We start from the raw sequence: 64,352 nt of genomic DNA on the forward strand, positions 1-64,352 counted from the left end.
TCATCTGTGAAATGGAAATAGCATTTAGGGCTGTTTCAGGGCTGGGGGAAGATCACAGCCAGCCCAGAGCCAGCTCTCAGGAAAGATCCCAGGGTGAACAGGTGGGGACCCCATGAGGCAGAGGCCAGGGATGAACAGGGAACAGGTAGTCTGCCATGTCCTGGAGGTCACATGACTCAGGAACAGGCAGAGGATCTCCAGGTGTCCAGGGTGGAGGAAGGCGGCCGATAGTCCAGCTCTGGCAGCTGTGGCCCGTTCTCAGGGCTCAACTCTCCAATTTGGAGCCTCTTGGACCAATTCCCTACAGGGTACGGAGAAGGACTTAAGTTAGACAGGAGGGGGAATAGGGAGGGACTGTTGAGCCCGCGAGCCTCTTGGGCCTCATGAACACTTTTGTACAGAGTCACAGAGGGAGTGCTTGGGAACCCAGTTTGGAAAACACTGATATGAGGGTCTAAGCCAAGGTGGGGTTGATGGGGTGAAGCAGGAGTCCTGGGGAGGGAAGGAAGAGGCTCAGATGGTACCTTATCTGGCGGCTGGGGGCTGGGATGGGTGGGCATGACCTCAGGGAGGAGGGATGTGGAGGAAAAGGTGAGGAATAGGTTCTGGACACGTGGTGCTCTAGGCCAATGGAGAAGGTGCCCAGAGTGCAACTTAAAGGGGGGGGGGGGGGGGAGGGGGGGGGGGGGGGGGGGGAGACCGGGGGGGGAGGGTGAGCAGACCTGGGGGAGATGAAAATCCCCAGATGTGGGGAGCCCCACCCTAGAGGAGGAGGGGAAAGAAGGTTTGGAGGGAGTCTGAACAAGAATGCCCCAGAGAAGTAGTGGGAAACAGGTACGGTGTATGGAAGTTGAGGGAAAGGCTACAGGGAGGAAGCCAGCAGGGGCTCGGGCTGCAGGAACAGAGCAAGGGCTGGGGGTGGTGCAGCCACGCCTGCCCCCTTGGCCCACCCACACTGCACAGAACCACATGTACCCCCCCCCCTTAGGGCTTCCAGCACTATCTACAGCCTCCCGCCTCTTAGCCCTTCCCCACGTTGTTCCCTTTGCCTGCAGTGCTTTTCCATCCCACCTCCACGATTACTTATGCTCGCAGAATCAGCAGAGGTGCCTCCTCTAAGAAGCTTCCTCGGCCCCTATGTCATGTGCCAATTGGCATCGCGCACTCGGGGGACGCGTATTTATGAGCTATCTGTTGCGGGCAGAACACTTATCCAGGTGCATGTCAGCGCCCCTAGTCCTGAGGGTCATCCCGTCCCTCAATCCTGCCATGTCACCTGCACAAAGCTGAAGGCACTGTATTCATCCATGACCTTTACTGAGGGCGCATGGAGTGGAGGGGTTAGATAGCAAGCCAGATGCCAGCCGGTTGGTGGCAAGTGAGGGAGTACACGTGGCAGTGGCCCGTTGCTCCTAGATGCTTAGATGTCAGAGGAAAGAGAAGGGTACAGAGTAGCGGTAAAGGGTTTTTCTTCCCGTGAGACAAAGGGGAGGAAACCCACATCCTTCGTTTCTCCACCCTTCCCTCCACGGCCTCCTTCCACGGAGTCCTCACGCCTCCCAGGTGCCCGTCCAACCCAAACTTTTAATTCCAGTCAAATGACAAACTTGAGATAGGAAAAGAGAGGTGAAAAATGAGAAAAGCAGGTGAATCCAGTCTAAGTGACTGTTTGAAGAAGGTGGTAGAGTAAATGCAATTGTTTCAAAAGGATTTTGAAACAGAAAAGACGTGTTTAAGGAAAAAATTCATTATCTGGAAATGAAATTCTTGACTCTTTCAACAAACAGAAAATAAAATGGGCCAAAGATTTGTTTGATTCAGAGAGGGGGACATTGGAGAATTGGGTATTTTTTTTTAATGTTTATTTATTGATTTTTGAGGTGGGGGAGGGGCAGAGAGAGAGAGAGAGAGAGAGAGAATCCCAAGCAAGCTCCAAGCGGTCAGCATAAAGCCCAGCATGGGGCTTGAACCCAGGAACCCATGAAATCATGACCTAAGCCTAAACCAAGCATTGATACTTAACCAACTGAGCCACCCAGGTGCCCTGACAATTCTTTATTGATAAAACTTAGATTTTCAGGTAGTTGTTTTTTTTTTAAGTTTTTAAAAATTTATTTAAGTAATCGCTACACCAAATGTGGGGCTTGAACTCACAACCCCAAGATCAAGGCGTTGCATGCTTTTCCAACTGAGCCAGCCAGGTGCCCCTTAAGGTTTTTAATGAAGTTAATGATAGCTGTTAGCGTAAAAGGGAAAATTGGGGGGGGGGGAGTACACAAGAAAACCTAATCAGCCCAGGAAAGAATTACAAAAGGAAACAGTGGATCAATGTATGAATCAGAATAAGCATTATTAATCAAATAAGACCCAGCACATGGGTGATCATAATACATGTAAATTTTGTTACATTTCCCTGCTACAGAGCAAGGATTCTCATGATGAGGAGGCATACTAAATATATGTTTAGTACAGTGAAGGCTCCCCTCAGCCCACCCGACCACAAGGACGTCTACCTGAGGTGAGGCCTGAAGAGCCGTCTGCAGAGGATCTTGGGACAAGGCAGGACACCCTGACAAGCCAGGTAATTGAAAGATAAATGTAGGGGCCCCTGAGTGGCTCAGTCGGTTAAGCATCTGACTCTTGGTTTTGGCTCAGGTCATGATCTCACGGTTTGCCGGTTCGAGCCCCGCATTAGGCTCCTCATCGACAGCACAGAGCCTGCTTGGGATTCTCTGCCTCCCTCTTTCTCTGCCCCTCTCCTGCTCATGCTCTCTCTCTCTCTCTCTCTCTCTCTCTCAAAATAAATAAAGCTTAAAATGATTTTTTTTAATTAAAAAAGAAAGGTAAATGTAGAAGGGATAGTTTCCTTCTTTGTATTAATTCCAGTCATGGTTTCATGGGTGTATACATATGTAAAAACTTACCAAATTGTACATTTTCTTTTTTAAGGTTTATCTGTTTAAATAATCTCGACACCCAAGGTGGGCTCGAACTCACAACCCTGAGACCGAGTCGCGTGCTCTACCGGCTGAGCCAGCCAGGTGCCCTAAGAGTATAAATTACCTTAGAAGAAAGAGTAGAATGGATCAATAAAACAAAGAGAGCTATTTTTAATGTATAAAGCCACTGAGATTTTTAAAAAGAGTCTGCTGGCAAATGTGACTGCAAGAGAGATAAAAACAAAACACAGAGCATTAAGGTTAAGAACGCAGGTTTATGCACAGAAATAGAAGTAAAAATTATAAAAGAAATATATGTGCAATTGTTCATAAACTTTTGAAATCTCGATAGGATCATTATATGCTAGAACAAGACAAACTATTAAAACTGACTCAAGAAGAAATAAAAAGTCCAAATAGACCAATCATAAAGGAAGAAATCGAAAACGTAGCAGAGCCATGGGGTAGGGGAGGGGAGAAGACACTTAATCCAGATCTGTTTACGGGAAAATCCCATCAAATGTGGACAGATCAGATATGTGATCTGATGTGATTTTATGTGTACTCTTAGAGGACATGGGCACATCCCAATAAATTTAATGCATATTTATGTGTAATGCAACGTATTCGGTATAGCATAATTTGTATGCCTAAACAAACTGGATTAAGATAGTACAGAAAAAGGAATCCGTTGTCCGGTGATTTTCAGGTCTGTCTCAGCCACAGAACCTTTGTTTCACACAAAACCGCAAACTACAAAACGTGGACGGTGCTGAGGGAGCTGAGCAGTGGATCCCAGAGAGATCCGGGTCCTGGTGCTCAGAGCCTGTGAACGGGGCCTCACCGGGCAAAAGAGACCTCGCAGATGTGATTAAGTTAAGGGTCTTAAGATGAAGGGTTGTCCTGGATTAGCCAGAGGGGGCCTCAATGTGATCACAACGGTCCCTGTAAGGGGAGATTTGATGGCAGTGGGAAGGCCGGGTGGCTCTGGAAAGGGGAGCTGGAAGAAGGTGGCCACGGGCCAAGGAAAGCAACCTGAAGAGGCAAGGATCCTCCCCAGAAGAACCCAGACTTGCTTTAGCTCCCTAAGCCCCGTCAGCTTCATATCTCCATTCACCGTGGCCTCCCAAGCAGAATGCAACAAATTTGAGCTGTTTCGTGGTGGTACCACATTTACCTGCTATAGATCTTTGTTACCTCTCCTACATTTTTGTGGGAGACTGATAACGGTCGCCACTGCCAGACCTAATAACGGTTTGGGGAGAACAAGCACTTTTCTTTCTTTTTTTTTTTTTTCCTTAATTTTTTAATGTTAATTTTTTATAGAGAGAGACAGAGCATGAATGGGGGAGGGACAGAGAGAGAGGGAGACACAGAATACGAAGCAGGCTCCAGGGTCTGAGCTGGCAGCACAGAGCCCGACGCGGGGCTCGAACTCACGGACCGCGAGATCATGACCTGAGCCGAAGTGGGACAGCCAAACAACTGAGCCACCCGGGAGCCCCAAGCAGTTTTATTTCTCATGGGCGAAAGTCACAGATCACTTTCATAATTAAGGAAAAAAGGAGAGACAAGGGGAGTGCATCACTGGCCCACAACAGGCGCAGCCGGTGCTCGGACTGCTGCGGTTGTCATGGCTACACAGGTATCCGTTTTATTCCTTTATACCTCTGCCTTCCCAGCACAGCACTCAAAGGTTTCCCGGAGAGCCTGGAGTGGGGGGGCTGTCCTGTGCTCCTCCAGACAGAGGTCTCACCTGCCCGGGGCCTGAGTGCAGAGTCGGACCGAGCAGCAGCCCGCGGGGCTCAGGCACATTTTGCATCCTGAGACGGACCGCCAAGAGCACTCAGGTCTGAGTACCTGAGCCACGAGGGGAAGGGATGCCAGAGGGCAGTCAGGCTTGCAGGGAAACCACCCACTGCTCCAGCCCTCACACAATAGTCCCTGCCCCAACGGGCGGACACCCACCCCTTACCACCTGTCCTGTCCGGGAGGGCCTCGGTGCAACCCAGGTGAGTGCCGAGTGCCGCAGGCGGGGGTGTCTCCTCTCAGCCTCGCGGGAGCAGGAGGGAGCAGGGGCTCAGCGTGGCCCCTGTGCACCTGGGCACTGGGGGGAGCGGGGGAGCACACCTCTGACATCAGCCGCTTCCTGGGGTGACTCTCTCTTCTGTCTTCTGGGGGGAGCTGCTACAGTTCCTCTCTGCCGTCTCCATGGCAACGCTCACGTGGATTTCATAGAACATAAGGTGTTTGAGCTGGAAGGGACCTCAGAGATCAGCTCCTCTCGCCCCCTCATTCCAGGCAGAGGGGCGCAGGTTCAAGACACCACGTGCCCCGGGGCCCACAGCCAGCCAGGGATCCGGGGCCTCTGCCTTCTGACACCGTCCCCAGCCAGGGTCCCCTCCCTGAGATCACAGGCAGCTCAGTTCCCTAGGACTCACTTCTGGGGAGGGACTCTGGGGGCATGAGACTTGGGAGTGCTGCCACCCCCCCCCCCACACACACACACAGAATACAAGACCCCTGAGGTCCAGTCCAGCCCTGTCCTGCTCAGTCACAGACCTGTTCATTGAGTGCTTGGTGGAGACAGGACGGGTGCCGTCCTCAGGAAGCTCAGAGGCTGGTGAGGAGGCTGTGCAGCCCCCTGAGGGACCCGTGGGGAGCAAATGTGTGTCCACAGTGTGTCTGTAGAGCAAGGAGTGGGGGTGGGAGGAGCCTGGAAGGCTGCCTGCCTGGAGGAGGGGGCTCCAAGCAGTGCCTGGAAGGACGAGGAAGACTGCCTGGCTCCAGGACCATGGCCCTGTGGGTCAGCAGAATGTGTCGGTAAGGCTGGCCGGCTTGGAAAATGGGGCTCCAGAGAGGGATTGCCTCAGGCCGTAGGTCCCAGAGAGTTGTTGTGTCTGGGTACTCATGGCACACGTCACTCCATGACAGAGGGTCCGGACAGCCAGAAGGGCAAGTCAGAGGGCAGCATGCCGGAGCTGGAGGCCCAGGCACAAGAAGGCATCAGGAACCCAGGCCGCCACGGGGTGCTGGAGGGAGGATCCGGGAGTGAGGCAGGAACATATCTGGGACTGCTCTCTCCCTTTGCTGAGACACAGATATGTGTCCACCCTCTCTGGCCAGCAGAACCAGCCCCCTGCGAGGAGGGTTAGGCCCACAGGGACCCTTCCTTCACTCCGCACTCTAGCTCACCCTCAGCACTCACCTCGGCGCCACACCCCGCCTCAGGGACCTGCCCTGGAGGCCCAGAGGTCTTCTTTGCAGGCCTGAAGATCCCAACAGTCTGGGCTTCCCCAAGTCCAGTCAAGGCCACCCTGCTGACCTTTCCCACCAAACTGGCCCCCTTCCTTCCCCTGGCTGGCAGCCTGTTCCAGTTATCTATTGCTGTGGAACAAAAATCCCCCAAATGCAGTTTGGGCAGGGCTCAGTGGGGTCAGCTTATCCCTGCTCCGCATGGAACCCACCAGAACTAAGCGCCCGTTGCCAGGACAACTCCTATCCTCCACGGGCGGCAAGTGAGTTCCTTTCCACCCGGGATTCTTCACAAGGCTGCTTGGACTTTCTCACGGTATGTCAGCTGGGGCCCAAGAATGAGTGTTCCAGGAGAAGGGATGTAGGAGCTGCTAGTCTAGAAGGTCTGGGTCCAGAAACGGACACAGGGCCACTTCAGCCGTAGGTACTGGTCAGAGCAATCACAGACCCAAAGGCAGGAGACCGAAGCCTTCCCTCCTGATCGGGAGGGGTGGCGGAGAACTTGCCCCTTAGCGTACCTCAGCGCTATGCTGCCTCTGCCCCAGGTGCTGATTCCCCCCACCCTGGATTCCTGCGACCCCTTTGCAACTCATCTCCCCATCTACAGGCGGCACCCTGCACCCCCTCCACTTTACCTCCTGTACTCCTGTAGCAAAGTCCTGTGTTGCTTTGCTCAGCAACTGTGCATGGCTCCCTACTTCTCGCTGAACAACTTCCAAGCCCTTAGGCTGAACTTTCACATTCACTTGTGAATCTAGCCCCCTCCTATATTACCGATGAGATTTTCTCCAAGCATCCGGACACGACACTGTGGCCTCCTCTCCAAAAGCCCACCCACTGGCACTCTGAGCTTATATGTATTCACTCCTCTACCTGGCAAGTTTCTCTGTGTCCTCTCCTGCTGGACTCCTGTTCAACCTTCCGAGCCTGGAGCAAATGCCCCTCCTCCACAAGGCCCTGCTCTCACTACTCGGTAACACTAGTCCTGTCTCACTGCACACGGAGGTACCTTCTGCCTTAAATCTTTGCTGGCAATGACGTGTCCTCCTGAAGTGGGGCCCGTTTCTAACTCATATTTCTTTCACGAATTTAATAATAGTTTATTGAGGCCTGGAGCCAGCTGCCAGGAATGTGGCAGTGACCAAGACAAGCTGCTTCCTGTACCCAGAGAACTTCATTCCAGAGAATGAGACAGATGGCGAACAGAGGAACCAAGGGACATAATGATCAAAGATTAGGAGGACTGCTGGAAGGCAAGAGCGGCAGGAGGGATGCTGTGGTCCAGGGACCTCGAACTCTCTCTTCAAAACAAACCGGAGACCTGGGTTTTTACATATACATACTCTAATTCTAAAGGTTACAAGGTCAAGTCTTTCCCTTCTGCTGCTTTCAGCTTCCCGCCCCTCCTGGCTCCCCAGTCTCTCCGAAGTGCCTGCTACCTTCCCTCTTCCCCCATTAACATTAGCCCCATTAACATTACCCCATTACCCCATTAGCATTAGCCCCACCCTCCACTCAGGCTGCCTTACCTACAGCCCCCACCCCTAGGGCACCCCAGACTCCTTTCTGGTCGCCCTGGATCCTGGGCTTAGTGGGCACTGGCTGAGACCCTGGGGCAGCTACCCTGAAGTTGGCCTCATGGAGGGTAGGTCACCTGGAATCCCCAGGGCCCCAGCAGTGGGAGCTCCACACTCCCACCCCAAACCCCACTGCCCACACATCTGCATTGGCCTGGAAGAAGAGGAGTGAGACAAGAGAGTAGGCCCTCAGAGGGCTTCCTCAGGCTTGTCTCCCGGCTCTGCCAGGGCCCTGAGGGATGGGTCTCCAGAGAATCCTGGGCCAACCCTGCCAAGGGGCAGTGTATGTTCTCTGGAGCCAAGAGTTAGGTACAAACCTCGGCTCTGTCACTTTCTAGCCTGGTGATTTTGGACAGCTCCCTTTCCGTCTCTGGGCCTCAGTTTTCCCATCTGAACATTGGGGATCATAGCACTACTCACTTCAGAGGATAGGTTTGAGGATAACTTGTGCCTGGCACACGGTGACACTCGGGAAAGGGCGATTTCCACAGCCTCTCCCGTGAAGGGCCTTGCCAGCCCCTCTTGGGAAATCACTCTGTTGTGTTGTCCCCGATCTCTGAGCCCTAGAGGCATCTTCTGTCCATTATAATTATTTGGGCTCTGGGACCTGCCAGCTGAGAGGGCTCAGGCCTCTGAAGGACCTAGGGTCCATGTGTCAGCTGTCACATCTTAGGGGACAGCCAGGCCAACCCTCCAGCTCCCAGAGCGGTATGGAGCAAAGGCTGATCCCCGAAGAAATGCCTTTCTGCCTACACCCGCTGCCCCCAAGCCCTAGGTGAGGGGCATGTTGGCTCACTGCTCCTGGGATTCCATGACTGTCTCAGCCTCATTCTCAAAACCCAGAGAATCTTGGGTGGAGACAGACAGTTCAGGCGGAGAGGAGGTGTCAGGCTCTGGAGGCCGGTCTGCCAGGGCCTAGCATAGGATTTGGACAGTCAGCACTTGGCCCCCTTGGGGCCAGAACCTGGCACCAGAAGGGCAAGGGGCTAGCCACATTCTGGGGGAGGAACCTCCTAGCCCCTTCTCCTCCCAGACCCCTGAGGGCAGAGCCCCAGGGAAAAGGCCCCTCAGAGGGCTTGCTACTGCCCTAAGGTGGATTTCCCTTTACCCAAGGGTCCCGAGGCTTCAGCCCAGCGGGCAGAAGCTGCGGGGGAGGGCGCCCTGCGGCTCTCAAGTGCTAGCTGTGTCCTGCCTCTGGTAACCAGCTGTCAGATGAGCCCAGAGCGCTGGGAGCCCCCCACCCCCGGTTTGTTTGCCTGCCCTAAGGGGAGAAGTGAGGGCGCAGCAGGCCAGGTGGCATCTCCGGCTGAGAAGGGACAGAAACCCAGGGTGCCCACCCCATGCAGTCCCACTGCCTCAGCGCCCCCTTCTCGGGCAATCCCCTCGTCCCAGGCCCAGAGGCCGTCCAGTGAGGGTCACTGGGCAAGAAGCAGGGCGGGGTGGGGGGGGGCGGTGTACAAGCGGGAAAACGACAGGATCCCGCCTCACCCAGACCCACCGCCTCACAGAGGTGGCCACGGAGTGAGGTCGCAGGGCCTGGGGCAGGGCGGGAGCTGCACGCACCGGACGGACGCGAGCCCACCCGGAGCACCTATAGGGCAGTGCCCGCGCCTCGTGACCCCGCCCCAGGGCGGCCGGCTCATTTGCATGCCCCCGCCCCAGCGCGGCCATTGGCGGCGGCGTGGGGAGGCCGGGCCTGAGTGGCTGCGGGCTGTGGGGCGCGGGGGCGGGGCTGCGGGGAGCCTGGCGCCCGCGATGCCGCCGCCGTCGCCGCCGCCGCCGCCGCGGGACGGGTTCGGGTCCGTGTCGCGCTCGGCGGGCGCGGGGAGCAGAGCGGCCCGGGGCGCGGCGGCTGCAGCGGGAGCTCCCTGAGCGCCCGCCCGCCATGTCCAGGAAGAAGACCCCCAAGAGGAAGGGGGCCAGCGGGCCCGCTGCCTCCGCGCTGCCTGCGGCCGACGGGTCCCGGCCGGCGCGCCCAGGGACTGCACGCCCCGGCCCCCAGGCGCGGCCCAACGGACCCCCGCAGCCCGGCCGGCCCTCGCTTGGCGGCGGCGACTTCTACGACGTCGCCTTCAAGGTGAGCCGGCCCCCGCCCCAGGCGAGCGCAGCAGGTGGCGCTCCGCCGGAGCCGAGCCGGGAGAGGTCGGGGAGGGGATGCAGGGCCCCGCGGACCCTCGGCGGGGAGCCCGCCGGAGCGGCATCCAGCAGCTGGCACGGTGCATGGCATACACACACAGCCTTCAGACCCGGATTTCAGATACCCAACAGCTGGCAAGGTCTGCCCCCTAACGCCACAGCTGGCAGGGCTGGACAAAGGTCCCAGACCTGGCAGGTGCTCCGTCCCGGGTCCCGAATGACACCGCCCCCGCCCCCGCCCCCGCCCCCGCCCCCGCGCGGGGCCCAGTCTCACCATTTCCCATATGCTGCCTTCCGCACCCCCAGGGTCTGTGGGGCTTCTGTTTTTGGAGGACGGGGGAGATTAAGAAGAGGTTTGCCAGTTGGGTAGGGAGCACTAGAGCCTTCTTCAGCCCTCGGCAGGAGCCTGTGAATCGTGGAGGGGTTGTCAGGACTGTCTTTGGGTTTGGAGCCTTGGGCAGCAGGCTGGGGGAGGGGAGGAGGGGGGAGACCTGACTGCCCCTCCTGCTCCACAGACCTGACCCAGGCCCCTTGTCACACCAAGATCTGACTCCCATGTGGCAAATTCCTCCAGAGTCTTACTGGGATGGGAAGAAGCCCCTGGCACAGAGACCCCTGCAGGCCTTTCAGAAGGTCTCCAGCTACCAATCCCCAGACTCGGCTCCCCACCAAGCCCCACATGCTTTCCTTCCAGATCAAGCATGATGTCCAGGGTCTGGGGGTGGGTTGGGTAGGACCCTGGATGGAGGCAGCTGCCCCCACTCCTCACTGGTTGAATTGGGCCACTGTTCAAGAGGGGACAGAACCTTCTGGAGGTGGGAGCCTGGAGGTCTAGGCTGGCAGCCACCATAGCTGCTATGTCTCCCCCAAGTCCTGCCGAACCTGTGAGCCTGAGACCGGTTCCTCCACTCCTGGCCAGGCCAGCGCAGGGAAGGCCAGACACCCTTCTGGGTGGGCCAGCACCTTGGTCCCCTCTGTCCCTAACACCTCTGACCCTCCTGTTCGCCCCAGGTCATGCTGGTGGGGGACTCAGGCGTGGGGAAGACCTGCTTACTCGTGCGCTTCAAGGACGGGGCTTTCCTGGCAGGGACCTTCATCTCCACTGTGGGCATCGACTTCCGGGTGAGAGTGGAAGCTCACGTCCTAAGCACTGAGCTGGCCCAGCCATGCCCTGGGCCCCTGACACCAGCTCACTGGGCTCTCGCAACCCCCCTGGGCAGCTGGTTTCTCTGTTACCCCAGTGACAGCAACAGGCTCATAGGGTGGAGCTCGAGCTCCTGTGTGGACCACCTGGCTCTCAGGGCCCAGGTGGTTGAGGTGGGCTGCCTTACCCACCAAACTACACCTCCTGACCCCCTAAGGGTCCTGAAGACAGGTGAGGGCTGCATCTGACTGAAGCGGGGAGAGCACCCCTGTGCCTGGAGCTACCTTCTGTGCCTCAGGGTAGGTGGGCCGTGGTGCCTTCCCACCCCCCGGGTGATGGCTGAGAGAGGACACTCAAGGCCCATGTTCACTTGGAAGGCGAACATCACTGTCCTTCTGTACAGAGGTGCCAGGAAGCCTGCCAAAGGACCTAGGAAGACAGGTGGTGTGGAGCACGTACCCCCTCTGGGAGCAGGGGCGGGTCCCTGCCCTTGGGTGAGGAGGCTCACGGGAAGTGCTGCCGCCTGGCTGTTCCCCCCCCCTTCGAGAGCCCCCTCCCAGGTTGCCCCCAGCGGGAGTGGTGTCCTGGGGTCTTCTGGGGGGAAGGGAAGTGCCCCTGGACTTCAACTCCCTCTCATTTCCCCCCACCTGGCACCTTTAGCAGCCTGTGGAGTCAGCAGGCGACGTTGAGGGCTGCAGCCTTAGGCCTGGAGGGTGGCAGCATTCCAGCCCCCACCTCGAGTCACCAGTCTAAATTCTTGCCTTGCCAAGGTGCTGGTGTGTTCTAGACAAATCCCAAATTTGCATTTTTTCTCACCCTTTAATTAGACCCAGTTGGTGGGAGGCTGGGAGGGAGGCCCATTCTGGGAACAGGAAAGGGGGCTCCTCCCAGTCTGGGGAGCCATGGGTTACCCTGCTTGAGAGTCCAGGTCCCCTCAAGTCTTCTGAGATGAAGTAAGGGTTCAGGTGCCGAAAGGGGGCAGCTCTGACCCTGGACAGATGGTCCTTGGCCTGTTTTGGGCCCATCTCCCCCCTTCTCACCTCCCTCTTGGCTCTGGGGCAGGTGGCGAGGGAGGTGAGGCTGTTCGGTTCACACCCCTGTTCAGAGTGCCAGTGAAGGCAGGGTGTCCTTCCCAGCCCCCCCTTCCCCCCCCCCCCCCCCCCCCCCCGCCTCAGCCCAGCAGATGGCTGTGCCATTGGTTCCTTGGAGACCCAGAAGCACCCTGACAGCAGGAGCTTGGGGAAGAGGGGGGCGGTGGTGTTCCAGCTGCCAGGGGCCCCCACCCCCACCACAGCAGATGGGAACCGTGGGGTTGGGTCTTTCCCTGCTGCCACTAGCCCTGCACCGGGAAGGTCCGGCTAGGAATCTCTACCGGCCAGCAAACATTTAACGAGCACCCACTGTGTACCAGGCAGTTTCAGGCTCTGTGGTTACTGCGCTGGGACCTGCCCTCAGGGGGGCTGCGGCTCTTAAACTAGGAAGTTGGCTATGGCTAGGCACAGGGGGGAAGTGGGCAGCCGGGCTGGGCTGGAGGGGTGCTGGCAGAGGGAAGGGAGTGGGGGGAGGCGGGAGCAACAGGACTCAGAGACTGACCAGGTGGGTGGTGTAAGTCACCTTCAAGGGCAGGGAGCTGGTGGAGCAGGTGCTGGGCCTCCAGGGTGGGAGTGGGCTACCAGGAGGGGCTCACCAGGGGGAGGTGCAGGAGGCGCGGTGAGGGGGGAAGCTGCGAGCTCCCCACCGGAGGGCAGCACTGTTCTAGCTGTTGGTTGCTGGACCAGGCTGGTTGTTATTTCAGAACAAAGTTCTGGATGTGGATGGCATGAAGGTGAAGCTGCAGGTGAGTGGCGTGGGGAGCAGCGGGGGTCAGAGGGTCGAGGGCGGTGAGCACCCGGGAGGAACTGGCAGCCCTGTGCCTGTCACTCCAGATCTGGGACACAGCTGGCCAGGAGCGGTTCCGGAGCGTCACCCACGCCTACTACCGCGATGCTCATGGTGAGCTTGTGGGTGGGGGATGCCAGTCCCGGGGAGTCAGAGGCTGTGCCCTCGCGGGTGTCAGGTTTCCCCGGCTTCTGCAGGGAGGAGGGTGCCCTGGGCAGGAGCATGGCAGGAAGTGTGGAGGCTGTGATGCGTGTGGGTGTGGGTGACAGGAAGCTGTGGTGGGCCCTGGAGGTGTCCTCACTCGTCCTCTGCCCCCAGCACTGCTGCTGCTCTATGATGTCACCAACAAGGCCTCCTTTGACAATATCCAGGTCAGTGGTTTCCCTCCTGGTGGTGGTGGCAGGAACAGGCCGTGATGGCATTAGGGTCCCAGGGGGCTAAGGACCCTACCGACTGCAGGGAGACGGCCCCTCTGGTGGCTCAGGTGGAGTGTGAGCTGAAGGGAGTCTGAGGACCTTCCAGCTCTGTCAGTCCAACACCTTGGGTAAGGTGCTTGTCGAGGGTGCCTCAACAGGACCCAGGGACCTGGATTTCTGGGCCTTCCTATTAGCCAGAGCCCAACAGGCACCCCAAGCAGTGAGGCCTGGAGGGGCAAGGGGCGAGCAGAGTGCCAGCCTCCAGCCTGGTCTCAGCTCTTCCCCCACAGGCCTGGCTGACGGAGATCCAGGATTACGCCCAACAGGACGTGGTGCTCATGCTGCTGGGGAACAAGGTGGGCACCCCAGCCCATGCTCTCCACCGTGGCTCTGTATGGGGGCAGGGGTGGTAGGGTAAGCCCTGGGCCAGCTCTCACCAAGACCCACCCCCCATGCCAGGTGGACTCTGCCCAGGAGCGTGTGGTGAAAAGGGAGGATGGGGAGAAGTTGGCTAAGGTGAGCCGGGGTGGGGTGGGTGTCCGGGGAGCGTCCCTGGGGTTGCAGGGCCTGGGCTATCTCCACCAGGCTGCCACCTGGCTGGCAGCAGCTGTTTGCAGGAGTACGGGCTGCCCTTCATGGAGACCAGCGCCAAGACAGGCCTCAACGTAGACTTGGCCTTCACAGCCGTAGCAAAGTAAGTGCTGGTAGTCATCAGGAAGATCCTCCAGACCCCAGGGTCTGAATCTCTCTGTTGGTGGAGGAAGCTGTCCCATGGTCCCCTCTGCCCCACAGGGAGTTGAAGCAGCGCTCCATGAAGGTCCCCAGTGAGCCTCGCTTCCGGCTGCACGACTACATCAAGAGGGAGGGCCGAGGGGCCTCCTGCTGCAGACCCTGAACCTGACTGGGCACTGCCCCTGCACATCCTCTGGGAGGCCCCTGCAAGGCTGGACAGAGGGTCACCTGGCAGTCAACTCGAGGGCGGCTGTTTCTGGGACTCCCAGACAGAGCCTCGTCTTTCCCTAGAGCCTCAGTTCCAACAGGCTTCGCAGAGCCAGTGGGTCTGCAGCCCCTGACTCAGGGCCTTGCCCCCAAGGCCTTGATGGAGAAGCAACGGCTTCCCGTACAGGAGACACCCCACAATGTACAGCCCATGCGGGGAGCCTGGTCTTGCTGCCACGGCACTCTGCTGCCCTCTCCTGGACGCGCCCAGCTTCAAGGCTGGACCCCGGTGCCAGCGCCACGTGTCCAGTGCCTAACCCCTCAAAAGCCATGTCTTCAGCGGCACCCGCTGCCCAGGCAGGGAAAGGCCGGACTCCTGTCCGTGCCTGGGGCAGAGGGCTTCGCTGCACATCCAATCATGCATCTGTGCCCCAAGGACCAAAGCTGCCAGCCCACACACTCAGAGACTCTGGTTCAAACATCAGCAGGGTCTTCCTCTCGTGTTGCCTGGAGGACGCCAAGTTTGCGGCTTTCTAATACACGAACGGCATGTGGGAAATCAGAAACCGTCAGGGAAACTAGATCTGCCAGCCCAGCTGAGGCCTGTGCAGAGTGAGGTCAAGCCAGGAGGCTGGCAGTGTGCTCCAGCTCATAGGTCTTTAGCTTAAGAGTCTTTGTTTTCAGTCCTGGTGAATAAAGTTGTGTTTTCTGGACTGCCGGTCTCTTCTGTTACAAGAAATCCCCTTCTTGTGCCCTCGGCAAAGTACGGGTTGAAGACAACGCTAAGAGGGTAGTACCCTCAACTAGGGCTGCTGTCCAGGGAGCACGGGGAACCTAGGTGGTTGGGTGGTTCATGTCCACTTCCCTCTGCAAGACCCAACGAAACAGAAAACAGTGCTCTGTGGCCGGTGAGAAGGAAGAGTTCCTCACCTGCTTAAGACAAAGACCTCCGCTCCGCCCCGGGATTTCTGCTCTTACAGGCAAAAAACCGAGAAGGCATCCCAATAGTTGAAAGGTCACCGTGTGAACATCCATCTTTCTCTACCCTTTCCCAAGACAGCCACGGAACGAGCCAGTCCTCCCGCGGAGTCCTCTGGGGAGCAAACGCGTGCGAAAATAAAAACACTTGCGCTCCCATCAACTCACCACCTCTGCTTTATTGTTAAGCGCCGCAGATACGGACGTGGACTCCCGCCTTACCACCAGGCCCCGGGCTGACGTTCATTTACGTCCACGGTCTCCAACCACGTCACCGACCGCCCTAAAAGTCAGACACACAGAGCCGAAATGTAGACAGAAGCCCGCTACCCCGATTTTTTTGGAGATGTTTTCACACCGGCCCCTCCTGTCAAGGGGGCGCACCCTGAAGCCTCAGTCTTGCAAAATAATCAGACTGCACATGCAGTTTTCATACGAGGTGTCAGAAACGAAAGCAATTCATCACAGGCTCCAAGCTGCAGAGGGGAAACCAAGCCCGGCCCAGGCTTACCTGCGGAGAGAAGTCGGTCTGGAGTCGCACCTTCCCAACAGAAAGGGACGGGTGGGGGGGGGGGGGGCGGAGCAAGGAACGCTTACAACGCTGAAGACAGAGGCGGAGCCCCGGCGGAAGATGGCCCTGGAGGACCCCTCAGCCCCATTCGGGGCCCAGATCCTCCCCTAACGTGGACTCACAGCGTCCGCAGAGACAAACGCCCACGGCCGCCACTGGATTCCCAAAAGAAAGCACGCGCCCGAGGCTGAAGCTTTTATAGAAAGTGCCCCACCTCTGCGATTGGGCAATCATGCCGGAAGTACCCGCCCCCGGTCTCTTGGACCAGACTTGCGAAGCTTCTCCTTTTAGCAGAGGCCTTGGAACTTAACTGTGAGCGACAGATGCACGGAACCAATCAGACTCCGATCTGCAACATAGAGTGATTCTGAAGCTGCCAATCCCGCCCCGCGACGTCGGAGCCGCCGGAATTCGTAGTTTCTGGAGAGCCGCGCGTGAGGCGGGGACCCAGGCATTGAGAGACGGGGAACTACAAGTCCCGGCGGGCCTAGCGCCTCAGCGCTTCCGGCTCGCGCGTCCGGTCTGTCTCCCGGCCAGCGGCCGCGGGGGCACGATGAAGCGGGAGGGTATCGCTGCCGCTCCCGGGCGGCCGCGGGCGGGTGAGTGTCCGCGCGGCGCGCCCGGCCTGGGGCTCGCGCCTCGGGGCCGCGCGGCAGGCGCTTCGGGGTCCGCGGAGGCGTCGGGCCTGGGGGGGCGGGGCCGACACGGGCCGGGGTCTCGGCGTCTGTCCGTCGCTTGCCCCATTGCCCCATTCTCCCCTTCTTTATTCATTCCTTTTTCTTGCGTTCGTTGAGCGCCGCCGGGGTCCCAGTTCTCGTAGGCTCTTCTGCAGCTTTTCTCAGCCCGGCCGCTGTTGACACTTCTCGCCGATCCTTCTCTGCTGTGCTTTGTAGGATGTTGAGTAGCATCCCTGGTCCCCACCCACTAGATGCCAGTAACCTCTCCCACCCCCGCGTCTTGACAACCCAAAATGCCTGCAGACACCGCCAAACGTCTCCTGGGGGACAAAATCCTCCCCCAACCCCACACACCCCGGCTTGAGAACCGGCCATCTAGAGCGGGGAGGGATTGACAGTACACACAGAATCCTAAAGAGTTGTGATAGGTGCTATGAGAGAAACAGGGCGCTGAGAAAGAGTACGGGGCGCTCTCGAGTGGCTTGGGGAGGGGGGAGGTGCCTACAGCAAGCAGCTTGTCTTGGGAAGTTGCTGGAAGAGCATGCCAGGCAGAGGGAGCAAGGTGTGCAAAGGCCCAGAGCAAGAAAGGGCTTGGTGCGCCAGTGAGTGCTGGCAGAGGGGTGAGAGGCCTAGTCCACGGGGCCACACCAGAGTGCATGGTGGAGGGATTGTATTGTGCTTGCAAGGAAGGCTGTTGGAGGATTCGAGCACAGGAGAGCCAGCATCAGATCCAAGGCCGGTAAAGAGCCCCTGGTTGTGTGTAGAGGGGGTGGGAGACGAGGCTGCCTGGCTGTTCCGGCCTCGTTGCCTTGAACAAGTCCAGGGCATTCAGCTGGAGCCGAGGCTGCGATTGTGCTGGATCCCACCCTGCTTTGGCAGGACAGGGGTGGAGGGTAGGGCTGGGGATTCCACCCTGCTTTGCTGCCTCCCTTGCCTAGAGCTCCAAGCTGCCCAGACTGTTCACCCTTCTCCCCATCCCTCACACCCCTTCCCGTGCACACACAGGCCCCCTCTCCTGAGGGCTGCCCACCCCTTGGCCTTTGCCAAGCGTGTGACCTCCCTCTTCCTCATTCCTTCTCTTTGGGCCTCTCCCTTCCCACACCCCTTCCCCGCAAGCCTGTGCGGCAGGCAGGCACTACCTCTCTGTCATACATCCCTACTTGCGTCGCTCTGGGCATTCACGTTTCTCCGGAATCCCTGGTCTCTGTGTGTCAAGGTTCCTGCATGTTATAGCTGCACTAGCCCCAGGAAGCCAGAAGCTCCCTCTCAGGGGAAGCAGGGATCCTGGCAACCTGGCTGAGGGAGGTAACCAGCTGGGAAGGAGGGGATGTCTTCCTTCCTGAGGGGTCCCTGTGGAGCAACCCCCACTGTGGCTGTGTGTCACACACAACATTTCTGGAGATGAATGGGAAAGATCACAGTCTGAGGTACTGACTTTGCTGGGACAGGAATCCACAGAAAAGGGTCTTTGGCAGCTCGAATGGGGCTTACTAATACTCCCGAGCCTCTGTCTACCTCTCCTACCAGGCCCCCTAGCTTCTCAAGGTCAGACTCACGTTCAGCCGTCACCACGTGCCCTCTCACCCTCACAGGGACTGGCATGCAGCGGGTGCGAACCTTGGCCGGCCGGCCAGCTGCAAAATAGGAGTTTGGGAAATGGGAGAGATGTGGTTGAAGGGCCTGACCTGTTTGGATGGCTCCAGGCGGCCTGGGCTCTGCGGTGTGGTGCTCCTCGGCACGGCTTGGTGTGTGGCTGGCTTTGGTGCACCATGGGCTCCTCGGTTTGCTGGCACAACAGGGCTTTGGTTGGCCGCGGCGTGACCCCTTGTGGGCTCTAAGTCCTGGGGTGGCCTCCCGGCCTCTACTCTTGACTCTCGAAGAGGGGCTGCTGTCGGTGGAGCCCTCACTGTTGCCCCGCCTCTCGCAGCTCCTTTCAGATGGGAGTGCATCCACTCTGTTTAACGAGTGAGAAATCTGAGGCCCCGGAGGGCAAGCAGCTTGCCCAAAGTCACGCAACTGTTACGTGGCAGAGGTGGGATTTGAACCCAGGTCTGAGTCCAGCATTTGTGGCCTGACCGTCGTGCTGTCCATAAGGAACACTTGGAGGGGTCAGTATAAGCACATAAGTGAAGTGTGCCAGCATATGCCCAGCCTTGGGAGGGGTCAGCAGGACATAACTTGCTCCGAACTTGGGTCCCCATTGGCCTGGCCTTGCTGTTGGGTCGGCCCCTAGGACTCTACCGGGCCATCTGGCTGGCTTATGCAGGAGGTACCCGCGTAGAGGGGCCCGAACCCCTCAGCTTTCAGTAGATGCCCCAGGCCGTCCCCCGTGTGCTGGCCCTTCCACAGAAGAAATTCGGTTGCTCCTTGGAGGGACATGGGGTCAGGTGGGGCAGAGGAGGGAGAAAGCGGTCCTGGAGTCCAGTGCTGAGGTCACATGGAGACCTGGTACTCGGCTATCCCCCGGGGAAGGAGCACCCTCACGGAAACCGGGACTGAAGGAATGTGCCAGAAAGACTGTAGTACCACAGCCTGGGCTGAAAGGGCATGGAATGGACAGTGGAGCGGGCTGGTGCATGTCTGCATGTCCAGGCCGGGCTCCCGGCTGGGACTTTGTGCACACTCCCCAAGCTTCTGTAGGGAACCAAGAAAGAGGAAGTCAGGGAGGCGGAAACAGCCAGGGCGGCCTGGAGGTGTAGCCCGGGCCCGAGGTGTCCCTGGGCTCTTGGGCAGAGGCCCAGGACCTGTCTCCACAAGTTTAGACTCACTGATTTTTTTTTTTCTTAAGTTTGATTTATTTAAGTAATCTCTCCACCCTACGTGGGGCTCGAACTCTCGACCACAAGATCAAGAGTCGCGCGCCCTTCCAACTAAGCCAGCCGGCTGACCTTAGACTCACTGATTTAAGACAGCCCGGGACTTGCTTCCCCCTTGTGCCTCTGCAGCCTGGGTTGGCCCAGACGCTGAGTTGGAGGAAGGGTGTGGGCAGGTAAAAGTGGCCCCTACGGCTAGGTGCTCAGAGAGGAGGCCAAACACCACCTTTTTCCAGAATACTCTCTCCCTGCTCTGGATCTGGGCAGCCCCTTCCTCTGGGAAGCTCTCTAGGAGCCCCCCAGGCTGTGTCAGGTGTACACCTCCCTCCAGCAGAGGGACCCATGGGTGCTGGAGAGGCTGGGTGGGGAGTGCGAGGACACAGCCTTGGGGAGAGGAGGCCACAACGGGTGTCCAGTCTGGCAACCTTGAGGCCACCCTTTAGGAACTGTGGGCACAGAGGGAAGGATGGAAGGTGAGGGCAGAGTCCAGGGCTGGGTGCTCGGAGGGAAGGGAGGCCGGGCAGGCCTCAAACCTGGGCCTGCTGAGGTGCTTAGGGGGAGCCCTGACGTCACACCCTGCCTATCTGGGATGGAAAAGACGTGCTAAGGGGACATCAGGGAACTGCTGGGAGAGGTGTATATGGCTTTGCTATGGCAACCCAGCCTGTTTCCATAGGATTTGGCAGTCCTGCGTGGGCTTGGGCCAGGGGGCCAGCGGGGGCTGACCCAGGGGCTGGGTGGTCCATGGGTGATACCAGGGGCTGCATCTGGAGCTCTGGCTGCAGTCTGGTGGCCACCCACAGCTCTGTGCCAGGCAGGGCTGAGGTGTCCTGGCCACCCATGCTCACCCTGGGGCAGTCACCACTAAATGTGGGCCTGATGGTGCTTCCAGGGCCAGCCTACCCCCATTGCTGGCTCAGCACATGCTGCTGAGGGGACCCCACCACGCCCACTCCTCGAAGGACCTGCTTCTGGCCATCCCACTGTCGTCCACCCCCCCCACCCCCCGCCCCCGTCCCACTCCAGCATTTACAGCCTACACTACCCACTCTGCTGGCTGCCAGCCACAGGGACCACAGTGGGGGATCTTTGTCCCACATTCCCAAGGGTGAGGGCCTAGCAGACCCCATTGGCCTCCCTCCAGGGGGTGGGGTGGGGAGGGGTTCCCAAGGGAGCTGGCCTGCTCTCTGGTGTAGGCTGCCCAGAGAATGGGGCTGGTGGGGGGCTTTCCTGAAGAGGGGCTGGGGCATTATAGGTGGATCTTCGTTCCCTTGTCGGGCAAGGAGTGTGCCCCAGGGGCCCTTTGGACATGGACTTGGGTGGACAGAGATCCCTGGGCCTTGACCCTAGGCTCAAGCAGGGGAGCTGGTTTTGCACTGACCCCGGGCACCTTGGGTACCACTCTCCCACCAGCCTCACCTGAAGCCCCATCTCCAGCAGGACCTGTGTGCGGTTTTTTCTCTTTAAGAGATACGGTCCTTGTGTCCCTCGCCTGGGCTCTGCGGAGGCACCTGGAGCAGGCAGGGTGGGGGGGACTCGGCTGGGGAGGGAAGGGGAGCTGTGCCTGGCAGGCTCAGCCCATAGCTTTTCCCAGTATGGGAGTGTCCAGTTGTCGAGCTGACAACTCCCTGTCCGCCTGCATACAGGCCTGGTGCGGGGTGGTGAGGAGGCCTACCCCTGGGGGGCGGGGGCATACCCCCCCCCCCGGACAGCTGGGCCCAGCGGGGTGGGGGGCGTACGCAGCTGTGCTGTTGTTTCTGGGGTTTGGGCCCACAGAGCTGGGAGACACCGGCGAAGACTTATTGCAAAATGCAGCCCCTGGGGGAGCGGGGCTGAAGGCTCAGGGCATCTTGCTCAATTCCAGGATGCTTAGTTAGGGTAGGGTCTGATCGTTGTGATCTGGGGGTGCACAGCTGGGGGAGGCGGTGGCTGCAGCCCAGCAACCCCCCCCTCCCCCCGCCTCGGGTCCCTGGCTGGGAGTGCAGGCCAAACCATGTAAATGGGGAAGCAGTTACTTCCCTCCTTCCCTGGCTCCACTCTGCTCTCTGGCCAGTCTGTACATCCCCCCCCCCCCCCACCCCCGGGTTGTGTGTCTGCCGGCCTGGCCGCTATTGGCTGTCAGGGGACTTTCCAGCCGATTTGCATGTTGCCCTGCATGCCTTTCTGTTTACTTCACTTCAGAGTGAGGGAGAGCCAGACGCCTGCTCCCTCAGACTGAGCAGCAGGCACACAGGCCCCACGGGGGCTGGCGTGCTGGCCGCCGTCCTGGGGGGAGTCCCTGCTGGGGTCCCGGCTGCCTGGACCACGGGAGCCGCTCGCTGGAGCCAGCCGTTGGCCGCCGGGCCTCGGGAGCTTGCGGCAGAGGGAGCAGATGAATTGTAAAATCCAGGTCAGTGTGGGCCGGCTGCCTCCCCGTGACCCACCCCCAGCCTCCTCCTGGCACGCCCCGTGGTGCCCAGGCGGGAGCCGACCTTGGGTTTCCCAAAAGGTGAGTCCTGGAGCTCCTACGTCACCCCAGCCGGGGCGTCCTTGCTGCAAGCAGGGTGGCCCCAGGATTTCCTGCTTAGCGTGGAGACCAGCAGCGGCACTGGAGGTGAGGCTTCTGGACCCACCACAGCCACACCTCCACCAAGGGCCTGGTACTGCCCACTCTCGGGAGTCCCTGCCTCTCCCCCATGAGGACAAGCCACCGGAGAGCCTGGTCTGGGACTTAACAGCCAAGTCTCTCGAGTCACAGCAGGGGGAGTGATGGGCAGGAGGGGGAGGCTTTGGCCAACATCTTGGGGTCCCCCCATCCCCTGGTCTACCTGGACCCCCAGGGCGCTGAGAGCATCGGTGGCGGTGCCTTGTGGCAGGGCCAAGTGTGGGGACTGACAGCCACCGCACCGAGGCCCGAGTCTAGAAGACTGGGGGCGGGGGGGCGGTGGCATTGCAGGTGGTATTCAAAGGGGCAGGTGGGAGGGAAGATGGGGGAGCTGTGACAGCTCAGCAGCGCAGCATGGGAACACACGGCTCGGGAGCCAGCCCCTCCCCGTAGACCCCTAGGTTGGGTTGGAGGACCACCGAGTGGCTGTGGCGTGTGTGAGGCAGACACGGCCAGATGGCTCAGCAGCCCCTCCACCCGGAGCCCCCTCAGTTGTGGGGGGCCTTCACAGCGCAGGGTGGGCCCCAGCCTGCATGTGCCCTTGCGCCCCACGGGAGCGGGACGTGCCGGCCTCCCCGGGAGTTCCCGACACTCGTTCTGCTGGCCCGGTCTAGCAGCAGGTGATGAGCCCGCGCTGTGGCCTCCCAGGGGTCTCCTGGGGAGAGAGCTCACGTGTGCTCCTCCTCGCGGGGAGCCTGGCCTAAAGCTGGGGCCTCGCGGCTACAGCTGACTCCGGGTGGGAGATAGGGACCCTGCCGTGGACGCTGACCCCAGGAGGGCCCCGGGGAAGGTGGGCGTCGCCCTGGCAGTGGGGTGGCTTCCCCAGGCTATCCACGATCGGGGCTGCAGGCTGGTCCCCTTTCCTCTCTAATGGCCAGGCCCCTCGTCTTGGGTGGAGTGGGGTGGGGGGAGTAATTCTTGCAGGCCCAGGATGATACCCACTGTGCCTTCTCCCCACCACCTCAGCCTGTGAGTCCTGAGTAGACAGTTGGACCTGCACAAGGTCTGGGATCAGGACTCTCATCTCCTCCCCCTGCCCCAAAGGGGCTTTATCTGCGTGATGAGGCTCTGAGGGGCTGGGCCCCAGGTACATCACCGACAGGTCGTCTGGGGTGTGGCCAGCGTCCTTCCATCCTGAGGACCGGGACTGTCCTACCTGGTAGGAAGCAGGCACACAGCTTGATCCCGCCCCAGGTGCCACACCACAGCCCAGTCTTGGCTCCAGGGACACTTGCCCTCAGACCCAGAGGTTCGGGCAGAGCACAGTGGGGGCTTCCGCCTCTGGGGCGGAGCTGGTGGCGTTTCCAAAAGCCTGAGCCTTGAAGGAAGGTAAAGCTGAGTGCCAGCTGCCTGCCTGCCCCCAGGGCCTCCTCCCTTCCTTGGGCCTGTGCACACCTGGGATGGGAGGAGGGAAAGAGACTTTGCCCGCATGGACCCGCCCTTGTTGGCACTGGCGGTGGAGAGGCCAAAGTGTGCCTGGAGCGGACCAGCCAGAGCAGGCCTGGCCGCATGGGTCAGCGCCGGCCAATCTGACGAGTCCGGGCCACCGTCCCCACCACCGTTGTGCTCCCCCCTCAGGAGACGCTGCCCGTGGACCCTAGATGCCTCTCTAGAGCATGAGCTCGGGCAAGAGCGCCCGCTACAACCGCTTCTCCGGGGGGCCCGCCAACCTTCCCACTGCCGACGTCGCCGCCGGGGTAAGCGGGAACCTCACGGGGAAGGGTCTCCCCCTCATGCTCACCTCGTGTGCCGGGGTCCCCGCAGAGCCTCCAGAGCAGTCCCCTCCCTACGTGGAGGGCCTGTGCCGCGTGTGTCCGCGTGAGCTCACGCGTGCACGTGACCATGGTGCTATGAAAGCGCGTCGGTGCCCGTCCACGTGTGTGTACACATCCTCGCTGGGGGTCGATGCCAAGTCTCATCTGTTCTCTGTCCAGACCAGAATGGAAACGACCTTCGGGCCTGCCTTTTCGGCTGTCACCACCATCACAAAAGGTGAGCCAGCCTGTGAGCCCAGGCCAGGGCGGGTTGGGCAGAATCTGGGCGTCCCTTACTCCCACTGGGGTCTGCGGGCACGTCCTGGTGGGGCAGGAGGGGGCATCGGTGTCGGCCCTAGGCTGCCTGCCGCCCCCCGCCTCTGCTGCCGCATCCTTCTCCCCCCCCCCCCCCCAACCCCGGGCATCCCAACACCTCCGTCCCGGGGCCTCACCCGTTACCTCTGGGGAGGGCGGCCCCACCTTCCCTGTCCCTCGTCCTAGTGTCCTCTGGTTCATCCCCGCCCTGGGCTCCTAGCAGCCTCCGGGAGGTCGGGACTGGGGGCCATGCTGGACACGTGTAGGTGGTAAGAAGTGCTCGCGGTGTCCTTTCTCCAGACCGGTTCCAACCCCGGGGCCGTGTGTTTGAGGAGGTTGTGAGGGGCTAACAGCCCGGGGCACTACCTCCTTCCCTGAGTCGTGAGGGTGTGTTGCCTCTCTTGTCAGGGCTGGGGGTTCAGGGATGGACTTTGTTCCTTTGCCTTTTTGGTACTCTGCTCCTCGTAGGTGAAGCCGATTTTTAATTGCTTTTCCGGGGTTCCCTCTCGACGCACTCAGCCGTGAGGCCACAGGACCACTGTGCGCACGTGCTCACACTGGCCCCTCTGCCCCAGGGTGGCTCAATCAGATGCTCCAAAAGTGCCCCTTTTCCTTCTTAGATGTTCCGTCCTGAGAATAAATAAACGTCTCCCCTAATACAAGCACCCAGGTCACTGTTCCTCAACGCCTCATTTACTCTTAGAAGCTGCAGGGGCCCCCGTCACGGTAGTCCCGTGCTCCTGGATCAGACAGTGATGGGAGTCTGTCTCCCTCTCGCCCTACCCAGCAACCCCATCGGTGGCAGGGATGGGTCAGGACTGGGTATGAACAGTCACCTCACCCGGCCCCTCTCACAGATGGGGAAACTGAGGCCCAGTGACAGGGGAGCTGCTTAAAGCCCGACTCATGAATCCATGCCTTTGGGGCTGGTTGTGATGTCTGGGTTTGGGTGGGCCTGAGGCCGGTGGGGCCACTCCAGGGCTTCTGGCTTCCCCATGGACTCCTGACCAACGCCTTCCCTGGAGTGGGCTGAGAAGGCCCGAGGGTGGTTCCACGTTCTGGCCAGGGGAACAGCTGGGAGACAAGCAGACCCAAACAGCGGGCTGCCTGTCAGTCCCCACCACACACCGGCCCGGGGGCCTCCGGCCTCTGTCCCTGTCTCCTCCTCTGGGCACTGAGGACATCAGAGGACCCGCCCACTGGCAGGGTTACCTTGAGGGCCAAGCAAGATGACATCCCACCTCGTGCCAGGCACCCTCCAGATTAATCACTCAGACGTTGGGCTCTTGCCTCAGCTGGGCACAGGGCAGCCCCAGGGTCAGACCGCTGGCACCTTGTAGAGTCAGAGAGATGATCCCTCCACCCCACCTTCGGCCTGCCTTGGGAATGCGACTGTGACTGTCGGGGGCTCCGGAGCTCCAGGCACAGAGGATAGGCCCTGGAGACCACCTGAGCCGGGCTGGCCCCAGGCTGTGCCCTCCCTCCCCACCTGCCCGGCCCTGGAGGGGGCTGAGGATGCAGCCGGGTGGCTCCCAGCTGCCCACGAGCCCAGCCCCAGCCAAGTGGCCCTCAGATCAAGAAGGAGGACTCGGGAGAGGGTGGGGGGCAAGGAGACTTCCCAGAGGGGATTAGCCCCCTGTCCGGCCCAGCCCCTGTCCCCACCGGGCCCGTCCCTCCAGGGAGCCCACTTCCCGCCACGGGGGGCCAGCCGTGCCCCTCCAGATCACACTCGTGGCAACCCCGCCCTCTCTTCTTGGCAGCCGATGGGACCAGCACGTACAAACAGCACCGCAGGACACCGTCTTCTTCTAGCACCCTCGCCTACTCACCGCGGGACGAGGAGGATAGCATGGTAGGTCTGTGCCATGGCCACTTCTCTCCCCACGGCCTCCGGCCATGCCGTCCTTCCCCAGGGCCAGGTCCCAGGGGTAGCTGAAGGGGAGGCTCCACCCCGAGGCACGCCCTGAGCTCCGGTCTGCGGGCTACGGTGGGTTGGTGAGACAGAGGGCCGGTATGTCGACGTCGTGAGGCCTAAGCGCCCGTGGCAGGACTTTGTGGAGGAGGAAGGAGCCGTGGGGCCGGAGGGTGCAGAGCCTGCGAGCTGGGGCGAAGCGCATTCAGCTCCGTCTTGAAGGCCATGGGAGCCACAGAAGGTTCAGGCGTGTGGGTAACGGATCACATTTCCGCTTTTAAAGTTGTCTGCTGTTGAGTAGAGGATTGGAGGGTGGGCTGGTGGGTGGAGGCGGGACCCCTGAGCAGGTGGCTGGAAGCAGGGTGGCCGGAGCTGGGGGATAATAACGGGCCTGCGAGGGCTGTGCTGACAGGGAGAGCCAGAGAACCTCCTGCCGCTGGCTCTGCGGAGTGAGGAAGGGGCTGGGGTGGAGTCGAGGCCGGCTGCCAGTGCCCACCCAGGCTGTGCGGCCAGGGTCACAGCGGCTGTCCCCTGCCTGCCTGGCCACTGGACCGTGTCGCTGGGCTCTGGGCCTGTCAGAAGCAAGGAGCTGCCCTGGCCGAGGGGGTGGCTCGGGCCCTCCTGCCGCTCACCGCTGCAGAGCCTCGCTTTCTGCTTCCCCTCGCGGATTCTCGGGATTCTCGCCAGTGTGGTGGCCCCACGGACTCCAGCTGGTTCTCCTGTCCTCCCAGCCTCCAGGACCCGAGTCTTCTCATGCCGGGCTGCTAGGCCTTCGTTTCCTATTTAATACTGAGGGAAACAGTGTTTTTTTAATTACTTGAATGCGCTGTGTGCCAGGCGCTACACTAGGCCTTCTCTAAGCACAAAGCAGGCACCTTGCACCCCACTCCCTGGCTCCGCCTGCCTCGGCCTCCATGACCTCTGACTCACCCATGGCTGCCCGGGAGGGGATTTTCCCCAGAGTGGCCGGGACCAGGAGGAAGCCCGTGGGCTGGGTGGGGAGCAGTGGCTCTTACAGGATCTTTACTGGGGGTTTCTAGGCCAAGGCGGGGGGGAGGGGACGGTTTCCCCACCCAGGCTCCCCCAGATCCCCATCTTCCGTGACTCAGGCAGAGGCAGGCACCCATGGCTCTTCCTCCCTCTGAGGATCTTGGCCAGGGTTCAGTGGGGAGGTCCCTGCCTTCCCTGGGAGCCTCAGTGGCCCGGCCCCGTGTCCCCAGCCAGGGAAGCCAGACGGGCAGCCAAACCCAAGGGGATGTGGAGCCCCCAGCCTCTGCCGGCCTTCCCTTCCTCTGGCAGTCCGGGCGTGGAGGCCGGCCCGGGACTGGCTGATGGAGGTGCCCTGTGTGCAGCCCGCATTCCCTCACGGGAAGCAGGAAGCAGGCCAGGCGAGCGTGTCCTTCTGGAATTGAATAGCAGGAAGTGTCTCCATTTACACAAAGAAAGCTGGCAGACGGGAGCGGGTGGCCCAGCCACAGGGCCGGGACCGCTGGGCCGGCGGGGGGCCCGGGCGCCCCATCGGCTCCCTGGGCACAGGCGGCGGCTCTGCGGGCTGAGGGGGCCCCGGCCTCCCCACCGGCTGACGGGCCCGCCTGTCCCTGTGCGCCGCAGCCCCCCATCAGCACCCCACGCCGCTCCGACTCGGCCATCTCCGTCCGCTCCCTGCACTCGGAGTCCAGCATGTCCCTGCGCTCCACGTTCTCGCTGCCCGAGGAGGAGGAGGAGCCGGTAGGTGTGTCCGCCCAGCAGGCGGCCCCTCGAGGGGCGGAAGGTCTGGCCTACGCGCCCCCCACCCCCCCCCTCCCGTGGGCTGCCCGGGGTCCAGCTTTGGGAAGTGAGGGCGGCGCCCGAGTGGGGTCTTCGAGTCTCCATCACCGCTAGAGAAGCAGGTGCGCACGGCCAAGGGCGCGGCTGGAGGGGTCCTCCCTGCTTCGGTCCTCTCACGCTCAGGCCCTGCCCCGGGCCTCCGCCGCAGGCCCTTCTCGGCCGCTACCCGCCCCCGCCCCCGCCCCCCACCGCCGTCTGCGCCCCGGCGGCCCCCCCTCACCCTGCCCTGCCCGGTTCTAGGAGCCCCTGGTGTTTGCTGAGCAGCCGTCGGTGAAGCTGTGCTGCCAGCTGTGCTGCAGCGTGTTCAAGGACCCCGTGATCACCACGTGCGGGGTGAGGCCACCCCTCCCTTCCTGACACGTGCGCCACCACGGGGCCCGGCGTGGCCGCCCCGGGGCTGCCCTCTTCGGTGGGCACGGGGTGGGGGCGGCTCTGTGTCCATGCCCCAAGCCCACCCGTTGTCTCCACAGCACACTTTCTGCCGAAGATGCGCCTTGAAGTCAGGTAGGGCCCCCCTTCCCCAGACCCAGGTCCAGCTGACCTCATTACCCCGCTTGGGAAGGGTCCCTCCGGAGAGGTCCCAGCCCAGGCCCAGCACTGATCATGCCCTCGGCACATGGTGGCTTCTCCCTCGCCCTGCCCCCAGCGCCTCTGCCACGGGGCGCTCAGGCCGGGCTCCGGACCTTGATGGGCGAAGCGGTGAGACCCGCATCTCGGGCCTCCTGGCCTCAGCACCAGCTGTTTCCAGCAAGAGTGCCTTGGCCATCAGGGCCCCCCGCCTCACCCTCTCAGGCCTGGGCACCTGGGCCCCTGGGCCCGGGGCTAGTTCGTCTCCAGGCTCTGCCCCAGGTCCCTCTGCCCTGTTCCCAGACTCCTGAGTCAGCTCAGAGGCCTCTGGTCCCTCCTACTCACCCAGTGGTCACCCTTGGTGGCCCAGCTGTGCCCCCATCCAGATTCGGGCATGGCAGTGGGACAGGTAGATGGGTGCATCAGGGCCCAGACAGAGGCTCGGTGCGGCCAGCCTGAGGAGCCCGTTCCGGGCCTGCCACACTGGGACTTACCAGGGAACAGCCCGCCCCCAGCGCAGCCTGGTCGCAGCACTCAGAGCAGAGCTGCCGGGGCAGGGACAGCCAGGTGGACGGTGAGGTCAGCACGCCCTCCCCTCCAGAGAAGTGCCCCGTGGACCACGCCAAGCTGACGGTGGTGGTGAACAACATCGCGGTGGCCGAGCAGATCGGGGAGCTGTTCATCCACTGCAGGCACGGCTGCCGGGCAGCGGGGGCCGGGAAGCCTGCCGTCTTTGAGGTGGATCCCCGAGGGTGCCCCTTCACCATCAAGCTCAGCGCTCGGAAGTAAGTGCTGTCCTCGGCCCCCGCCCCCCACCCCTCCCAGGGGTGCTGAGAGCCGGTGCCTCTGGGGACTGACGCCTGCCTCCCAAAGGGACCACGAGGGCAGCTGTGACTACAGGCCTGTGCGGTGCCCCAACAACCCCAGCTGCCCGCCCCTCCTCAAGATGAACCTGGAGGCCCACCTCAAGGAGTGTGAGCACATCAAGTGTCCCCACTCCAAGTACGGGTGAGTGGGCGGGGGTGGGCATGTGGGCTGCCCCCGGCCAGTGGGCGGGCAGGGCGGGGGCGGCGGGGCCTCCGGGCTGGCATTCACAGTCCCTCCTTCAGCGAACCCTTGTTGAGATCTGCTTGTGTGCTGGGCGCTGGGGAGACAGCCAGGGTCCTGGGGAGACGGACCTTAGCGGGAGCCTCACCGTCGGCTATGTAATCACAAACTGAGGTACAGGTGCCGTGAAGGAGAGGCCTGAGCCCCACAGGAACGCAGAGGGGTCAGAGTGGTCGGCGAGCTGGGAGGTCAGGGAAGGGGGGTTCCCCGAGAACTGATGCATGTGTGGGTGTGAGCCACAGACTAGCATGAGGGCTTCGGGCGGCTGGACCATCATGAGTGGGGTAGAGAGCAGGGGGCGGTGGGAGGGGGGGAAGAGGCAGGAGCCGGGAGGCTGTCGAAGGGTGCGGAAGAGCCCTTAAGGAGCTTTGGGAGCAGAAGGACTAGATTTCCTCCCAAAGTGGCCTGATGGGTGCTGAGTGGGAGCAGGATGGACGGGTGGGCAGCAGGTGGGAGGTGGGGGGAGGGGGGGGGGGGGGGGCGGGGGCAGTGCCTCACTGGGCAGGCAGGTGGGCAGGGCAGCCATCCTGTGTCTCCAGGTGCACATTCATCGGGAACCAGGACACGTATGAGACACACCTGGAGACCTGCCGCTTCGAGGGCCTGAAGGAGTTCCTGCAGCAGACGGACGACCGCTTCCACGAGATGCATGTGGCGCTGGCCCAGAAGGACCAGGAGATCGCCTTCCTGCGCTCCATGCTGGGCAAGCTCTCGGAGAAGATTGACCAGCTGGAGAAGAGCCTGGAGCTCAAGTTCGGTGAGGGCGCGGCCCAGAAGGCAGGGGTGTGGCCTCTCCTCCCGGTCCCTGACACCCTCTTCCTTGCCACTCAGACGTCCTGGACGAAAACCAGAGCAAGCTCAGCGAGGACCTCATGGAGTTCCGGAGGGATGCGTCCATGTTGAACGTGAGTGGGAGGGGGCCACGTGTGAGGTGGGGGTGGGGGTGGGGGGGGACGCAGGACCGGCCCTCGGCCTAGGCCCCAACAGGAGGCTTGCCCCCCTCCCCGCCACCCCGCTGTCAGGGTTCAGTGTCTGTGCTGGGGGAGGCGGCTGCTGCCGCGTGGGGGCAGGGGGACCGCGGACCCACAGCCAGCATGCCCTCTATTCTTGGTCTTGGCAGGATGAGCTGTCCCACATCAACGCGCGGCTGAACACAGGCATCCTCGGATGTGAGTACGGGCCTGCCGCTGCCCCCTCTGCTGCCCCTGGGCGCCCCCGGGCCCTCACCAGCTCCTCCCGTCTCCGCAGCCTATGACCCACAACAGATCTTCAAGTGCAAAGGAACCTTTGTGGGCCACCAGGGCCCCGTCTGGTGTCTGTGTGTCTACTCCATGGGGGACCTGCTCTTCAGTGGCTCCTCTGACAAGACCATCAAGGTGAGTGGGGTCTTGCCCAGGGAGGTGGTCTACAGCCTGGTGGCGGCAGGGGGCGGGGGGGCAATGGGCACTGCCTGCCAAGCTGTGCCAGCTCTGGCCTGCCTGCGCCCACCTTCCCTCCACATTCCCACCATGCTGCCCCCTGGCGTTGGGCTGACCCTCCTGGGACCCAGCCTGACCGTGGCCCCTGCAGGTGTGGGATACGTGTACCACCTACAAGTGCCAGAAGACGCTAGAAGGCCACGACGGCATTGTGCTGGCGCTCTGTATCCAGGGGTGAGTGCGGGCATGCATGGTACCCACGTGGAGCCGGGGACGGGAGACGCCCTGCTCCCCCCACGGGCCACATGTGTCCTCAGCTGGCTGTGTCTACCTCTCCTGCGGGGCACCCTCATCCTTGAGCAGGGCTGGATGGCTGAGTGGTGGCACGCAGGCCCCCACGTTCACAGTGTGTGGCCCCGGAGCTGGGGCGCCTCGGGGAGGTAGGAACTCAGCCGTCGCTCGGCTGGCCTGTAGCCAGAGCCTCAGGCACAGCTTGTGGACAGGACCACAGAGTAGCCTGCCCAGCTCCCCCCTCGCCCGAGAAGGGTAGCCCCTCTCGACCTTCTCTCCTGTCTCGTGTCATGGGACTTCATGTTGTGGGCAGGAGAGGGAGAGACGTGCGTTCCCGGAAAGCAGCAGCTTGGCCGTCGGCAGCGCTAACAGGGGTAGTTACCTCACAGCTTGCTGTCGGACGCTTGCCAGGCAGGCGGCGGGGTCAGGCTTCTACCCCCAAGGTTCCCTCGCCGGAACAGGAAGACGGAGGGCTCGGGGCAGCAGGAGGAACCCGGCCGAGCTGCCGGTTCCTGGTGGCTTCCCGGTGGCTGGTGCTCCCTTGGCCTGGCGAGGCCACACCAGCGAGGACGGTGGCTTCTCCTGCCCTGACCCCTTGGCTCCGCTCCCCCAGGTGCAAGCTCTACAGCGGCTCAGCGGACTGCACCATCATCGTGAGTGGGGCCGCGGCAGGTGGGTGGGAGGGGCCTGGGCCGCACCGGCTTCCGGGGGCCCCAGGCCCGCCGCGCCACCACGACCCGAGGCTTCCTGTCGTCCTTCCCGCCAGGTGTGGGACATCCAGAACCTGCAGAAGGTGAACACGATCCGGGCCCACGACAACCCCGTGTGCACGCTGGTCTCCTCACACAACATGCTCTTCAGCGGCTCCCTGAAGGCCATCAAGGTCAGGCTGGCCTCGCGTGTGCACATGTGGGGCGGCGGGCTACCGGACCCCCGCGCCCCAGCCTGCATCCGTGGCCGTCCCCACAGGTCTGGGATATCGTGGGCACTGAACTGAAGCTGAAGAAGGAGCTCACGGGCCTCAACCACTGGGTGCGGGCGCTGGTGGCTGCCCAGAGCTACCTGTACAGCGGCTCCTACCAGACAATCAAGGTGCGTCCGCACGCGCTTCGCGTGGGAAGACCCCTCACTAGGCTAGACCCCCGGGCCGGCACTGCCCAGGCCAGCCCCGGGGGCTCCGTCTGCCCTGCCCCCATGCCGCCGGGTTGGGGAGACCCTCACACACATCCTGGGTGATGAGCGGGCTGCTTAGCGTCCAGAGGCCCTGAGGGGAAGGTGTCGGGCCTGGGACCGACGGGCTCGAGCTTGTCCGTAGATCTGGGACATCCGGACCCTCGACTGCATCCACGTCCTGCAGACATCTGGCGGCAGCGTCTACTCTATCGCTGTGACGAATCACCACATTGTCTGTGGCACCTACGAGAACCTCATCCACGTAAGGCGGGCACCTAGGGGCAGGGCCTGCTTCCGGGGCGCTGTCCTCTCCGGAGCCTGTGGCTCTGACCTGCCTGGGCCATTCCTTCAGGTGTGGGACATTGAGTCCAAGGAGCAGGTGCGGACCCTGACAGGCCACGTTGGCACTGTGTATGCCCTGGCGGTCATCTCAACGCCAGACCAGACCAAAGTCTTCAGCGCGTCCTATGACCGGTCTCTCAGGGTGCGTGCGGACCTAGTGATGGTGGGAGGTTCACGGTGGGCGGTTGGGCCCAGGTGGGCAGGCCCTCATGTCCCGTGTGCCCCCAGGTCTGGAGCATGGACAACATGATCTGCACGCAGACTCTGCTGCGTCACCAGGGCAGTGTGACCGCACTGGCCGTGTCCCGGGGCCGGCTCTTCTCGGGAGCTGTGGACAGCACTGTGAAGGTCAGTGCCTCGGCTCAGGCCTTCCAAAGGGGCTGCGTGTGTGGAGCAGGGGGCGGGGGGGCGAGGAGCTAGAAGCCTTGGGTCGGTGGCACCGGAGGGCAGGTGTGGATGGCAGGTGGTGTTGGGGCGGCGTGGCCGGAGGGGCAGCTGAAACAGAGCCCTTCCTCTGCAGGTTTGGACTTGCTAACAGAATCCAGACCAGTCTTGGCTTCCTCTGGGACCTCCCTAGGCCTGTCCCAACCGGGCTGGCCACATGAGGGGTCTCAAGGGGCGCTCACTGCCTGCCCTGCGGGGACAGACCGACAGGTTCACCTGGCCAGGCAGTGCCCTCCCCACCCTGTGCCCGGCGAGCCTCCCTCTGCTTGGTCCTGTGATCGTCGCCGCCAAGACAGTGCCCAGCCCCTCCCGCTGGGTGCCAGGTACGATGCTCGCCCGGCCCACCCTCCATCCCTGCCCCAGATGGACTGTGGGCCTTTTTACTCACCTTTTCTACTGTTTTTAGACTGTATATAGATTTGATTACTTCTTGATTGAAATAAAAGCTGCACAGACTGTGGCTGTGAGTGGGGATAGTCCTTGGGGTGACAGGCCACCCGGCAGTGCTGTTGTGCTGGGGCACCAGCGGCCAGTGGGAGGGAGGCTGGGGAGGAGCCACAGAAGGGCTCCTGTCAGCTCCAGGATGTGGCCCTCTTGGTGACTTCTCTTCCCTGCCAGGAGCAAGCTAGACCCCCGTTCTCCCCAACACACATCCCCAAGAAGTGAGCCAGGCAGCTCTGTTTTCTGCTGTTTATTGACAGCTGACAGTAGCTCCCTGCCCGGAACCCCCCTCCCCACTTGCTGGAGCCCCAGCCTGGGCCGCCCGTTGAAGAGAGGCCAGGCACACCCACCTGGGGAAAGTATCAGGGCATGACAGCTGGAAAGGGCCCACACGCTCAGATGCCACCTTGGCTGACCCCTTCCACCCGCCCGCCTCGCAACCGCTGGTTTTCGGCGTTTTTAAATTCTTTTTTTTTTTTTTTTTTTTTTTTTAAGAAACGTCAAAGTTGTGCCCAACACACGTGGATCAGCAAACACAATAGAGGAGGCCAGTCAGTACTTTTTGGAAAGGGGAGAGAGAGGAAAAGAGAGAGAGGGCAAGAACGACCACACGACACAGCCTTGGACCATGAGCAGAAGCGTCCATGGGAACTCGGATGGGGGAGGGCAGGCTGTCTGTACGGGGCCAGCGAGGAGCCCTGAGGAGGGAGGGTCAGGCACACCCTGACACACGCCACACGCAGCCTGGCATGCACGCCCTGCACCCACCGAGGTCACCCAGCTGACGTGCCCACGCTGCACGCACGGCTCCCCCGGAGCCCAGGCGCGCCTCACACCGGCACCCTGGGAGAGCAGGGAGCCCCTCCCCACCGGCTCCACGGTGTGGAGGACACAGCCCAGCAGCGAGCAAGGCACATCCTTCGAGTTCTTCAGACGCAGAGAAGTTAGGAGAGCGAGGGGAGGCCCTAGCGGAGCACGGACCCTCCCGGACCCCAGCTTCCTGTTTGTGCTACTGGGCCAGGTGTCCTAGACGGAGGGAGGGAAGGATGGACACACAGACAGCCAGGGCCTCTAACAGCTTTTGTCTTGAGCTAGACTTCAGTGTCCTTACAGTTGGTAAATGGTTTTCTATAGAATCAATAATATTTTTTCTTTCTTTAAATATATATTTGTTAAAGTTATACCTTTTTGTTTCTCTGGGGAAATCTGCCTCAGCTCATTCCCAATAAATTAATACTCTCGATAGCTTATATTCTGGGGGGTACAGTGGGGCAGGGGACATGATCCCAGCCCCAGTCCCTTGTGCTGCGCTGGAGCGGCTGGCAGAAGTCCCCAATGGGCAGTTCTGTGCTGGGCATAGGCCTGTGCTCTGCCACAGATTGGGGAGGGGGCCAAAGCGGCCGTCCGCCTCCCAGGGCAGACCCGGCCTGGCCTCAGGGCAGGGGGCCAGGGGCTGCCCCCTCCTCGCCCGCAGCAGGCAGAGCCCGGCGCGGGTGGGCGGGTGTGGCCCAGCAGTTATTGCACAGGGAGCAGCAGACGGGGACGGGCACCCGCCGGGCAGCAGCATTTACTTAGAGCCCTCGGGTCCCCTGGCCAGGCAGTCCTCCAGGCCGGCCGTCCGGCCTGGGCCCAGGGGGCAGGAGTTGTGCTTGTGCAGGGGACGGGCAGCACGGGCCCGCCCCTGCCCGCCTGGCCCCCATCGGCCCTCCGCCCTGCCCGCTCGCGCTGCGCCCAGAGGTGCCCACCCTGAGGTAAAGGTCAGTGTGCGGGCCGGGGCCCCGGGCGGCGCGGGCGGGCCCGACGTGAGCAGCCGCGTCACTCCAGCATGGCGTCCAGCTGGTCGGCCAGGTCGTCGAACATGCTGCCGATGTCGTCCAGTATGCTGCCGGTGCTCTTCTCCTCCGCGGACGAGGGGCTGGGGGCGGGCGCGTCGTGAGCTGGCGGCGCGGGCGCGCGACACCCTGCCCGGGCCCCGCCCCTGTCCCTCACGACCCGACCCGCCTCCACCGATCCGCAAGATTCGACCCCCGGCTCCGCAGCCCCACACGGACCCGCCTCTGCCTCCGCTCCTCAGCCCTACTCGACCCCGCCCCCGCCGCCCCGGGCCCGGCCCCGCACGACGCGACCCCGCCCCTGCTGCCCCGGGCCCCGCCCCGCAGCCCCTCCCCGCCCCGCCCCTCCCTCGACTCTAGCTGGCGCGCCGCAGCCTCGGAGCGCGCGCGGACCCCGCCCCGCACCTACCGCGCGCCCTGCGCGTCCTCCTGCCGGATCTTCTCCTCTACGGCTTGCAGCGCGGCCGCCAGGCACGCGCTCGTCTCCTCCAGCTTCTGCCGGGCGCTGTCTCCCGGCGAGGCGCCGTCGGGCGCGGCGGGGGGCCCGGCGGTGGCGGTGGTGGCGGCGGCGGCGGCGCGCGGCGGCTTGGCGGGCACGTGCAGCGCGGACGCGCCGGGGGACGGGGGCTTGGCGGGGCTGGCGCTCAGCGAGGGCGGCGTGCTGGCCGGCTTAGCGAGGGCGGCGGGTGGCTGGCGAGCCGGCGAGGGCGCGGGCGACGGGGTGGCACTGCCCGACTGCAGCCCCGCCGCGGCCTTGGCCGGCTTGGGCGCCGTGGGCGGCGGCGGCGGCTTGGGAGACACGGGCGGCGGCGTGCCGTGGGCGCGCTTCACCTCTGCGGGGAGGAGGAGATTCGCACCGGGGGCGGGAGAGCCCTGCCGCAGCGCTCCGCCTCGCCCTCGAGAACAGAGACGCCGCCGTCCGCGCTGCGGACCCCGCTGCCCCTCGGAGCCCAGGCTCCCTGCAGCCGCTAGGGGGCGCGTTTCCCTATGCGTATCTGCTCGGGTCACCGGCTTCCAGACCCTTCTCTGTCCGCACACTACCCCCTCCATCCCCCTTCAGGTGTGGCCTGCTGCAGACACTGGCCCTTGGGTTGCTTGAATACCACGGGGCCTTTGCATGTCTGATCCTTCTGCTTGGAAGCCTGCCCTCTCTCTCTAGTGCTGGGGTGACTTTCAAGCTTGGTCACTCTCAAGCCTCCCAGAGTCCTCCGTGACCCAGCATCGTGCACCTGTCTTCCCTCCAACAGGTGCTGTTATCCTTGGGTTTCTGTGCCTCATCCACTGAGCAAGGTGACGAACATCCACCCTCCTCCCAATTTGGGGTCGGCAGTGTGGTCCAATGGGTGGGTGGATGACAGGGTCTGAGGTCTGAGCACAAGGGTCTTCACCTTGTGCTTCCCACCCCATGCCACCTGGCCTTCCTCAAGTTCAAGAGGAAAACCCCTCAGACCATGGAGTGGGGAGGTGGGGGGGGGGGGGCTTCCCCAGCTGGCTCCCTTCACCTACCTGGGCTGCCAGGACCTGGCAGCGGCACCTTCTTGGAGGCAGGTGTGGGTGAGCCCTGGATCTTGGGAACGGGCTGAGCCAGCATGGGCTTGGGAGAGACAGGCGGCTTGGCTGGCTTCCGGGAATCAGTGTCAGGCGGGGGCAGCGGGGGAAGGTGCATCAGGTCGGAGGGCGGGGGTTCTGCAGGTGGGGGCGGCGGGGGCAGCTCCGGGGGCCCAGTCTGCTCAGAGGTCGGCCTGCGGCGCACGGTGCCCGTGCCATTCTGGTACACAGACAGTGGCGGCGGCGGCTCAGGACCTGCTTCCCGCTCCTTGGCCTTGGGCCGGCGCTTGACCGTGTCAGACTCCGTCAGGATGAACTTGACACTCTCCTGCTGGCTCTGCTTGGCTCGGATGCGCCTCTTGAGCGTGGCACTGGCCTCCACTCTGGCCAGGGGCGGGCCCTCCCCACTCGCCTCTCCCTTGGCTGGACCTCGAGACCGCTGCCGGGTGCTCCCATCCTCCACAAAGTGGCCGTGGTCTGCAGGCCCCCCTGACTCCCCAGGCGCCCTGCGGGCGGTGGCCAGGAGTCCCGTGACAGGCCCGCTGAGGGTGCGGCGCCTGTTCACCACCTCACCGTCAGGCCCAATGGCTTCCTTGTGCTTCACCGAGGCCAGCACCGTGGCCACCCGGCCTGGCTCCGGGCTGGCGGGGCGGGGCGTGGGGTGGCCCTCGGGGGGCCTGCGGGCTGCTCGGCCCCCACCCCCAATGGATGACAGCTCTAGCATGGCTGCGATGCTCTTCACGCTGCCGGCGCTGCCTGTGTCCACGCTGCCAGCCAGGTCGCTGGCCCGCCGGCGCTGTGCCCGGACCCCCAGCCGGCCATCCTCGGTCCCAGCCCCTTCCGTCTCAGCATCTGGCGCCGACTCATCTGCCAGGTTGGCGCTGGCCATGGCTGAGCTGGAGCGCTTGGGCGGGGGCGGGGGCGGCCCCTTCTTTCGGGGCCGCACCGCGAAGGACTGGCTGCGGTTGACGTTCTTGTCGGTTCCGGCGGGCGCTCGCACCGAGTGGCTACGGCCCACGCGCCGCTGGACGGTGGCGTAGGGCCCTGCGGCGGCTGGCACCAGCAGCTCGTCCCGCTCTGGCTCGCTGTCGGATGCCGCATAGCGATTCAGGCTGTGGGCACGCTTCTTGGGCCGCCCTGGCTCCGCGTCAGCCTCCGGAGGCAGGCACAGTGTGGGCACGGGCGGGGGGGCGGCCGCGGGCGCGGGCACGGGCCCGGGAGCGGCTGGCCCTGCGTCGCTCTCCACAGGCTGGGGCAGCACGTAGGCGAAGCCACGGTGTGTGGGTGACTGAGGCAGCGAACGGGGTGACATGGGTCGTTCTGTTGGTGGCAGCAGCTGCGGGGTGGGCTTCACCTTGGCTGTGGCTGGGGCTGGACCGTGAGGCGCCCCCAGGGCTTGAGGGGAGCCCGGCTGGGCTTTCGTGGGCGTTTGGGGAGGTGTGAAGTGGCTGGCACCTGGCGGAAGGACCTGCCGCGGCTTGCCGGGCACCGGAGGCACGCTGGCCCGCTTGACGCTGTGGCCGTGGCGGCTGGGCCGGGTCTCCTTGGGTGGGGTGCCAGGGGCTGGCCCTTCGTCCAGCAGGTACTCCTGGCTTCGTGACATGGGGCTGCCGGGCCCAGGGGGCCCGTCCCCCAGGAGCTCCTGAGAGCTGCTCATGTGCCGCGCCTGTCCACCCAAGCTGGGCTCCTGCCGCACGGAGGCCCTCGGCGTCGGGGGCAGGTGGTTGGAGGGCTTCTCGGCAGTGGTGGCGGTGGTGGCTGCGGCAGCGGCGGCGCCCCCCTCGGCCGGGCCAGTCATGGCAGCCTGCAGCTCACCACTGAGCTCGCTGTCCTGGAAGGTGGTCATCTTGGGAGACTGGCAGTCAGCCGGGGCAGGCTCGGGCGGGGGAGGTGACTCAATGGCCATCACCTCGAGCGACTGCGGGGCCTTCCGGCGCAGGGGTCCCCCCTCGAACTTGGCGTACTCTGCCTTCTGCAGCTCCGCCAGTTTCCTCACTGCCAGCATCAGCTTCTTCTGGTGGCCTGGGTAGGGCACGGGCAGGTCAGGCCAGGGAGGGCGGCAGGGACCAGAAGGCGGAGGAGCCCGGGACCAGGGGGCCTCACCCAGCTTAGTGATGCCGATCTCCTGTAGGTCTTCCCAGGTGATGTCGGTAATGAAGTCGATGTTCTCGTAGCCGTTGTCCACCAGCACTTTGTAGTACTGGGCCAGGCCGATCATGGACAGCCACACAGCCAGGTTCGCCTGTGGAGCAGGGGACACCGAGGGCAGCCCGAGCTAGCTGTCCACACCCTGCTCGCTACTCCGAGCTTTCGGGGGTGGGGGCACCGGGCCAGCCTGGCACAGACAGACAGAAGGACGGATAGACAGGCCAGAGGTGTCAGCTTCAGAGACAGCGCGACCTCAGTAGGAGCCCAAGGCCAGCAGCAACACACGCATGTGCGAGCACACTCACACACACACACAGGGGTGACCCTATCCTCGGGACACCGTTTGGGGGGGGGGGCAAGAACGAGCTTCCTCACCTGCCAAGGCAGCCGTGGGGACGGCACCCCGGGGACACGCCTTGCACGTCATAGACACGGACACACGGCACCACCGACCGGACACGTGTACGCACACGGTGCATCCCAGCCATACGCGGGCACCGACACTCTCCACGTCACGCGCACGCCCTCACGCCGCTTCCACACCCTCACTGGGCACACATCACGCACGCGTGTAACTACCCGTGATGCTCTTTACCCAGAAGCACGTGGTGGCTCCCTGAACCACGTCCACCTGTGCACACTCCCAGCTGGATGTCACTCGCCCACCAACAGGCGGCACACTTGGTCACCCCTGGGTGCACAGAGCAGAGCAGGCCCGCGGGACGGGGACCTGCTCGTTGGGAGCACCCCCGAGCCGCCGACGGAGCACGCTGAGCACGAACCCGCCAGTCGCCGACCCACAGCCCTGGGGGCTCCGGGTGGCCACGGGATCTCTCCTCAAGCCCAGCCCGAGGCTCAGAGAGGCAGCGTAGATTCCACGGGCCTGGGGCCCACCTTGCGCAGGCCCAGAACCTGTCACGCCACGGGTTGACGGTTAGCCACGGCACGAACCGTGGTCTGTGTGGGCGTCCGCCATCCACACAGCCAGCGCGTGCGGTGCGATGTGTGGGTGTGTGCACGCAGTCGTCAGCGGGCGCCTTGGCTATATTTGGTGCACGCGTGCTGTCTGTACACACGAAGCAGGCGGACACCCTCCCCGCGCACGTGTCTGGGTGCACACGCATCCGTCAGCACGGGGGCCTCTAGCGTCTGGGTGGGTATGCGGTGGGCAGTGCTGCGGGGTGCCAGGCAGGTGCCCGGGTGGCTGCCCGGGTGTGGAGGGATCTTTGCGGGACCGCGTACTGGAGAGGGGCACCCTCCCGGCTTCAGGCTCCCCTTGCCCTGACGAACCCCAGAGGCTGTCACCCCTGCCCCCAGAAGGCTGGCTCCAGCACCCGTGACAGATAAACAGGCCATCCTCTTTTCTCTCTCTGGAGCCCCGGAGGGCGGGTGAGGGCTGTAGCCAGGGAGGCAGTCTGTCTGTCTGTCTGACCATCCTGGGCACAGCCGCTGGGGTGCAGGGAGCCTTACGGGTTTGTGCTCAGGCAGCCAGTCGGGAATGCTCAAGCCGCTGATCTCTGCGGTGATCTTCTTCCGGTGGCCTGGCTTGGTGACCCCGATGGCCGTGAGGTCCTAGGTAGAGGAGAGGCCCGTTAGCAGCAGCCTGGGGGCAGGGGGGGCCATGTCGGTCGTGACCGGCGGCCAGCCTTTGGGCAGCCCACCTCCGGGGTCATGCGGCTGATGGTGGGCAGGTCGTAGCCAGCGCTGATGAAATTGGGGGCATAGAGTTGCAGCTGGAACGTGGCGAGCCACTGGCCGACAGCCTCGGCGCTCTGGAAGACACAAGGCACCCGCTGCAGGCTCGCTCGCCTGCCCGCCCACCGGGCGTGCGTGCACCCCGGCCGCTGCGCTGTCTCCTTCTCTGCTCAGCTGAAGGCCTCGGCCGCTCGGTCTGCCGTCCGCCGGTCCCCCTGTGGCCGGGCCTGGGGCGGCGTGGCACCGGTGCCGCTCCTCACTGTGTGCTCCCCGACGCCGCCATCGCGAGCTCCATCAGCGTCCTGGCCTCCTCCCGTGGTCTCCACCAGAAGAGTCCAGCTGCTGTCCGTGTCATGGGCTTCCCTGACCATCCCCCCGTTCCTGCACCAGGGACACCCTGTGGTGCAGCCCCATGTAAGGGGCTCGGGACCGGGGCCTCGGGTGGGGTGCCTCAGCACAGCCCCCACACTCCCTGGCGGGTGGGCTCCATCCAGAGGTGTGGGGGAGGAAACAGCCAGCCGCTCGCACCATCTCAGCACACGGGGCCCTGCTCACCCCCCCGCCACGCACGCACGCACACCTGGTCTCGCCTCACACCCGCGGCCTTCTACACGCACACACACAAGCACACGTGCCCGGCTCACCATCGCCACCCACACGCAGGCGCGTCCCCTGCTCACCTCACACCCACGTCTCACTGCCAGGACGCGCTAGCTGACACACGTAACCCACGCGATAGATGACAGCTACACACACAGACTGACAGACGGACAGAAGTACGGGCCTGGCCTGTCAAGGGCCCCCCGCCACGCCGTGGCCAGACCACGCAGGCTGCCCGGGAGCCCCTCCCTGCAGCCAGCCCCGGCTCTGTACCTTGCCCTCCGAGGCTGGCTCCAGCTTCCTGGGTGGCTGCTCCCCATACACCTGCCCTGCGTGGGCCGCTGGGAGCTGGGACCGGGCTGCACCTGGAGACAAGAGGGCGTGGTGGGGCCGGGGCCGCTCGGGGGGCACCTCCTCGCCAGGCCGGCAGTGCCGCGTCCTTGCTCTTACCTGTGGAGCCCTCTGGAGGCTTGGCGGGGCCATCCCCAGGGCTGGACTCAGAGACCGACTTCTGCGACAGGACCGTCGCCAGGAGCTGCAACCCAGACGGGACGGCTGGCCAGCGCCGCTCTGCACCCAGGCGGCCCCGGCCCTGCCCCCAGACCACCTACCTTGACCCCTTCGGACCCCGCATGCAGGGTGTGGCCCCCACTGCTTCGTCCACCAGCCACGCCGCCCAGGCTGCCGCTGCGGTCCCCACCTGCCAACACGAGGGAGCACCCTCCGTGGGTGCCGGCCCGGCTGCTGCCTGGGAAGCTCCGCTGCCCTGCTCACCGGGGGCCACCCCCCCACGTACCTGCAAAAGGCTTCCTCAGCACCCAGATCTCCTCGGGGGGCGCAGAGGGCCCCGGTGAGCTGCCTGCCTGGGATGGGCTTGGTTCAGTACCTGCCCGAGAACCTGTGGACCAGGAACAGCTTCCTGGAATCTCAGACCAGCCGGGTCTGGGGGCCTGACATGGAGAGGGGGTGTCCCTGGCCTGTCTGGCCCTAGCTGTCTCCAAGGAGCTGAGAGAACCTCAGAAGACCCCCTCCCCACCCTATACATTTGAGAGCAGGAGAACGGGGCAAGAGGGCCCAGGCCAGGCAGTCCTGCCAGTGGCCCTGTGGTCCTGGGTGGGGAGAGCAGAGGGTGTACCTCCTCTCTGCCAGGGGAGCAGGGAGGGGGAAGAGGGCCCCAAAAGCCTAGATGACACTGGGCAGGCTGGCCACGCCTCCTAACTGCCCCCACACACACACCGTACCCTCACCCCACCTGTCAATGTCCTCATCCTCTCTAGGAGGTAACCCTCTCAGTGGTCCCCGTCTGAAAACAATCCATGCCCTGTGGATTCGCCCCCCAACCCTCTCTCTCACTCTGCACCAGCCATGTTATGCTGGCCTCCTTTGGGACCCTTATGCTCTCTTCTGCCTCAGTGCCTTTGCGTATGTGAGCCCTGCTGTCAGGATGCTGTGCCTGGGGCCATCCCCTCCCATTTCTCAGGGGCTTCTCTGAGCACCCTAAGAAGCAGGTCTCTGTCCACGTTCCCTATGGCATTAGTCGGCACGTCTGTTCGTGTATTTACGCCACTGGCCCCTGCTCCCCTCCCTTCCCAGAGGTGAGCTCCGCGAGAGCAAGAGTGACGTCCATCATTCTTGGACGTCTGGGTCACCGTCTATTCCTAGTGGCTGGTGCACAATGTCTACTAAATAAATGAAGGAAAAGGTGTGGGGGTGCTGATGAGAGCCGGCAGGACCCCACTCTGGATCCCACACCTAGGAGTGGCCCTGCCACCCAACACACGTGCACCGGCTTCCTTCGGGCCCCCAAGCCCAGGCCTGGGTGGGACTTGCCTGCTCGCTTCACGATGGCCTCGCCCAGGGACGACGGGAAGTAGCCCACCCGGTCGTTGCCTGTCCGGTTGTCATGGATACAGCCCTTCCACCGGCCATCGGGATGCTGCTCTAGGACCTGCCAGATGAGGCGGGGGGGGGGGGGGGACGTGCTCAGGGGGACACCCCACAGGCCCAGTGGGCGGGTGGCCCCCAGACCACCCAACTGCTGCACAAGGTGTTATGGGCGTCACGTCCGGGGTCCCGCCCACCCTTGCCCGCGCAGCCCCGGGGCCGTCCTTACCGTGATGATGTCCCCAGCTTTCACGTTGAGGCTGGTCAGGTCGTAATTGTTGCAGTAATCCTTGGTCGCCCGGACCTGCAGGGCCGCCGAGGCCTCTGGGGACACAGGAGACAGACCCCCCCCACAGTCCTTCGAGCTGGCCTGACCCAGCCCTGCCCTCCCCATTATCCCCAACCCCCCCCCCCAACCCCGCCCTGGTCCCACCTCGAAGCAGTTGTTTGATCTCCTTGCTGGCTTGGGATGTGGTGAACTGGTGCACAATGTCCAGGGCCGTCTGGCTGTAGGTGTTCCTCACGTGGGCATTAATCCCATTCTGTATGTGCCAGAGGGTGAGGCCCGTCAGGAGCCCCCGTGCCCCCACCTGCCCCAGCTCCCCCGGCCCCCTGACTCACATCCAGCAGCAGCCGGACCACTTCCGTCTTCCCGCAGAGTGCGGCCTCATGCAGGGCCGTGCCAGACTTGGTCTGGCGGTTTATGTCGATGCCGGCTTGGAGGAGGAGTCTAGAAGGAGGGTGGGCGGATGGGAGCAGGCAGCGCCTTGTGGCAGGAGCTCCGTCCCATCCCCCCATGGGGCCCCAGGTCCCAGGCCCTGAGGTGAGCCAGCCCTGCCCTGCCTCCCGGCGACGGGGGGGATCTGACGGGGACCAAGCACTGGTGCAAGTGCTGGCCTCGTGCTAACCCGTACGGCGGAGTCTCAGAGAAGTCAAGTGTCTCCACGAGGTCGCTCAGCAAGTGTCAGGGCCACAACCTGGGCTTGGGGCTGAAGAAGCCACCCCCACACCCCTCCAGTGCATCCTTTACGTGGGCGGCCGGAGGCATCCTTTGCACGCGGAGGCCTGATGGCATCCCCGTGGCTCCCTGGCTGCTCCTGTCACTAAACCAGGAGCAGGAAGCCCACGGCCGGGTCTCCCTCCCCCCAGCCGCACTCGGCCATACCTGATGATGTCAATGTGGCCGTTCTTGGCTGCCAGGTGCAGGGGGCTGGTGCCGTTGGGGTCGGTCGTATCCCCCGGCCGGGGCTCCAGCAAGGCCGCGCACATGTTGCTGTTCAGAAGCAGCTGGACCACCTTGAGGAGGGGTCAGAGAAGGGGGGCCCGCACATGGGGCGGGAGGCTGCAGGCGTGTCTCCCCTCCCCCACCCCGGGAGGGAAGACGGAGCAGATGGAGTCCCACCCGGCTCTCTGGGGACACTTACCCCGACGCGGCCGAACTCACAAGCCAGGTCCAGGGGCGTCTTCCCCGAGTTGTCCACCATGCACGGATTGGACTGGTGCTGTAGCAGCATTTCGGACTGTGGGGCCGCAGGGTGCAGTCAGCCTCGAGGGCGGCTGCTGGGCTGGCACCGCCCGTGCCAGGGCCCTCCCCACCCCCACCCTGAGGCGTCCCTTACCACATCATAGTGACCGTGCTGGGCTGCCAGGTGCAGAGGGATGTGGCCCTCGTCAGACGGGATGTTCACCGCCGAGCCCGCCTTCAGCACCAGCTTCATGGGCTCCTTCCGGCCCTGCCAGGCCGCATAGTGCAGTGGCCGCATGCCTAGGAGTGGGCAGGGGGCCCGTTGGGAGCTAGCCCTTGACCCTGGAGCCAACCCAGGCCCGCAGGATACTGATCCCATGGAATCCCGCTTCCACCCAGATGGAGACTCCGGACTGACACCTCAATCATGGGACCATTCAGGTCTCTAGAGACACCACCCCTGACCTTGACCCCCTGATCTGGCTCCGAGGTCCCCATCAGGCCTTGCCTTTGTTGTCCTTGATGTCCACAGCAGCCTGGGCCTCCAGCAGCAGGGTGATCAATTCTGTGTTGCCGTTCAGGGCCGCGTGGTGCAGGGCCGAGAAGCTGCAGCGGGCGACAGGCATGAAAAGGCAAGGACTCGGGCACCCCGGCCTTCCGCAGGAGCCCCCCTGGAACCCCTTGCCAGCCGGGCATCTCCCTGGCTGAGAACTCACCCATCTGGGTCCTGGAAGTTGACATTGATCTTCTTGGTGGAGCCCAGGAGCTCTAGGGATGGGAAAGTGACAGTGAGGGGGGCTCTGCCCAGCCCCTCCAGGCAGCCTAAGAGCAGGCAGAGGGTGCTGGCTAGCTCTCTGGCAGGCTCAGAGCCAAAGCTGTCTTTAGTCTTTAGCCAGAAAACATTTCATCTCTGTCCCCTGCACTCAGCTCCAGGTACCAGCTTTTGGACTGAACTAAGGTGTTGGTAAGTTCACAGAGCCAAAGGCTCCAAGCCTGTCCCCACCGGGGGGAGGAAGCCAGAGCTGTGCACCCACACAGGCACACACATGTGCACATGTACCCCCTCCCTTGGGACGCTGGCGAAGCACCTGCCGATGGCGGGAGGGAGAGAGCCGGCACAATCTGTTTCTCCAAAGGACCCAGATGGGGCCGGGGGTGGCCTGGGAAGGCTGGAACACCCGGAAATGGGGGTATCTCTGGGGGAAGATCTGCATTTTCAGGGTGCAGCCTCCCCCCGTTCCCAGCCCCGCGCCTGCCTGTGTGGTTGAGTCCCACCTGGCAAGGCAGGAAGGGGAGGCAGGCTGGCGGCCTGGTGCCCCTGAGTGACGACACAAGCATGGCCACCACATCTACAAGGGCCCACTTGGGCACTGGGATCAGTCTGCCTGAAGCCCGAGGGGCCCAAGCCCTCCCTTTGGGTCCCTAGTCTCCTCCCGAACCGCCCCCTCCCCCAGGTCCTGGCCTCCACCAGCTGACTGTCAGAGGAGGGGAGCCCACCGAAACCCTCCCTGTGGGCTCGGTTCCAGCCGGACTCAGGCCAAGCCCCTGCCTGTCTGGGCCATGGTTACATAACCCATTTGTGGGTCAGTCGCTCTGTGAGGGAGGGGCTGGCAGGACAGAAGCCCCTTTGTCCAGGCCCAGGACAGGGATGGAGGCAGGGGCCCCCAAGAGCAGGAACCCAAGGGAGTCGAGTCACAGAGGGGCTGCTCCAGGAGCTGCTTGGTGACCCACAGCAGCCCCCACTGCCCCAGCCTTGGCTCTCAGCCGCGGGATGCATGGTGTGAGGCCTCGAGGGCCCACAGAGCCTACAAAGTCAGTAGGGCTCAAATTCAGAGTCTCACTGGGCCCTTACTAGCCCTATAGCCCTGGCCTTGAGCTCAAAGGGGGCTAATGGGGCCAGCCTCATAGGCTTCAGTGTGCGTCCACCCTTAAAGCATGAAGGGTCCGGCAGAGAGTCGCCTCCGTAAGTGGCAATTACTAGTTTTAGCTCCGTGGGAATCCCACCCCCAACCTCTCCAGCGAGGGGTTTCTCCTGCACAGAGTAGAGCAGAGCAGAGGCTCCTGGGAAAGAGGCGTCTCCGCTGCCCCACTCCCGCCCTGCTCACACACTTTGGGACACTGACGTCCATCTAAGGTGGCAGCAAAGCCACCCTCCCCTCAGTGGTCCAGGCCAAAGCCTTGGAGTCAGCCCTGAGCGCCCGACAGTATCTCCATCAGCAAGTCCTGTTTGCCTCCACCTTCAAGACGACCTCCGAATACACGCGGGGTCCTATCATTCTCCCCACGGTCACTGTCACCACTCTGACCAGGCCAGCATCTCTCAAAGGATCGCTGCCATCACCTCTCCACTGGCATCCCCACTTGTACCCTGCCCCGCAGTCTGTCCTCTGTACCACTGAGGTCAGGGGGACCCTGTTAGAACATGTCACATCCCACCGCTCCTCTCCTGAAACCCTCCAACAGCTCCTGTGTCACTGGGGGTGAAGACCAGTGCTGGCCAATGGCTCACAGGACATGGCCCTCCTGCTTCGCTTTGACTTTCTCATCAGCCCTCTTCCAGCCACACAAGCCTCAGTGATGGCGCTACAGCACACTGGCAGCCCCTGCCACAGGGCCTTTGCACACGCTGTGTATATGGTGGGGGGGGGTGCTGCTTTTCCCCCATTTATCCCCATGACTCTCTCCCTTATGTCATTCAGGACTTTATCCAAACGTCACCTGCTTGGAGAAGCCCCACCGGGCTCCCCATCTAGAATGGCAACCCCCTTCCTGTCCCTATGTGTTGTGTTTCTCTGTCTGCCCCCTATCAATACCGCCTAATGGTTGTTGTCTGTCTCCATCACTAAACAACACGATCCAGAAGGATGGGGTTTTTATCTATTGTGCTCAATGCCATATCCTTGGTGGCAGGAACAGTGCGGGGCCCATATGAGATGCTAGGTAAATTCGTGCCGGAACAGATACCCTGGATCCCCAACATTGCTGTCCCGTAGCACCTGCCCCCTGGGGGCCATGCTCAGGATGTTCTCTTCTAGAACACTCTGCCCAGCTCTGATGTTTGCTCCCCCTCCTCGTTAATTCCAAGGTAGCCAGGTCTCCCCACCCCTCTCACCTGGCCATACCTGCAGGCATTGAAATTTTAGAGGGGCTGGAGGTCAAGGACCCAGAAGTAGCATAGACACCAGTGGGGAAGGGCAGTCCCCATCAGGAAGACCACTCCTTACACGAGGGGGGAATCCCGCTGAGGTCCCGTCACCCCCTCCTCGCTACAGGTCTCCTCAGAGGGGGAAGTGGCTGGAATTGGCGGAGGGGAGCCCGAGATCTTGGAGCACCCCCGATTCCCGGGGTGGGCCCCGGGCTCACAGGGAAGTCACACAACCGAGGCCCGCCTGGGGTTGGGGAGGCGCAGTTCACAGAGACAGGCGCTCTGTGTGACGCTGGAGCAGGCACGGCTGGAGGGGCCTGAGGGGCAGAAGGGGGCAGGTGGGGCCCCAGAGGTCCCCTTTCTCTGGTCCACAAGGGCCCAAGTCCCGCAGCCTCCACGTGGCCGATGTACATAAACTTCGTCCCCAGCCTGCCCCATGTCTTGGGCTCTCCCAGCTCTCGTCAGCCAGTCCTCTCACCACTTTCCTGGGACCGTCCCTGCCCTTGAGGTGGGCCCCAGACTCCAAACTGCAGAGGCCCAGGCAGGGGGTGGGGGTGGGGTCTCAGCCCCTCTCGCACAGCTGCCCTTGTGGCCTCCCTCCACCCCTGCCCAGATGCTCCTCCAACCACAGAAGCCACTTGTCCACCAGCCCCACGGAGCCACATCTGTCCCCTCTAGGGATGCAGTCCTGGCCTCTGACGCCAGCACAGGGCAAGGCGCTCTCTCACCTCCCCAGGTCAGGCAGGGCCAGGTGGTCTCCCCTCTGCCCCCGCCCCAGGCAGGGAGCTCCGGCCGGATACCGACCGCAAGGGAAGTATTAGTGGGCCAAGGTGAGACGAAACAGGCATGTTGGTCTGTAGCGTGCAGTGAATTCGGGGAAGGGGAGGTGGGGCCAGAAGAAAGGGCACAAGGCCAGCCCCACCCTGGCATTCTCCCTCCAGATCACCGTCTCCTTCCCCTCAAGGACAGCCGCTGAGGGTCCCGGTGCCTGAGCGTGTGAGAGGAGGCTTGCTTGGAGGCAGACCCTAGGGCAACACTCGGGGCTTGGGGTGGAGGGAAGGTACCAGAAGTGGGTGGAGGTCACAGAAACAACTATCCAGGGAAGACCTCTGGAGTCCGGGGGTCCGAGAGAGCACCGCTGGATGCCCCCCACCCCATGGCCCAAACTCCAGCCTGTACTTTGCTGAATCAAAATACATCTTACTCCAAAGCAGGCCAGCGTCGCCATGACAACCGAGCTAATTCATGGAGGGATTTCTCTGTCTGATTTATTACGCCCGCCCCTGTGAGTCAGAGAGCCCAGATACGGGGCCCAGGGCAGGTGTCTCTCCCAGAAAGCAGACCATGCAGGGACAAATGCAAAGATCCAGGTACAAGTCCCCCCACCTTCCCTGGACGGCCCAATCTGATGCCCCCGCTTCCCCTGAAGCCCGTCTGGGGCTGCCTAAGGAGACAGTCACAGCACTTCCCGAGCACGTATGAAGTACCTGTTCTTCGTGCGTGCTCTTCTGTGAGGCAGGGACCAAAACCGTCCCCATCCTACAGATGAGGAGACTGAGGACTGGAGAGCCAGAGTCCTCGGTTCCCAAGGTCGCGTGACCACTAGGTGGAAACCTTTACCTTGCCTTCCCTCCCTTTCACTCCCTCCTTTCAATCCCTCCACCTGCTTTCAAGGCTCTGCTAAGGCTGCCTCGGCCTAGAAGCCCTCCCCTTCTGAGCCCTGAGGCCGTGAAGCTGACCCCAACTAGCAGACCATCCCTGGGCCTGGAGAGCACAAGACAGAGCCAGCCTGTATATATGTGCCCTGGGTTACCTACAGTCCCTGGGGGTGGGGGTGGGGGGTGGGGGCGGGGGGAGAGTGAGGCACCCAGACCGCACGTGCCACCCTGCAGAGTCCTGCCCGCGCCCGCACAGGTGCCCTGACACACTGACATGGCCATACGTGCGCAGCCGCACACCCAGCTTGTCCACACACCCATCCATCCATCTCCGGTGGCCCCCGGGGAGGCTCTGGGCTGAGCTGGGATGAGTGCTGGGATCAGGACTCCAAGCTCCCAACCTTTCCCGGGGGCCCTCACAGCGCAAGCTCAGGATGGCCACTGGGAGCCCCCTCCCCCCACTGCCCAGCCCCTTTCCCAGCAGGGAAGCCAGAGAGGACCAGGGTCTGCGGCAGGGTCTGCACCTGCCTGGAGCACAGGCTTGCCCTGGGCTGGGCGACCTTGGGCCTCTGCTCCCGCATGAGTAAATGGCCCCCAGCCGGCCATGCCTGGGCAGCCACACCCCCAACATGGTCCTGCCCCCCATTCCCTGCAAAGCGTGTTATTAAACATGGGGCGGGGAGGGGGTCTGACAGGGACTGTCAGTCCTGTGGTGGCCCCTCACCGCCAGGGCCCCCTCCCTCCCTCCACGGTGGGGAAGCGGGGCGGGGGGGGGGGGGGGGGGGGGGGGGCGGGGGGACGGGCCGGAGGCGGGGGTGCGGACCGAGGGTCTGGGCGCCGCTGGCCCCGCCCCGCCCCCGGGGACCCGACAGCATCCCCCGCGCCGGGAGGGGTGGGGGGCCGGCGCCCGAGGTGGCCCCCGCCCGCCCGCGCCCCCCGCACTCACTGGCCTTCCCGGGCCGCGGCCTCTGCAGCAGCCTCTGCGCGGTCCCCACGTCCTCCGCCTTCACCGCCTGCACCAGCTCTTGCTCCTTCCCCATGGCGCGGCCGGGCCGCAGCGACGCGGCTGCGCTCCGTGCGCTCGGCGCGGCTCAGAGGCGGCGGCGGCGGCCCCGCGGCCCCGGCCGCATCCTCCTGCCTCCCCCGCCGCCTCCTCCGCCGCCCGCGCCCGGCGCGGTCCTCGGGCTCGGGCTCGGGCTCGGGCTCGGGCTCGGGCTCGGGCTCCCGGCGCCGAGGGGCGGGGAGCGCGTCACGGGCGGGGGGCGGCCCAGGGCGGGGGCGCGGCACCTGGCGCCGCCTCCCGGACGCCTGGGTCCCCCTCCTGCGGCCGCTGACCTCCGTCCGCCCGCGCCGGCCGCGCGCCCGGCTCCTTGGCTCCGCCCCTACATCGGGCCCCGTGCTCCCGAGACGCCCCCTCCCCACGTGCGGGCCGCGCCGGCCGCGCCGGCCTCTGCGGACAGCCCGCGGCCCCAGGCGACCGCCAGGGGCTGGGGACGGCAGCCGCCGGGGGTGGGGGGGCGGTGCTGGACACTGAGCCCCGACACGGCGGCGGCGCGAGGCTGAGCCCGAGAGAGGTTTCCAGAGGCTGCGGGACCCACGGGGCGGGGGGAGGGACTCGGAGGCAGTGGGCGGGCGGGGACCCGGGCGCCGAGAGACCCGGGCACGGGCGGCACGGGCGGCACGGGAGCCGGCCTGCCAGAGGCTGTCAGACATTTCTGGCCCGTGGTTCCCGTGGGAGGTGTCGAGGGATTGTGAAGAGGAATCTCCCAATAATGAATTCGGTGTCAGGGAACCCGCACCCCCACCCCCAACTGCCGTCTCTTCCCCTGCAGCCTCCTGCTCTTTCCACAAACAATGCAGGGCAACAGCTCCCTGCCCCCCAGCCTCAGTCTGAACCCCAACCCCAGGGCAGCGCTCCAGCACCAAGTGCGGTGCAGCCTCCCACACCTGCCACCAACGGGGGCTCAACCCCCATCCCCAGCACCGATGGGGTCACGGTCTCGCCCAGCACCAATCTGATTCCCCACCAAGTGTGTTTACTCTCCGGCCTCGGGCCACAGACTGTGGCAACTCCCGGGCTGGACAGTCTTGCTTAACAGACACTGACCACTCCCCACGGCCTCGTGCTCCCCAGCCAGTGCTCACACACAGAGGTCTCACCCTTCTGACCTCCTGGGCCTCCGGCGCTCACCTTGTCACAGCTGCAGTATTCTACAGACAGGTGGGCTAGGGTCGGGAGTCCCGGCCCAGGCTCACTTCTCTCATTTGCAGAGAGGGGCAGATCACCACCCCCCACCCCTGCAGGGCAAGGCTGTCAGGAGCTTTTGGAGGGGCCTGCACATACGATGACCGGATACCCCGCTTCCTACAGCTAGACCATCAAGCGGGTCCAGGTGGAGGGTGGCTGGGTTGGGGGCGGGGAAGCAGCTGGCAGTAGGATCCCCCGATCCAGGCAGCTGATCCCTCCCCACCATGGGGTCTTCCTTGAACTTTAGGGAGTGAGCCCTAAGTCTCTCAGCATATGCCTCCCGGGGTGGGGGCGGGGGGTGTCCCTAAACACAAAGACCCTCCTCAGGCACCATGCTGGTCACTTCATAGATTTACTGTGTGCGTTTTACAGGTGAAGAAACTGAGCCTCAAGAGAAGCCAAGTGACCCGCCTAAGGTCCTAGAATCTGAAGGTCATGTGTCTGAGCTTTGAACCCGCACTGGTCTCTGCATGTGCCCTAGGTCTGCCTCTCACTGCATTTGCCTTCCCGGTCTTTGTCTTTCTGAGTCGTGGTTTCCCCTTTGTAAAACCAGGTTGAGAATGATGATAGCTTTCCTTAAGTGTTTTGAGGATTAATTGTGATGCTCTCCATAAAGCACTTTGCAGTAGAAGTTAGTAAGTGCTCAATAAATGGCTTCTGTGGGTATTGTGATATTCTTGGCTCTCTCTGCCTGGGCTCTCTGGGTAGCAAGTATACTTTACTCATCTCCGTATCTGCAGACCCCAGCAGGGTGCCTAGCACACGGGAAGCGTTACAAAAAATACAAAGAAGAAGATAGCTGTCCTCCTCACCATTATTTCTGTGTTTCGGCTGACCACGGTGAACCACTCTGGCCCGAGCCTGACGTTTGCAGGGCCCGGGGCAAGGGTACAAACAGAGGCCCACACACCAAATGTCCAAATATTTAACTGTTGTAAGCCAGGCTAATAACTCATTAAATAAAATAGGTTCTATCCTCCTACCTTGACAAATACGCTTTCATCATGGCCCAAAAGGCCAAGTTCCAAATTAGAACTCTCTAATTCCTCTGAGCAATGAACTGGTCCCGCCTGCAGCTGCCCGCCCCGCCCCACCCCCCCTCAGCTGTATCTGTAACCCACAAATAGGCACCCCGTAGTCACTCCCCAGACCTGTAAGCGGGTACCTTGCTGTGTGGTCCACTTTCAGGAACTGAAGACGAGAGCTGTTACAGATTCTGCTCAGTTCGCTCTGCTATGTGAGGCTAATGGCCTGGGAGGGGTCAAGAAGTCCTAGATGCACCACTGACCAGCCCAGCAACCTTGGAGGAGCCCTGACACTCAGCTGCCGCATCCGTAAAATGGGCCAGCGGCGCTGCTGCCGGCAGCCCAGGGCTGAGGGGAAGGTCCACGTGAAAACAGGGACGTGCGTCTGCCTGGGGTCCCCCCAAGCCTGAGGAGGGGGTCGCAGGCAGGCCGGCCGCTCCGACTGGGGGGTACGAGGATGCAGAGGCGGGACTTGGGCAGCCCTCCAGGAAGTCGGGCCTCCGAGGATCCCGGGAGGAGGGGCTGCTGAGCCAGCAGAACTGCTGAAGCTCAGCCTGGAGTCGAGCTGGAGGCCGCCTCACTGCAGCCCGGGCTGGCCCCCTTCCCAGCTGCATGGCAGTCTTCACTGGGGCCTGCGCAAGCCCTGCTCCTGCCCACCGGCTGAGGTGCCCCTCCCAGCCCCCCAGAGCCCTGCTGCCTGGTCCCTTACGTATAAAGTGGGGATGGCAAGGGGACCGTCCCCACGGGCTGCTGGGAGCACACAGCATATGTCAGCTGCCATCGTTCCTCTCATTCTCGTAGACGCCACCTCTGTAACGTGCTCTGCTGGTGCTTGCTACATAAGACAGGGTCAACAGCCATGCCTCCTGTCCCCTCTTTCCGCCCAGCAGAGATGCTGGAGCTGCTCGGGCTGGGTGGGGCGCCCTGCCCGGCCCAGCAGTTACCCCTAGGTGTGGGACATGTGCAGTCCCCAGGCTGTACCCAGAGCCCCCACAGAAAGGGCAAACAGTTCAGGGCCTGGCCCCTGGGCCACAGGTGGGACCCCAGAGATACCCGGTGGAATCTTCCAGCCTTCCCTCAGCTCCAGCCCTCCCTCCTGCCTCCTGCTCTCAGGCTCCTTCGTGGGTTCAGACTGTTCCGGATGTCTTTCAGGTGTTGGGGCTCACAGAGCTCCCCTGCCAGCCTTCTGACCCTACGTATTCATCTGCCGCTCCCAGAGCTGCCTGGGCGGAGCTCCTGTACTTACAGAGGAGGATGGAGGGGACACGCAAGGTGTCGGGCTGCCGAGAAGGGGCAAGGTCAGGGGAGAGCTGAGCCCAGCAGGATGGGTTTTATCATGTTCCAGCTGTGTGCCCTTAGACGTATGACTCTACCTCTCTGAGCCTCTGTTTCCCCATCTCCAAAACCAGCGTGGTTTCTCCTTGGCACAGCCATTGTGAAGACCAGATACCTTCTGGCGGTTTCTCAAAAAGTTAAACATAGAGTTACCATGTGACCCACCAATTCCACTCCTAGTATACAGGGAAATGGAAACACATACTCAAAAAGATACTTGTACCAGCACATTCACAGCAGTATAATTCGTAATGGCCGAAAAGTGTAAACAACTCAAGTGTCCCCCAGCGGATGAGTGGGTAAATCAACGCGGTCCAGCCACACAATGGAATATTATTGGGCCACAGAGAGGAGTGAAGTGCTACATGCGCCCCCACCACCTGGATGAACTTTGAATCATCATGTTCAGTGAAAGAAGCCATATATCGTAGGATTCCATTTATACGCAATTTCCGGAACAGGCGAATCCATAGAGACAGAAAGTGGGCTGGCGGTTGCCAGGGGCTGGGGGTTGAGTGGGGAGGGGTAAGGGGGAGAGAGGGCACGGAGGTACAGGGTTTTCCTCTGGGGTGATGAAAATGTTCTGGAACTAAACAGAGGTAGTGATTGCACAGCACCGTAAAAGTATTAAGAGCCATTAAATTGTTCCCTCTAAAAATGGTCAATTTCAGGAGCACCTGGCTGACTTAGTGGGAAGAGAATGTGACTCTTGATCTCAGGGTTTGTGAGTTCAAGCTCCATGTTGGGTGTAGAGATCGCTAAAAGATAAACAAATAAAACTTAAAAAAATGTTTTTGAGTTTATGTATTTATTTTGAGAGAGAGAGAGAGCGTGCGCGCGAGCAGGGTAGGAACGGCGGGGGCTAAAGAGAATCCCAAGCAGGCTCTGCACTGTCAGCACAGAACCTGATTTGGGCTTGAACTCACAAACTGTGAAATCATAACCTGAGCCAAAATCTAGAGTTGGACGCTTAACCCACTGAGCCACCCAGTCTCCCCAATAAATAAAACTTAAAAAAAAAAAAAAAGGTTAATTTCATAGTGTGTGAAAACAATTAAAACAAAAACACGCCCAGGGGCGGCTGGCTCTTGATTTTGGCTCAGGTCGTGATCTCACGGTCTGGTTCGTGGGATCGAGCCCTGTGTCAGGCACTGTGCTGATGGTGCAGAGCCTGCTTGGGATTCTCTCTCTCTCCCTCAGAACGATGTCAAGTTCTTCTGCTGTTGTCCACCCTGGCAGGATGGAGCACGTGGCATCTGGAGCGGACAGAGGGAGAAAGCAAGCCCAGGGGAAGGAGGAAGGTGGGGAAGGTACTGGAGGGAAGGTTCCTGGGACCCAGGGCCCAGCGGCATGGTGGGGGGATGTGGAGCCAGAGGAAGGAGGGGAGGTGTGTTGCTGTGTTTTTAAGTGTGGTGGGAAGAAACCGGGGGATTTTTGTTTTTCCATTTAAGAGGATGAGGCCACAGTGCATGGAGTGTGGGCGTGCTAAATAGAACAGGAAGCATGAGGGACCCCAGTTTTGGAGGGGTCATTGGGCAGAGGGGGCAGACAAGAGGGTCAGGCCAGGGCTGAAGAGGACTGAAAGAGCCCAGACTAGGATTGCCATTTCTAGCAAATAAAACTACAAAACATCCAGTTAAACATTTGCATTCCCCATGGCCATCAGTAGCTTTTTAGTATGAGTATATCCCGTGGAATATTTGGGATATACTTATACCAAAAAAATAATTATCGTTGCTTCCCTGAAATTCAAATGTTAACTGGGCGTCCTGTAATTTACTTGGGCATCCTAGACAGGCGTGGGGAGCAGGGGATGGAGGGAAGGGGGTGGGGCGGAGCCCCCCTCGGGACCAAGCCTGGAAAATGGGTAGCTGTCCGAAGGGTGGGGTGCCCGAGCGGGGAGAAGGCTGAGGCCAGGCCTCACGGGGGCCTCCCCCCGCCCCAGAACGTTGGTCTCGCCCCACCCCCCCGCCTAAATCTCGTGGTGTCGCCCAAGGCCCATCGATAACTCTACGCTCGGCCGCGGCCTCTATCGACTTGCTCCGGCTCCGCTCGCCGTCCTGGGCCGCGGCGGAGCGCAGAGCCGCGTGTAAGGTACGGGGGCCGCGGGGCGAGGGCCGCAGAGCGGCTCCTGGGTGGCCAGGAGAGAGCGCCTGGGCGAAGGTGGCCCAGCGGGACGCAGCCAGGGCTGTCGGCGAAGCACCGGGAAACCCGAGGGTCGGGCCACAGAGCGCCCCCTCCCATCAGGCCTAGCCGCGGGCCTGCTACGCATGCGCAGCCGCAGGGCTCGGCTTTCCTCTCCGGCCCGTCCGCTTCCTTGCGCATGCGCGGCCCGCCCCTGCGGCAGAGCGGCGCCCCGGGCGTGACCGCCCCCTGCCGGCGACGGGTGGGGTGGCGTCCTGTCCCGGTCCGTGGGGCGCGGAACGGAGCACGTGCCTTGGAGCTGGGAGCTGTCCGTAGGTTGTCACGCGTTCTCTGAACCTCTAAGCCTGTTTTCTCATATGAGAGTGATAATGCCTGCCTCTCAGCACCCAGTGGACCCAGAGGGTGTTCCCTAAATACTGCACCTCCCTCTCTCGTGCAGATGTTCTGACCTTTGACCCCTACTTTTCAGAAGTCGGGTCCAGTGCAGACCCAAGCCTTCTTCCACACCATGAACACGTCCCCGGGCACGGTGGGCAGTGACCCGGTCATCTTGGCCACTGCGGGCTATGACCACACGGTGCGCTTCTGGCAGGCCCACAGTGGGATCTGTACCCGCACGGTGCAGCATCAGGACTCTGTATCCTCCTCTAGGGGAAGGACGCCTGGTGGGGGTGACAGCTTAGGCAAAGGACGGGTGCCTGGGGTGGGAAGGATGCAGCTGCCGAGCCAGACGTGGAGGCCTCGAGGGTTCTGGCTCCAGGGCTCCGTTTCGTCACGCTCCTTAACAGACCCTAGCAGGTGAACGCACTGGAGATCACGCCTGACCGCAGCATGATCGCTGCCGCAGGTACCTGTACCCTCGACCCCGACCCTCGATCTCTGCTGAGCCTCTCCAGGCACAGCCACTCTTCAGTTTACCCTGTGCCCCTAGGTTACCAGCACATTCGCATGTATGATCTCAGCTCCAACAACCCCAACCCCATCATCAGCTACGACGGGGTCAACAAGAACATCGCGTCTGTGGGCTTCCATGAGGACGGTCGGTGGATGTACACGGGTGGGGAGGACTGCACTGCTCGGATCTGGGACCTCAGGTGTGGGGCCGTGGGTAGGAGGGGCCTGCTGCTGGTTGTGTGGGGCTGGGGGCCAGCCAGGAGACCCGTCTCGGGGCGGGGCCCTCCAAGCAGAGGCTGAGATGGGCTTTCCCGAGCCGGTGATTTATTGAGGGCAGTGACAAAAGCAGGGTAGCGCAGGGGTGAAGCCACACAAAGACGAGCCCGGCCTCAGCCTGACACCGTAGAGCGCTCTGGAGCATGAACTGCGTCAAGTGCCACCTTGAGGCCAGGGGCCGCCCCTGGGGGTGCCGAATGCAGAGAGCACGTAGTGGGGTGCTGATCGCACCCACTACAGCGTGTGCCCCGCCCCAAAGGTCCCGCAACCTACAGTGTCAGCGGATCTTCCAGGTGAACGCACCCATTAACTGCGTGTGCCTGCACCCCAACCAGGTGAGGGGTGCGCACGGGGCCGGGCACCGAGGTTGTGCAGGAGGGCGGGAGACTCCCGCCCTCCCTCACCTCCCCTGCACCCCAGGCGGAGCTCATCGTGGGTGACCAGAGCGGCGCCATCCACATCTGGGACTTGAAGACCGACCACAACGAGCAGCTGATACCCGAGCCTGAGGTCTCCATCACGTCTGCCCACATTGACCCCGATGCCAGCTACATGGCAGCCGTCAACAGCACCGTGAGTCCTGGGTGTGAGCGCGCGGGGGAGGCCAGCTCCACCCGGCCCCTTATCCTCCTTACTCCTCCGCGTGGCTTATTCCCCAGATGTTCCCTCACACTCCCCCACCCCCCGCAGGCCTGCTCCCCCCACCCTGGGCTCCAACCCAGCCACCAAAGCCAGAAACCCGGGTGTCGATCCTGACGCCCCCTCTCGCTCCTACCATGGCTCATCCAGCGGCTGTCACCTCCACCTCCAGAGCCTCTCGATTCTTCTTCCCTCTCCTCCCCGTCTCCTCCTGGTCCCGGTTTGGCTTGTGTCCCCGCACGTCGGCTGCGGCCGCTCTGTGTCCTCCCTCCGCCCTCACTGATACCCTCCACCCCTGTGCCACTCTCTCTCAGCTGCCCGAGGGCTCCATTCCCTGCACAGACCCCTAGGTGACCTGGCTCTTCACCCTGGCCTTGGGACGCCGGGGTTTAGCCCCGATGCCCCGTCTGGCCTCATCTTCTCCCTGTAATGTCCTTACATCTCAACAGATCAGCTGTCCCGTGGTGTCCCCCAGACCGCCCTCCTTCTGTCCCCACTGTCCGAGGGGCCCGACTCCCTTCTCATTCTTCACACTCCCATTGGCCAGCAGCACTCACGAAGGCCAGGCGCGGCCTCTCGCTCTCAGCTTGCCGGGCAGTCCGTGCGGGCAGGACCAGAGGTGCCGGCCACACGTCCCGGGCCCCCAGATCTCTGCGTGTTGGGTGGCAGCCCCTGGGTCTGGGGCCAGCTGCCAGGGCAGCCTTCCCTGGGCGTCAGATGGAAGGCTCCAGGCTTCCCATGACTCCCCGCCTGCTTGCAGGGGAACTGCTACGTCTGGAATCTGACTGGGGGCATCGGCGACGAGGTGACGCAGCTCATCCCCAAGACCAAGATCCCCGCGCACACCCGCTACGCCCTGCAGTGCCGCTTCAGCCCTGACTCCACGTGTGTGCGCGCTCGGGGGGCCTGATGGGTCGGGGCCTGCCTCGTGGATGGCGGAGGGGTGCAGGGTGGGAGTGACTGCTGCTGACACCCCCACCGCACTCACGCCCCTCCCTAGGCTCCTTGCCACCTGCTCGGCTGACCAGACGTGCAAGATCTGGAGGACGTCCAACTTCTCCCTGATGACAGAGCTCAGCATCAGGAGCAGCAACCCGGGAGAGTCATCCCGAGGCTGGATGTGGGGCTGCGCCTTCTCGGGGGACTCTCAGTACATCGTCACCGGTGAGCCCGGTGTACCCGGCCTGTCCGTCCCCATCCCCGCCAGCCCCCTGCACTCCTGCCCTGGGGCTGCGTGCTGAGCCGCTGCTTACACCCTCCCCGCAGCCTCCTCTGACAACCTGGCCCGGCTCTGGTGCGTGGAGACAGGAGAGATCAAGAGAGAGTACGGGGGCCATCAGAAAGCTGTGGTCTGCTTGGCCTTCAACGACAGCGTGCTGGGCTAACCTGGGCCCCCTCGGAGCCGCAGGCAGCTGCCCAGGCAGCGCCTGCTGAATACGTCTGTTCAGATGCCCGGCTCAGAGGGAACCTCCACCAGCCCAGGCCAGCTGGCCCTGCCTGGCTACCCTGGTCCCCTCGGCCGGCTTCCAGGGGCCAGGCCGGTATGGCCTGGGATCCTCTCAGCTTCCAGTTGCTTATGTGGATGTGACAGGCGGCCGACCTGAGCCAGCCTACCCTCGTTTCAGAAATTCCAGAGCCACATGACTTAGGGGATCCGAGGCTGGCGTCCCGTCCCAAGCCAGTGTTCCCTCCACCGCCTGCCCGTTCTGTGTTCTGAAGCCACAAAGAACACCGTTATGGCCAGGTGCAGGGTTTATTAGCCCCGCCGGCAGCCACCTTCCTTGTGACTGATGGCGGGGACGGCCAGCTGGCTGGCCTGTGGGCCGGGCCGGGCTCTGAACTCAGTCTGGGAGGTAATAAAAGCAGACCGACACGCAGATGTTGCTGGGGAAGCAGATGTCGATGCACAGGTAGACCAGCCGCTGCCTCCGGGGTCCTGGGGGAAGGGGCCTGCTTGAGCCCCAGGGGGCTCCTCACCCTTCTCTCCAGACTGTCGTGCAGGAGCCCGGGCCTCTCGGCACAGCCCCGACTTACCCTCTGCTCGACGGGCCCAGTAAATGGGCGTTTTCGTGCAAAGGTGCCGCACTGACTCCCCCACCTGGGCGGGGTCCACCTCACGGTCCCCAAGCACTGCCAGCAGCTCCTGGACGTAGCGGGTGTCCTGGCTGGGGCCGTGAGACCCTCGGGCCTGCGGAGAAGACTCTGGTGGGCCGTGGCACTGGGGCATCTGGACCTGCCCTGCTTGGGGCAGGGCCTGTCCCCTGGACACGCTGGCCCGGTGCCGGCACCACCCTCAGCTCTTGTCAGCAGCCTCAGCCAAGGGAAGACAGGGCTTCTGTTCCCTGAAACCAGAGCTCCGGCCCGTTGCAGGGCCGGGCTGTACACAGGACCCTTTGTCCCCTGGCCCCGGGAGCCTGGCCGCATGGGCCGCACGGGGCTGCTTACCTGTGAGCTGTTCACCAGCAGCTCTAGGGTCTCGCGATCTCGGGGTTCCATCGGGCGGAGGAAGCAGGCCCGGTGTTCTGAGGGGCGGTAACAGACGCAGCCCTGGGGAGGCAGGCGGGTGAGGCAGGGCCACCTGTACATCCGTGGGTGCTGACCACACCCCCAGCCCACTCACGCTCTGCCCATCGAACAGCACCGCCCAGCTGTGGTTGCTCTGAGCTGGGGTCACCCGGATGGTCGCCACGTTCCGGGCCGCATCCACCTGGGTGGTTTGGTTGGACCGGGGTGCCCTGGGGCCCGGGAGGGTCAGACGGAGCATCTGTAGCAGAGGCTGACATCAGGAAGCCAGAGCTCAGCTGGGTAGGCCGGGGCGGCCCCCAACACACCCCCAGTTCTCCCTGTGAGGTTTCTCACCCCTCCGCCTGCCTGGGCCTCCTGCCTCTGCTCAGGGCCCTGGCTCCACTGGAAGGCTGGGATGTGCTGTCCTCCCCCCACCTCCCAGTGTCTGTGTCCCTGGCTGGGTCCTGAGGAGGAGCTCACCTTGGGAGGGCTGTGAGCGAAGCCAAGAAGCCCTCCAGCCACGGCCCCCGCGGCGGCCAGTGCCAGCAGCAGCAGGAGCAGGCCGGGGGTCTTCCAGGGCTTGGCCTTTCCCTGGGGGCACATCGCAGTCCGTGGGGCCTAGAGCAGAGACCGGGGAGCAGGCTGGTTCGGGAAGGCGAGGGTGGGAGGTGGGCACTTGCGCTCCTGTCCCCTGCCCAGGTCAAGCCCTGGGTCTGTGTCCCCGGAGAGGGTACCAGGTGTTTGGAGGCACTCACCTGGCCGGGCCCGGGGCTCTCCTCGCAGCAGCCCGTCTGCTCCATGCCGCGGCCCTGGTGACAATGCGCCGATTGTCTGCTGCCCCTTGCAGTCAGCTGGGGAAACCTCAGTACAGTGATGAGCCAACAACCATCCCGACCCCCTCCTCTCCTGCCCCCCTTGCTTCCCGCCAGCCCAGCTACCTGATATCAGGGTCAGAGCCAGGACAGCCCCCATCCTTGGGGTGGGGGTGGGGTGCTTGTCACTGTGCCTGGCTCTCGGACACCTGGCCTGTGCTGACTGGAGACTGGAAGTGCATGGCTGTCCGGGAAACCAGGTCCCACTGATTGGCACCGAGGGCGGCCCAGGCAGAACGACTTTACAGAGTCTGCTTGGGGACGGGCTTAAGTTTTCTAAAGAGGCTGTTCCAGTCTCTTTACTGTTACTTCTGGATTCCTGGGGCTTGGCTCGTGGCAGACCATCAATAAATGCGTTTCATGAATGACCAGTAAGGGAGTCTGCGCTGCCTGTGTCCTTCGATCCCACGTCCCCCCAGCCGCTTCCCAATTCCTCAGACGTAGCACGAAGGTGTGAGAGCAGGATGGGTCCAGGCAGCCTACCGGAGCCCCCGCGCACCCGGGGCTGCCGGCCCGGCCCTGCCCAGGGTGGTTTCCTCTGAGGCCCTGCTCCCAGCCTGCGTCTCCAGCTTCTTCAGGACGCGGGTTGTGACAGGGCTCCGCCAGGCACCGGCAGCTCACAGGATGTGTGCTCCCAACAAGCTTCACACCCTGTGGTCCTTGACTGTGGCTTTCCTCTGTGCCTTTTTCCTAATTCCCCGGAACCCACTCACCCACCCCTCTGTAACGGGCCTGGGATGCGGTGACGTCGTGGCGGTCAGCACCCCGGCTCTGGAACTGCGATCCCAGAACACGTCCTCCTTGGAGCCCCCCACACCCACACTGGGCGAGGCTGCTGCAGCCTCTGCACGAGGGCTGCTGTCAAAACACGGGCAAAGAACGCCAGAGTCAGCGCAGGTTTGAGAGTTTAATACAGATTTGGGTTCACACAGTGCAACAGGGAGAGAGATGCGGCGCACTTGGGCTCCCGGGCCGCTGCCCAGCGGAACTGTTGCTGGCTGCCGCACCTGCCGTGTGCTCCTGGTGTGGGTGACAACGCCCTGACAGGCCTGCTCAATATCCAGACCCACCTTGAGCCGACCTCGCAGAGCCAACGTCAGCACCACCAACCTCACAGGTGCTGGCCGCCCTCGTGCTGCCCCGCCGCAGAGTTCAAACCCCAGACACCCCACCCCGGCCCCGGGAAGAGCTGCAGGCTTGGGACACCCCTTATTGCTATGAGAACTTAAGAGATTCAGTGAAGGAGCGGCTCTGGGGCTAGGAGAGAAACTGGGGGCAAATGCCAGTGGAATACAGGGAGAGGCACCGGGAAGGAGTCGGCCAAAAGGAACAGCTTCCCAGGCCCTGCCCTACAAGTACGGCTGGACAGTCTGCTTATCAGGTCAGCAACTTAGGGAAGAGGCAGAAAAGGCCAGGGCCCACTGCCAAGAACCCTTGGCTAGCAGGTGGACCCAGCCAGTCCTTCCGCTGGCCTCCCACAAGGGGCTCCAGAGCCGACATAAGTGGCCTCGTGGACCACTGGCATCTCACCCCCACCCCGGCAGGGTGCGGGAGGACAGGAAGACATCGGATGCCTTGTAAAAGGATTTCCTGTTCTTGGGGACACCTCTTTCCTCCCCACCTCCCCTCCCCCACAGGGCGCCCAGGGCGACAGGCATTCCTTGGCCAGCACATGCCTTTAGCTGTGCTGCTGGCTGCGGGGCACGGAGACTTCTCCAGGGGATTTTTCCCTACAAGACAGAGCACAGCTATTAATTAACACACTTAAGATTCAATTCCACCGTTTGACAAAAGTTGTTCAAAACTGTAAAAAAATAATTTTTGGTACCAACACTACTCTGAGCTCTCTGCACAGCTGCCCAGAGTTCAGCAAAGGCATCCACACCCTCTTGGCTGCTCAGCCAACGCTTTGCTCAGTTCAAGTCAGCTGGATTTAAATGCACACTCGAAAAAACTGAGGCTTAGCAGGACGCAGTTGCCAGAACTCCGTGACCACATATGAGGTGTGGCAGCCCTGGGTATCCGAAGCGGAACAGACACTTGATTGTGACATCAGAGTGGTTTTTAAGGAAGCGTGGGGCAGCGGTGGTGAGGTCAGCACCCTGCGGCCCAGGGACAGGGACATACCCTGTCCTCCACTCCCACCCTGCAGGTGAGGAGCTGGGATCCTGGAGCAGGATCATCCGCAGACGACCACACAGACAGGCCCTGGGGCTCTTTGTACAAGTTCCTCACAACAGTCAAAATAACCGGACCGTCCTCCCCTTTACCCTGTATAGGAGGCCCAATCCCTGAATAAAATTTTCAATAAAACATGGAACATCCTAGACCTGCTTCAGTCCCATGAGCAGGTTGGGCAACCACCCTGAGGTGACCCGAATCCTGGACAGATGAAGCCTGCCCTTGTCAATGGCACCGGATGCCCAGGACCCCCACAACGCCCTCCAGGTTTAAAAGTGCATCTTCAAATATAAGCATCTGTAAACAACATCGCCCCCCAAACGTTTACTTACAAGGTTAACAACTAGTGCCTTTACTTAACTCCAAGTGTACTCTCTGAAGCCACCTAGCTGAGCGGATGCTTAAGCCCCACCTATTAATTTGGGTAAGTGGTTTTCAATTTGTTTTATTCTGGAGATTAAAGACACTAAGTCTTTAACCTTGAAGGGCGGGCAAAAGGTCAGCTATGCTGTCAACATAGAAGTCAGGAACCATTTTCTTCTTAGACATGCAGTCACTTTCCTGATTACTCTTCACGTCCCCTAGAGTGGAAACGCCGGTGAGGGTCAGGATGGTCTTCAGACCACAGGTGACGCCCAGGAGGATGTCTGTGTCCAGGCGATCTCCCACCATGACGGTGCGCTCTGGGTCGATGCCGTA

The 64,352-nt window shown here is 62.6% G+C and overlaps 6 protein-coding genes, 1 long non-coding RNA gene and 1 other non-coding gene across 12 annotated transcripts in view; 3 read left to right on the forward strand and 5 right to left on the reverse strand.

Moving 5' to 3' along the window:
- Positions 1-9,561: 9,561 nt before the first annotated feature.
- RAB26 (RAB26, member RAS oncogene family) lies at positions 9,562-14,997 on the forward strand. The gene is made up of 9 exons (XM_049637294.1): positions 9,562-9,848; positions 10,919-11,029; positions 12,847-12,888; positions 12,977-13,043; positions 13,248-13,300; positions 13,636-13,701; positions 13,805-13,861; positions 13,963-14,039; positions 14,138-14,997. Exons 1-9 carry the CDS (start codon positions 9,657-9,659, stop codon positions 14,238-14,240), a joined length of 768 nt encoding a protein of 255 aa, XP_049493251.1. The 5' UTR covers positions 9,562-9,656; the 3' UTR covers positions 14,241-14,997.
- Positions 14,982-16,022, reverse strand: LOC125927180 (uncharacterized). Its single transcript, XR_007459259.1, has 3 exons — positions 15,774-16,022; positions 15,431-15,545; positions 14,982-15,151 (listed from the first exon to the last, which is right to left on the reverse strand). It is a non-coding gene; the product is annotated as an uncharacterized LOC125927180 (long non-coding RNA).
- Positions 15,651-15,733, reverse strand: LOC125927724 (small nucleolar RNA SNORD60). The gene has a single exon (XR_007459411.1). It is a non-coding gene; the product is annotated as a small nucleolar RNA SNORD60 (small nucleolar RNA).
- A 299-nt stretch (positions 16,023-16,321) lies between the features above and the next one.
- On the forward strand, positions 16,322-33,577 carry TRAF7 (TNF receptor associated factor 7). 3 transcript variants are annotated; one of them, XM_049637296.1, is made up of 22 exons: positions 16,322-16,432; positions 21,505-21,712; positions 23,546-23,664; positions 23,902-23,959; positions 25,797-25,888; positions 27,560-27,676; positions 28,016-28,108; positions 28,246-28,279; positions 28,944-29,127; positions 29,216-29,350; positions 29,989-30,206; positions 30,281-30,354; positions 30,570-30,618; positions 30,698-30,825; positions 31,019-31,101; positions 31,772-31,811; positions 31,925-32,041; positions 32,128-32,250; positions 32,474-32,593; positions 32,684-32,815; positions 32,902-33,021; positions 33,194-33,577. In XM_049637296.1, the coding sequence occupies exons 3-22, from the start codon at positions 23,584-23,586 to the stop codon at positions 33,206-33,208; spliced, it is 2,013 nt and encodes a 670-aa protein (XP_049493253.1). In that variant the 5' UTR covers positions 16,322-16,432; positions 21,505-21,712; positions 23,546-23,583; the 3' UTR covers positions 33,209-33,577. The 3 variants fall into 3 exon arrangements, with proteins under 3 accessions (XP_049493253.1, XP_049493252.1, XP_049493254.1); XM_049637295.1 differs by lacking the exon at positions 21,505-21,712; XM_049637297.1 differs by lacking the exon at positions 21,505-21,712 and having other exon boundaries at positions 29,216-29,344.
- Positions 33,578-35,320: 1,743 nt separating this feature from the next.
- CASKIN1 (CASK interacting protein 1) lies at positions 35,321-50,791 on the reverse strand. Of its 2 annotated transcripts, none has more exons than XM_049637300.1 (19): positions 50,480-50,791; positions 45,447-45,498; positions 45,239-45,336; positions 44,885-45,030; positions 44,690-44,785; positions 44,431-44,561; positions 43,887-43,995; positions 43,699-43,807; positions 43,495-43,589; positions 43,212-43,329; positions 42,178-42,279; positions 41,993-42,081; positions 41,832-41,916; positions 41,655-41,746; positions 40,748-40,858; positions 40,557-40,658; positions 36,897-39,180; positions 35,800-36,223; positions 35,321-35,473 (listed from the first exon to the last, which is right to left on the reverse strand). In XM_049637300.1, exons 1-19 carry the CDS (start codon positions 50,571-50,573, stop codon positions 35,374-35,376), a joined length of 4,437 nt encoding a protein of 1,478 aa, XP_049493257.1. In that variant the 5' UTR covers positions 50,574-50,791; the 3' UTR covers positions 35,321-35,373. The 2 variants fall into 2 exon arrangements, with proteins under 2 accessions (XP_049493257.1, XP_049493255.1); XM_049637298.1 differs by lacking the exon at positions 50,480-50,791 and adding an exon at positions 45,819-46,155.
- Positions 50,792-56,172: 5,381 nt separating this feature from the next.
- Positions 56,173-61,843, forward strand: MLST8 (MTOR associated protein, LST8 homolog). 2 transcript variants are annotated; one of them, XM_049637301.1, is made up of 9 exons: positions 56,190-56,235; positions 56,756-56,923; positions 57,082-57,133; positions 57,218-57,380; positions 57,716-57,791; positions 57,877-58,029; positions 58,856-58,980; positions 59,096-59,259; positions 59,362-61,843. In XM_049637301.1, the coding sequence occupies exons 2-9, from the start codon at positions 56,795-56,797 to the stop codon at positions 59,478-59,480; spliced, it is 981 nt and encodes a 326-aa protein (XP_049493258.1). In that variant the 5' UTR covers positions 56,190-56,235; positions 56,756-56,794; the 3' UTR covers positions 59,481-61,843. The 2 variants fall into 2 exon arrangements, with proteins under 2 accessions (XP_049493259.1, XP_049493258.1); XM_049637302.1 differs by lacking the exons at positions 56,756-56,923; positions 57,082-57,133 and having other exon boundaries at positions 56,173-56,235.
- BRICD5 (BRICHOS domain containing 5) lies at positions 59,937-61,400 on the reverse strand. Its single transcript, XM_049635387.1, has 6 exons — positions 61,356-61,400; positions 61,081-61,191; positions 60,716-60,871; positions 60,541-60,642; positions 60,130-60,283; positions 59,937-60,031 (listed from the first exon to the last, which is right to left on the reverse strand). Exons 1-6 carry the CDS (start codon positions 61,398-61,400, stop codon positions 59,937-59,939), a joined length of 663 nt encoding a protein of 220 aa, XP_049491344.1.
- Positions 61,844-62,360: 517 nt separating the features above from the next.
- PGP (phosphoglycolate phosphatase) overlaps positions 62,361-64,352 on the reverse strand; it is a 2,881-nt gene continuing 889 nt past the window's right edge. The window contains exon 2 of the mRNA XM_049637303.1: positions 62,361-64,352. This exon is cut by the window's right edge and continues 101 nt beyond it. Within this exon, the coding sequence (XP_049493260.1) occupies positions 64,128-64,352 (225 nt within the window). The 3' untranslated portion in view covers positions 62,361-64,127.

This window comes from Panthera uncia, chromosome E1 (genome assembly GCF_023721935.1).
Source record: "Panthera uncia isolate 11264 chromosome E1, Puncia_PCG_1.0, whole genome shotgun sequence".
Lineage (NCBI taxonomy): Eukaryota > Metazoa > Chordata > Mammalia > Carnivora > Felidae > Panthera > Panthera uncia.

What these genes read in the sequence shown, in the direction of transcription:
- RAB26 (XM_049637294.1), top strand. Translation starts at nt 9,657, where the DNA reads ATGTCCAGGAAGAAGACCCCCAAGAGGAAGGGGGCCAGCGGGCCCGCT. An exon ending in ATGGGGAGAAGTTGGCTAAG is followed by an intron (nt 13,862 to 13,962) that starts GTGAGCCGGGGT and finishes AGCTGTTTGCAG; the next exon opens with GAGTACGGGCTGCCCTTCAT. An exon ending in GCCTTCACAGCCGTAGCAAA is followed by an intron (nt 14,040 to 14,137) that starts GTAAGTGCTGGT and finishes TCTGCCCCACAG; the next exon opens with GGAGTTGAAGCAGCGCTCCA.
- TRAF7 (XM_049637296.1), top strand. Translation starts at nt 23,584, where the DNA reads ATGAGCTCGGGCAAGAGCGCCCGCTACAACCGCTTCTCCGGGGGGCCC. An exon ending in GGGACGAGGAGGATAGCATG is followed by an intron (nt 25,889 to 27,559) that starts GTAGGTCTGTGC and finishes TGTGCGCCGCAG; the next exon opens with CCCCCCATCAGCACCCCACG. An exon ending in CAGCGGACTGCACCATCATC is followed by an intron (nt 31,812 to 31,924) that starts GTGAGTGGGGCC and finishes CCTTCCCGCCAG; the next exon opens with GTGTGGGACATCCAGAACCT.
- CASKIN1 (XM_049637298.1), bottom strand. Translation starts at nt 46,068, where the DNA reads ATGCTTGTGTCGTCACTCAGGGGCACCAGGCCGCCAGCCTGCCTCCCC. An exon ending in CTCCCTCCCGCCATCGGCAG is followed by an intron (nt 45,499 to 45,818) that starts GTGCTTCGCCAG and finishes TCCCATCCCTAG; the next exon opens with AGCTCCTGGGCTCCACCAAG. An exon ending in GCCTCCAGAGGGCTCCACAG is followed by an intron (nt 41,747 to 41,831) that starts GTAAGAGCAAGG and finishes TCTTGTCTCCAG; the next exon opens with GTGCAGCCCGGTCCCAGCTC.
- MLST8 (XM_049637301.1), top strand. Translation starts at nt 56,795, where the DNA reads ATGAACACGTCCCCGGGCACGGTGGGCAGTGACCCGGTCATCTTGGCC. An exon ending in CGGTGCAGCATCAGGACTCT is followed by an intron (nt 56,924 to 57,081) that starts GTATCCTCCTCT and finishes AACAGACCCTAG; the next exon opens with CAGGTGAACGCACTGGAGAT. An exon ending in CAGCATGATCGCTGCCGCAG is followed by an intron (nt 57,134 to 57,217) that starts GTACCTGTACCC and finishes CTGTGCCCCTAG; the next exon opens with GTTACCAGCACATTCGCATG.
- BRICD5 (XM_049635387.1), bottom strand. Translation starts at nt 61,400, where the DNA reads ATGGAGCAGACGGGCTGCTGCGAGGAGAGCCCCGGGCCCGGCCAG. An exon ending in TCGCTCACAGCCCTCCCAAG is followed by an intron (nt 60,872 to 61,080) that starts GTGAGCTCCTCC and finishes TCCTGATGTCAG; the next exon opens with CCTCTGCTACAGATGCTCCG. An exon ending in TGCTGTTCGATGGGCAGAGC is followed by an intron (nt 60,643 to 60,715) that starts GTGAGTGGGCTG and finishes CTGCCTCCCCAG; the next exon opens with GGCTGCGTCTGTTACCGCCC.